Source organism: Pezoporus flaviventris, unplaced genomic scaffold (assembly GCF_033815535.1).
Source record: "Pezoporus flaviventris isolate CSIRO_AGI_PZ_B2104156 unplaced genomic scaffold, CSIRO_AGI_Pfla_v1 ptg000043l, whole genome shotgun sequence".
Lineage (NCBI taxonomy): Eukaryota > Metazoa > Chordata > Aves > Psittaciformes > Psittacidae > Pezoporus > Pezoporus flaviventris.
Window position 1 is genome coordinate 2,029,146 of NW_026892591.1, and position 58,037 is coordinate 2,087,182.

General features: G+C 41.7%; 3 protein-coding genes across 10 annotated transcripts; 1 reads left to right on the forward strand and 2 right to left on the reverse strand.

The window, feature by feature from the left end:
- Nucleotides 1-484: 484 nt before the first annotated feature.
- Nucleotides 485-3,962, reverse strand: USE1 (unconventional SNARE in the ER 1). 2 transcript variants are annotated; one of them, XM_061466852.1, is made up of 8 exons: nucleotides 3,764-3,961; nucleotides 3,544-3,593; nucleotides 3,282-3,360; nucleotides 2,644-2,796; nucleotides 2,406-2,424; nucleotides 1,649-1,679; nucleotides 1,257-1,419; nucleotides 485-1,055 (listed from the first exon to the last, which is right to left on the reverse strand). In XM_061466852.1, exons 1-8 carry the CDS (start codon nucleotides 3,863-3,865, stop codon nucleotides 873-875), a joined length of 780 nt encoding a protein of 259 aa, XP_061322836.1. In that variant the 5' UTR covers nucleotides 3,866-3,961; the 3' UTR covers nucleotides 485-872. The 2 variants fall into 2 exon arrangements, with proteins under 2 accessions (XP_061322836.1, XP_061322837.1); XM_061466853.1 differs by lacking the exon at nucleotides 2,406-2,424 and having other exon boundaries at nucleotides 2,649-2,796; nucleotides 3,764-3,962.
- A 590-nt stretch (nucleotides 3,963-4,552) lies between these two features.
- On the reverse strand, nucleotides 4,553-46,561 carry MYO9B (myosin IXB). 7 transcript variants are annotated; one of them, XM_061466856.1, is made up of 41 exons: nucleotides 46,417-46,561; nucleotides 37,068-37,961; nucleotides 29,406-29,500; nucleotides 27,993-28,055; nucleotides 27,768-27,867; nucleotides 27,518-27,618; nucleotides 27,149-27,278; nucleotides 26,585-26,674; nucleotides 26,234-26,350; nucleotides 25,858-25,992; nucleotides 23,830-23,951; nucleotides 23,108-23,249; nucleotides 22,653-22,848; nucleotides 22,033-22,108; nucleotides 20,371-20,481; nucleotides 19,235-19,274; nucleotides 18,583-18,705; nucleotides 18,378-18,458; nucleotides 18,076-18,186; nucleotides 17,435-17,557; nucleotides 16,829-16,978; nucleotides 16,555-16,721; nucleotides 15,235-16,167; nucleotides 14,624-14,690; nucleotides 14,134-14,264; nucleotides 13,446-13,600; nucleotides 13,123-13,313; nucleotides 12,614-12,712; nucleotides 11,957-12,133; nucleotides 11,416-11,457; nucleotides 10,756-10,867; nucleotides 10,517-10,587; nucleotides 9,867-10,059; nucleotides 9,505-9,633; nucleotides 9,001-9,106; nucleotides 8,155-8,286; nucleotides 7,099-7,222; nucleotides 6,617-6,664; nucleotides 5,979-6,118; nucleotides 5,568-5,695; nucleotides 4,553-5,425 (listed from the first exon to the last, which is right to left on the reverse strand). In XM_061466856.1, exons 2-41 carry the CDS (start codon nucleotides 37,902-37,904, stop codon nucleotides 4,989-4,991), a joined length of 6,525 nt encoding a protein of 2,174 aa, XP_061322840.1. In that variant the 5' UTR covers nucleotides 37,905-37,961; nucleotides 46,417-46,561; the 3' UTR covers nucleotides 4,553-4,988. The 7 variants fall into 7 exon arrangements, with proteins under 7 accessions (XP_061322840.1, XP_061322838.1, XP_061322841.1 ...); XM_061466854.1 differs by having other exon boundaries at nucleotides 4,553-5,428; XM_061466857.1 differs by lacking the exon at nucleotides 20,371-20,481 and adding an exon at nucleotides 21,508-21,597 and having other exon boundaries at nucleotides 4,553-5,428.
- Nucleotides 46,562-47,511: 950 nt separating this feature from the next.
- HAUS8 (HAUS augmin like complex subunit 8) lies at nucleotides 47,512-53,498 on the forward strand. The gene is made up of 9 exons (XM_061466634.1): nucleotides 47,512-47,592; nucleotides 47,654-47,831; nucleotides 48,481-48,594; nucleotides 48,974-49,050; nucleotides 49,641-49,712; nucleotides 50,203-50,361; nucleotides 50,916-51,057; nucleotides 51,757-51,898; nucleotides 52,651-53,498. The coding sequence occupies exons 1-9, from the start codon at nucleotides 47,512-47,514 to the stop codon at nucleotides 52,769-52,771; spliced, it is 1,086 nt and encodes a 361-aa protein (XP_061322618.1). The 3' UTR covers nucleotides 52,772-53,498.
- The last annotated feature ends 4,539 nt before the right edge of the window (nucleotides 53,499-58,037 follow it).

A 58,037-nucleotide genomic window follows, 5' to 3' on the forward strand; every position in this document is an offset into this window, starting at 1 on the left:
CCCAAAAGGGTCTGAAACAAAGATCGACTCAGTCCCTTAAATATCAGGCTTTCAGTTGTTCCATGAAATAATTAGGATTTTAGGTACTTTAAAAAACATCCCTTATTTTAGAACATCGGCCTTTGCCAATGGGGACAGCACCCTCGTGTGGAAAACCGAAGTGCCTGCACACCCAGCCTGGCTTGCTCTGGTCAAAGCAATGAGTTACCATTTGTGCAAACAAAAAGGGAAGCAAAGATTGCAAGAGCAAGCAACTTCAGCCCTTCTACATTAAGTTTAAACTGCAGAAGACTGCAAAGTTCAAAGTCCCAGATACCCACCTGGGAAAAAGGTGAGCCTGAGAATTTGTGTTACCTATTGATACTCTAAATCCGGCAGCATTCTCTTTCTACCCCCTACAGCTGTGTCTCTACAAAGTGTGGTTAAATACCCTGTTGGCAGCAATGTCCTAGTTCAGTACAGAAAGCTGTAAAGACAGGAAAAGTTCTGCGACTTCAGTTGTTCCTTATATTTGACTGAGTAAATGCCTTTTAGGAGCTGTACCATTTGCTACAGCCACATTACAAGCAGGACCATATGGATCCACTAAAGAACTCATTAACAGCTCACCATAAATTGCCATCTTTATCCCAGTTATCCCCTGAATAGGCAACAATATTCACAAGGTAACAAAAAATAACCAAGTACCCAAGTGTAGAAAGCCCTCCCCACAAAACCCTTCCCCAAATCCAGTAATTGAACAAGAAAGAGATGCAAGGGTAGGCCATGCAGAGGCTCTCTAAGAACAGGGTAGGTGGCAAGGACATTGACTGCTGACAGTTATCATAGCAACAGAGATTTCCAACTGCTGTTTTAAGTAAAAACAGTAATAGTCATTTTAGTTTTGGGAAAATCCTAATGAAGAGAATCATGCCAATGAAAATAAAGCAAACTACAATTAACATTATCCATAAGAGCCAGTTGACTGATTTCTTTGCGTGCTGTTCCAGGCGGTCAGATTCATCCTTCAGCTTCTCAAAGTTCTGGTCTGCCATCCTCAGAGAATGAGAGAGTGTCTGTGGAGCAAGAGAACAAATGTTTTCAAACCCAGATGTGAAAGTTCTGACCACTATTTCTTCCAGCAGAGGAAAGGTTCATCTCCACTACAGAAGCAGACAGGTACTGTCTCCAAGTCTCCCCCCCTCTCATCAAGTTATAGGTAGAGTATTTAACATATTAGCACTTAACCTTTGGGTTAGCCCTTGCACATGCCCTACCTGGTTATCTTGTTTTATCACGTTCTGTGCAGCCAGAGTGTTGTTTTTGAGACTACGAGCCAAACTCAGCATTTCTTCAGCTAATTTCTCCTGCATGTCCTGATGATGCTGTAACATAGCATCCAGCTCCACTGCGGACTGCTTCTCATCAGACACAAGCCCTCTGCAAGAACATAAGGGGAAAGAATTGGGATTTAGACTTCCTTGAGGGTTGATGTCCAAGTGTCCCCAGACTCTGCAACTCTGACAACAAGAGCAGTCAGATCAGCTGCAGTCATTATTTGTTGGTTTCTACCAGCAGCACCCAAATGGAAGCACATCTGGGATTTAAAGGTCATTGGGAAAGCAGTTCCCGAAACACTGAGCATCAGGAATGAGGAATTCTGACTTACTTCCGCTTCCTTATGTTTAACTCCTCAGAATCTGGAGAAAATAGAAAAAGAAATCAATTCGTGTTTTAGCACGTTATAAAGTCCCATGCAATCACAGGCTGAAGAAACAAATTTTCTGTAAGGGATTTTCCAGTGTCCAAACCCTACTTGGCCCTCTGCCCCAGGGAACATGGATTTCAAATACTCACCTGCTGTCCATAGGGAAAAGCCAACGCAGAACATCAAAAGCAGGGTTGAAAGAAGAAAAACCTCAGATGAATCATATCCCTGAGGGCCTGCTTTAAGCCTATGTGCCTCAGTGTTCCCTTTCAGGACATGTTAGGTTGGCCTAGCTCCAACCACTGCAACAGCAGCTACAGAAACTGCAAATTGATTCCTACCAGTTCCCTACGTGAATAATGTGGCTGTGTATTTAGGAGAAATCAAACAACACCTACTCTAAGCTCCTAAAATCACATGGAACAGCAGCTACAATAAAGGCAAATTGTCCTTGCTAATTCTATAATTAGAATGTCTGTTCCTTTATGAGTTTCAGAAAAATGGGCTCGTACAAGGCCCTGCTACTACAGAAATAACAAAACTTGGGCTTTCATCTGTCAGGGGTTGTAGTTTAGTCTGGTTTTAAAATCTGCTATCTTGAATTAAGCCACTAAATTAAAACTACATTTTGGCCAATCTCCAACATGTGACCCTCTTCTTTCCCTCCTTGTAACACTCAGGTTAACTAAAGCTAGAGAAATCAACTGATTATACTTACCATCTATAGCCAAGGGGTCCTCGGAGGCAAAAAGAGAAACAAAACAGAGTATTATGAAGGGTCAGTGATAACGGACAGTCCTCCAGGCCTAGCATGGTGCCTGTGCCCAGTATTTAAACTATCCAAACCAGAAAAAGGCGACTCCCCACCCAGCCTGGGGCACATCTCAGACACAGCCCCCAAAGGCAGCAGAACGCAACAAGAGACGCTCTAAAGCAGCAGCAGCACCCAAACATACTGTACCAAGCAGCTCACTCCTCATTTTGCCTGTGCAACGAGCCTTTGTTTGCAGGTGAACTGTTTTGGTAGCTGGGGTTCTCTCTTTCGTTGTTGTGGGGGTGCGGCCAGGGGCCAGGAACTGATTTGCCAGGGCCTTTTCAGTTGAGGAAGGCTGCGATAGGAAGAAGCAAGGAGAAGTCAATGAATAGCACATTCTGTAGGATGAAGCCAATGGGGGGGGATGACCACAAGGATGTGAGGAGCCCTTCTCAGCTGCTGCCCATAATGAGCTCTGCCTGGACCTGCACTAACTGCAGCACAGCTTGTTGGCACCCCAGAGCCTTCCTGATGCACGTGGTACCATCCAAAGCAGGGGTCAGGCCACAGGGACAGTACCTGCCCCTGCATCGCGCACCAAAGAGGTGAGACGGAGGTAGGGAAGATGTACTTTGCTTTCGAAGAGGAGGAAACAAGTTTCTCCTTTCATACCACAGCTCCTTTCTAACTAAAGGCTGAATCCAACCTATTCATTCACGTTTTCACAAGGACTGCCCGCAAAGATTTTATTAAGAGTTACTTTGAAACGCAAAGTAAAGGCAACAGGGTAACCATAAACAGAGAAGACAGGTTTTTACAAGCCAAACTAGTTGATCTTACCAATTTTTCAGCTTCTAAAAGCCCCTTCAGGAAGTCCACTTTACGAGAGTATTCATTCAGCAGCTCTGGGGCTGGCTTGCTATCAGCAATGAAAACAGTCACATGAAAACCCGACGTTATCAGGATTTCCTGTCGTCCAGGCTACTTTCCCAATAAAATCAATGGAAGAAAAGCCCCTATAAGTGGCTCTTAAAGAAGCGGTTTTAATAACGAGCCCGCAAGAGAGCCTCCCCCTCCCCGACCGCTTCAGAGCGCGGCTCACCTGCTCTGCTGCTTCAGCTCCCGGAGCATGTCCTCAAGAGCAGCCACATACTGAGGAAGGAGAGAGCTTTTAAGCGACGACATTAAGGCGAAACATTCTGTCTGACAGGGGCTGCCAGGGCTGAGAGCGAGCCCGCGCTTTCATCCCTCCATAGCGCTCACTGCCTCAGTCTATTCCGAGGAGCCGAACCGACCCCCCCCCGCCCCGGGTCCCACCTCACCTTCTCCAGCCGCCACTCCTCGGGGTCCCGCCGCTCCGCCGCCAGCGCCTCGCACCGGCTCAGGAGCCGCATCAGGTTCAGCTCCAGCCGCGTCGCCGCCATCGCGAACGGCCGCTACCGGAAGCGTCTTCAGGGCCACTTCCAGGCGGCGGGCGCCATTTTGGGGCGGGGCACGGGCAGCGCTGGGCGGGCTCTCAGCACCCTCCCAGGGAAGAGCTTCTGCCTCAGAGCTCATCTCAGTCTCCCCTCTGGCAGGTTCAAGCCATTCCCCTTGGCCTGTCCCTACATCCCTTGTCCAAAGCCCCCCTCCAGGTTTCCTGCAGCCCCTTCAGGCACTGGAGCTGCTCTCAGGTCTCCCCTTCAGGAGCCTTCTCTTCTCCAGGCTGCCCCAGCCCAGCTCTCTCAGCCTGGCTCCAGAGCAGAGCTGCTCCAGCTCCATGGCCTCCTCTGGCCTCACTCCAACAGCTCCACGTCCCTCTTGTGCTGCTGCCCCAGAGCTGGACCAGGGCTGCAGGGGGTTCTCCCCAGAGCGCAGCGGATGGGCAGGATCCCCTCCCAGTGTTGGTTTCTGGGCTCAAGCACACGCTCCTGGCATACGCCAACAGGGAGCAGGGTAGACAGAGCATGGATTTCACAGCAGTGCCATGGAGGGCTGGTGTGGAGCCAAAACATTTTCTGTATGGTGGCACCTTGCCCTCCGGGGCTGCGCTGCACAGATGCACTTCAGAGCCTCCTTCAGAAGAGATGGTTCATCAGATGAGACAGACATCAATAACCTAACACATGTACTTTTAAAAGTGCAATGTATTAATAAACGTTTTTATATAGTTTGGTCTCAGTTAAGACTATTACAACATGAACAGTTCTGTAAACCACACAGAAAGTTGTCATAAAACCATACAAAATCAAGGCAACACACACTGACCCACACTCACTGTTGGTCCCATTGGAGTCCGTCGTAAGGCAAATGGAAACAGGCACGGCAGCAGAGTCAAGGGACTTTTGCTCTACACTCAACTCATGTATTTTACTCACCGGTTCTACTTTCACTGCAGGGTTTTAACTTAAAAGTGAGGAGTATTCTTTTGAAACAACCTTGTTTAACCCTCACAGTACTGTCTATTTCCAGGCCACCTTCCCAGCAGCCATGCAAAACAAGGTCACAGCCTCCAAAGGGTTAAAGCCAAGGCTGCAGTCGACTTCAAAGAAGCCCAGAGAGCATCTTTCACTTTTCTATACAGGGAGCGTGAGAGTACGGGTCCGAAAACCTCCGTTTGACTTTCGCTGTTGGTTCGTAGTCATCCAAGAGTTCCTGAGCGTGGGCCACGGCAGACCCTTGTGCAATGTACACCGAGTGGATTTGATCAGTTCGCCTCGCTGGCTGCTCCCTTCGTCTCACCGGTAGCTGAGGCTCTTCGTTAGCTGAAATCCTGCCCTGGGATTCTGTACACTTGAAAAGGCCGGGAGGGAGCTTTATATTTGCCGTTGGTATGACTGGAGTTCGACGGGGCACTTTAAGCCTGGACAGTGTTAAAGATGATCTGTGTCTTGAAGGCAGGGATGCAGAGGGAGAACGTGAAGAGGTTTGCAAAAGAGAAGGCACTTTGCAAATGTCTTTGGCAGGATTACCGGAGCTCTGAGTATGGCAGCGTAATCCAGTAACTGCTTTAAGGAAACAGAATCCTTTAGATACTGAAAGCATGTAACTTGATGCAAGCAATCGTGACCAGATAGCATCTGGTCACCTGGCTTCATGTGGTGAAAGATGGAGAATAAAAAAAGCACACACTACCTTAATACTGACCTTCGGTATCCATCCGTCCTGCTCGATCTTCAAGCAGGCTCTCTGTGCTCGCTGAGGTCTCAGAGTCTACATTCTCCTCATCAGAGCCTCGCTGATCGAGCTCGGGTAACCGGTAAGTTATATCTTCCCTGCATCAAAACAGAGATTGTAGCGCTCTAAAGACAGTGTTCTCTGATATGAGTGACTTTGTGCAGCTCATGCTCAGAGGTAAAGCTGCCAGCATGCAGTCATTACGTATTAATTCTCATGGGTTTTCCTCTCAGCTAGTGCTTTGTACTTTCCTTTTCCCCTTCATAAAGGCCTATAGAACAAAATTCACTGGATCATTTGGGACAAAAGGTATCCTACTTTACTACCTGTATTACCTCCAAGTGCACAGGGCATGCTCTGCAGAGATAAAGGGTCACTTACTTTTCTTCTTTTATTGACTGTATGCGATCGATGAGAATCTCCTTTTCCCGGTTATCTGCTTCAGAAACGTCCTCCTCTTCATGCAATGAGTCCAGTTCCGAGTTGCCACTGTCACTGCCTTTGACCTGTGAGCTTTTACTCTGCAAGACAAATTTACATGTAACACTTCTCATAAGTCATAAGAAGCTATACAAGTCTGGACTGTCTACTAGTTGCAAGGTGGAAAACAAATGAGTAGCCCAAATGAAAGGCTGATGGAATTGATGGAGAGTTGTTAGTTATCCATACAGATGCCTCAAAAAGCAACAGAAATTTTCCTATTCACTGGATTCCTGGGGGGTTGTTCTCTTTAAGCATAGCAATTTGATTTGCCAGCCTCAGATTAGTTTTAGTAGACACTTACAAGTAATATTATTACATTGAATACATGTTACATTCAGAATGTCTATGACAGAACAGGTCAGCAGCCCTGCATGCAGGCTGGGGAGAAAGTGGCACCAATACATGCAGTCTTGATTGTTCAAGAGTATTTAAAACCAAGTGACAACATATGTAGTAAGTATTTTAGTCATGCAGTAGTACCATATAGAAAAAAAACACCCCAACACATGCATTCTTAACACAGGCAATGTACATACCAGCATCCCCTCATAAGGGGAAGAAAACCCAAGTTTTACAGGCCAGAGCTAGGGAGAGATCAAGACCAAATTCACTATATGAAGCTTCTGATCAGACTTTGGTTTGGTTTAAATCAATACAACAAAACCAAAAGAACACACATATCTGCCCTATTAAAACACAGCATATTTTTGTCCACTACCCGCCTCTGGAGTGAAGGATCTCCTTTGCCATGTAAAAGGCTCAGCAATCTTAGTTCGACTGAGTGATGTTGACCACAAGAGTGGATCCCCACCCCTGCACCCTTCATTTACCAAGCAGACTACAATGCAGCTGTATATTTAGCTGGACTTATTGGGTAAGTCCAAATCCACTTTTTCTTGCAATTGATCTTTGACTTACTGAATGGGATGGCCAGAACAACTAACATATCCCTTCCCAAGAAACTGGCGAGATGCTTTCTGCTGGATGGTGTGGCTTGGTGGTTTGTTTCAACACTTACCATGTTCTGCCGAAGCAAGGAGAGGCGTCGAAAAGCAATGCTCTCGGCTGCTTCCAGCTGATTGATTTCATCCATTTTTATCTTGTACTTCCTTATCTGTTCCTTTATGAGCATCTCTACACACCTGGAGAAAAGGGCAAGAGTTTATTGAGCAGCCTCTTTTCTTTAAAGGCTCTGGAGACAATGACAGTGGGATGGGATACCTCTCCAGGCTTGGGGATGTTTGCCATACATGCACATGGATGACATGCAGTCAAAATGTCCCAATGGCATGGGAACAGGTTGAACAGACCAACACATAAAATAAAACAGGACAGACTGTTGAAGACCCTGCTATATGTTCTTCCTGGGATAACCAGAGCATCTCATGCTGACTGTACACCACAATGGTAAGTAAACAGATATTACCATGGCTGCTAACTGCTTCTTCTGCCCATCTCCCCTGTGCTGCCACAGAGTGGTGGATACAGAATGACCCTGCAACTGTCCTTTTCCACCTCTGTGGCCCCATGGGTCAGGAAGAAGTTACAAAAAGCTGCAGTTTTTCAAACTTTATTTCATTGGAGACAGACACAAGGCCAGCCATGCAGTGAGGATGGCAAGGAGCATTCAGAGAGCCAGAGCTGCTGGAGGGTGAGAGGAGATCAAAGAGGCTCAAGGACTGAACCTTCTTCAATTCAAGGAACAACACAGAAGAAACAATCAGGGGTTTCCAAATATGCAGGAGGCAGTTTAATTCTATATCCTACTGTTTATTACGGCTTGTATCTCAGAAAATACGTATGATTAGTGTACAATCCCCACAAAAGATTATCTTGATGTAAAATACAAACCTGCTGTTTAAGACTTAAGTCATCCTACTTTATCCCTTGTAAACTTGAGACAGGTGGAATGACTTGGAGAAGGGTGTATAAATGGACAGCACTATCAGAGCCAGAATTTAGCAACTCTTAACCCAAAGTTTCTCAGCTTGATATGAATAAGCTTCCTTATTCATATCAATGGCCTTCCATCATATTTCAAAACACTACTTTGCAGCAGGCTGCTAAAACTTACATGGTTGTTTTTGAAACATCTTTCATGCTGGTTAAAGGGTCAGAGGTATCAGGACAACGCAAAAGGCACGGAGCAAAAACAATGGCCAAGGCATTGGGTGACATCCGGTTGACATCTTCTATCAAAGCCACTCTGAAAGTCAATGTTTAGGGGAAAACCAAAACAAAACAGATTTTAAGTGAACCTTGCTAGGATAGAAGCAAACTGATCAAACTTTGCCAGACTTCCCAAACAACATGTATGGAAATCTGTGGGGTACTAAGTACATAGAGCAGTCCAAAGAAGTTTCAACATTAATTCACACCTAGGTATTCAAAGTCTCATACCTCCAAGAAAGGAACAGGAGCCATCCAGGCTAAGCTAATCTGGTAACCTCTTAAAGCAACTCTGGTGATTTAATGCCTCCTCCTTAAAAATCCCTTGTCTCTCTGTTCAGAAGACCACCTCAAGTTCCTTGGATAAGAGCAGCCCCTTTACCAGTACCACTTATCCCTGCTCCTAAAACTACTGTTTGTGCAAGCATTTATAATCCTTATGCAGTCCCTACCAAGTACACTGACATCCTTGGTTCACTGTGTACTCATCTGTATAAATCCTGGTGTTCAGGAAAGACTCACCTAGGCTTTCAGATCTACCTTGTCTTCAAAGTTGTTCTTACCTAATTTGATACAAATACACCAGATGGTAGAAGTAAGCACAACTATCAACTTCAATTCTTTCAGTTCTAGACCAGCAGCACAATCACTACACTGACACTTTGGCATTTAAGGTTCTAGGAAGCTTCCAAGAGGGACTCAAAAACATCTCATGGAGTTTCTCTCCAAATGAAGTGATTAAATTCATTACTTGACCAGATGGAAGATGAGTCGCTCCAAGGTATTATGATTTGCTTGTGGAAGCTGTTCAAGGACACTGTAAATGGCACTGAGTTGCTCCTGCTTTTCTGGGAGTTCTGCACAAGGGGAGAAAGCACAAGATGATAATTGCTGTGCAACGCCAGTGAGAGGCACTTACTGACATTGTCTCAAACAAAAGAGATTAAATTCTTAGAGGTCACACTGCCATGTCATTGTTATAACTGGATATTAAAGTAACCCTCATGGCACTGCAATTTTCCTGCTCTTTCAGAGCTGCTGTGGCGAGCAATCGTCAAGTGACACATCAACACCTCCAACACTATTTAGAATACCTCAATGAGGAGAAATCCCCTGAAAAGTGTTCTAAGTAAGATGTCTAAAATCATTGCTGCAAATACACTGTAAGGAAGCTTTTTCACCAGCATGAGCACCTTAAGAGCTTATTTCCCAAGGGCAAAGAGAAAACACTGCTTTGAACAGTTCTAAGACCTACCTACAGCTCGAAGAAAGTCATTGTACTGGGCAGATGTCATCAGGGGATCTGGTAACTCCCGGAGCCATTGCTTAAGGACGCCCGTGATAGTGTGAATAGGGTAATTCTCCAGTTTCACTGAGTTTGGATCTGAAAAGAAAAGGTTTTATTTAGAGCAGTTCATTCCCCTGATGTACAGAATGGGAACCACAAAGTAGTAAGATTAGAAATAGTCAGATCTCCTGGTCAAAGAATCCAAGTGGCAATTTGGAAGCAGAAAAACCAGTCTGCTGACAGTGATTTATATGTATTAAGCAGCTTTTCCCATCCAAATGGCAGGGAAAACTGCAAGGAAGTCAAAAGGGCAGACAACATTGCCTGACCTGCTTGCAGCAACTGTTTCAGCTCCTTCATTCGATTTGCTGATCCTGATTTCCTGTAAATGCCTTCCGTGTAAAGGCCGTGCATCTCCACGTACTCCAGCAACTTCTCCATGACAATGGGGACTGAATTTCTCTCACTGGTCAGGGAACTCACACACACTCCAAAATGTCGTGGTTCTGTGTCCTGTTCGTTCTGGAATTGATACAGGTCAAGCACTGTGAATACCTGTTCCCAAGCTAGAAAATTCCATTGCTTCATGCTATAATTAGCTTACGCTTCCAGAAACAAAAACCGAGTGTTTTATCCTAGCTGGCTACAAGCCTTTGATCACAAGGCAGATTTCCTGAGCTGCAGCAATGAAGAAGCACTGTAGTACACACAGAAGGATTTCTTTAACAGTTTTGTCCAACACAGCACACACACTCAAGGCAGAAGTTCCCAAATTAGCTCAAGTATCACCTTTAGAAGAGTGTTCTGTTTCTGCAGCTGCAGGGCCTGCCTCTATGTGCAGACAGAGAAGGGAACTGTTGAAGCAATTTTTAGTCAGTGCCTGAACATTCACTGCTCATTTTCCGAGTTAAAAAAGGCAGCATTTTGCGTGTATCACTTCTGGTATCACAGTTCCACATCCCAGATCTACAGTTCTTACCTTTTTTCCACAGGATGTACAGCTGCTCTGGATTTTGGACATGCATTTCTTGTGACAAGTCAACTTGCAAGCTAGAGGAAGAAGCAATTGTTACAAGCCTTCCAAATCACATCAGAGTATCTTGTCTTACTCACTTACTATATAAACTGCATCTACTGCTCACTCATCTACACCAGGCAGTTACAAACAATCTGCACATCCTGGCAACTAAGTGGCACAAATGAGGGGTTTCAACTTACCACTGCAGAGGCAGGCCTTTTCCATGGGCCAGATGTAGGATGAGCAGTGCTCACACGATTGCCGTATGTTCACTTGGTAGTTTGTGAATACGTGGCCACAGTGTTCCACAATCTGGTGGGAGACAGGAAGGAACTCATGGACTTCTTGGCCTTTTTAAATTATTATTCTTCATTTTAATCTTTCCTAACTTATATTTTCCACCATTATTTTACAATTACAGCTGATGGCTTTGACTTGAAAGCTACGTTTCACTCTGTCTTATGGCAATTGGGTTTGTTGGATTATTTTGTGATTGATTTCCTGCCTTGGTTAAGTGTAGTATCTTCATCAGTGCAATACCACAGTATCAGCTATAGCTCATTATTAAGATTTAGTAATGTTTTCCTTTAAACAGTTCAGAGACTGAGAAAGCCAGTAGGTTCAAAGAAATGCTATGGACAAGGAAGGAAATGCTCAAGTAGCACCTGTTATTGCTCGAGCAAGATCTCCGATTTATGGAAACCAGTTTTGCATTATGTCACATATTTATAAAAAGAGGTGAGTAATTTAGCATGCAGAATAAAGAGAACTTCAGTACAACATCAAGCTCTTCCAAGAGTGTTTTCCTCTGTTCTGAGTGCAGCTGAGGCCTTAGATTATTACAGACAGAAAGTACTCACTGCACGGTCTTGTTTTCGTTTCTTCTTCTGGGCCTTGGTTTGCTGCAGTGGAACAAAGAGCTGGCATTAGCCTTTGAAATTCATACATTCCATTCCTACTTTTTCCTATTCAGTTTCCCAGACGCTACTTCACCTCCAGATATTTGAGACACTATACATAGATATATGCATATAAATACATACTTATATACTGCAGCTTGGTATGAGGGCTGTCTGAGCCCAGTGTCAGCTTCCTAAAAATCACCTGAGCTCATTGCATGATGACAAAGCAACTCCATCCCTAAAACCTTCAGGGAACTCCTAACTTTTCAAAGAAAATGCACAAACACTAAGATTCTGGAAATATTAAGACTAAATCAAATAATGAACAATTCCAAGAGGTGTATCAGCATTCAGAATGCGTTATACACATGATTTGCGTATGGAAGGTGTTTCCCAATTAATGAAGAATGCTATGGAAAAGGCTTCTGAGGTCCCACATGTTCCTTATCCTAGGATAGGATTTAATCATCCCATAAGCCAGTAACAGAAAGTTTTATACCTTGGGCTGCTCAGATTCTTCTTTTTTGTTATATCCTCTGATGAATTCATCCAGAAGGGACTGGAAAAGATTCAAAACTAGCTTGACTTCTTTCTCTTCCCTTTTTTTGGCCAGATTTGTAACTAGAAGCTGGTAATTCTCCATTAGATCTTTGTAGCCAACATGGATTTGCCCATTCTAGAGAAGGAAAACAATGTTATTCAGAAGACAGTCTTCTTTTTGGATACCATTGAGGAGGTTTCATAATTAATGTGTCTAAGCTCACAATGAAAAGATAACAGCCCATGACAGAAACACACTTCCCTACTACACTGCAGAAAGGCATTTGGCTGAGACAAGGCAGTGTTGGAAGAATATTGGAAAAGCTGTTGGCACCTCTCCTTGGTGTTTAAAGACAGCAATATTAAGAGGCTGAAGACAGTAAAATCCATCCTTCTCTGAAAATAAGTTACAGCTGAGTGAATGTGAAAAGGGAAACAAAACAGTCTACAGATTACAGCAGAACTGTGAAATATTCAAGTCTTAACACTCGGCTTTGAATTCTATGCTAAGAATTGCTGAGTTGCTTTGTTACAGAGCTGTAGGTCAAGCATTTCAACTGCACACAACTCATTTATTTCCTACCAACTTTTCACTTTACTGGGGCTTGCTACTTACAGGAGCAGAATACATGGTCTTGATGTTTCCTCGAAACTTCTCTGTGGCTTCAAAAAACAAGCATTCAACACCAGACTTCTGGGAGCGCAAGTCATTGATCTGGAAGGCAAATACACCTGCATCAAATTTCATTCAAACAGGAACATCCAACCAGTGTTAAGCTTCAGTTGCTGGGCTTAGTCATGTATGGCCAGTCCTGTTATTTACAACAACATTTCTTAATGCACTGTGATATGGTACAAAACAGGAGAGTCGGGTGTCTAGGCTCTAGAGAGCTCCATTTCCTTACAGCTTGTGCCTTTTTTAATTCAAGTTTTGCTGCCCACTTGTTTGCAAACAAACTAAGAAGTAACATGAATGGCGTGAGTAATGTAATATTAAGAGACTTGAAGGAAGGGCCTTAATACAGACCTACTTCAGTCAAGCTATCAAATCAATTCCCTTTTGCTTTAAATCCTAACATACAGAAGTCTTTCGAATTCCACACAAACAGAGACTTGAATTTTTACCTTATTTAGGAGGAACTCATCCAGATGTTTCAGTTCATTGGCATTTGCAATCTCACGGACCATGGAAGCTCGCCAGTTCTGAGATACACTGGAGATCTTGCTGATCTTTATAGTACGGTTCTTCTTTGTCTTACTGCTCTCTTTCAAATGGCGCTCCCCTGCCTGGGGGCGACTGGGCTGCGCTGAAGAAGCTGGGAAAGACATTAGGTTGTACATGAAAGCAGGATGGTTGAATTCTGCAGTATTTGCTTCCTCAGTAGCCATGCAAAACATCACAGAAAAGTTTGTACTAGCAAGCTGAGAATTAAGTCACGCAAACTCACCTTCTGAAGCTTTCTGTGTCCCTCCTGTTTCTGCAAAGAGGACACAAGACACAAGGGAGAGGCCTTCTTCATCAATCACATCAGGACTCTCCTTTGGAATTTTCTTGTCTGGCTTTTTGCCCAGAAGTCTACGCAAAGGACTTTTAAAAGCAGACCTGTACGCAAAAGCAGATATGAGTTTGTCACATTAGTAATGGAAGCTGGCTCTGCTACGAGAAAAGGTTCTTTTAACAGCAACCCATAACAGGATTAACCTTCACTGTGATTATTACTCTAAGATCCAACCTAGAGAAAACAGAGCAGCACAAATAAAATGGAAAGACAGTCTGAACGAACACGTGGATATTCTGGTATCTACCAGATTAGAGCACTATCTTCAACATACAACAAGACAACAGAGCACACATCCAAGACATCATTTCTGGCACACAAAGCTCCCAAGTTGCAGAATGCCAGACACAGGAGCAGGCCAGAGAAACAGCATTACATGCTTGCTGAGTTCTTCAGCTTCTCTCCTGGGTGTCTGATTTCTCAACCTGGATGACAGCACACTAACAAACCTTTGATCTCAGCTGGATGGTGGTTCTAAGGTTAACAAGAAACAGTTCAAAAGACAAGCACCCACCAGAGGAGAAATCTCCTCTTTTCAGTTTCCTAAAGGCAGGTCACTCACACACACAATACATACTTGGCATCTATTTGCTGACTTGCTGGCTGCATGGAACTGGCTGTGTCCAAGGTAGACAAGAGGTCACCGGGCCTCTTTTGCACAGGATATTTCTTGTTGCCTTTTTCTTCTTCTACTGCATCTGGTGATTGCTACAGTAGAGAGAAAGAGTCAACAAACTACATATTGAGTGAAAGAGATTCTTTAAATGGTTTTAAGAAATAGATTGGTGGAAAAAAGCTTGCTTCATCAAGACAAAACCCTTTATCCAATAGATATTTGCTTACTAATGTAAGAGCCAAGTATATATAACACTTTGATCAAAGTTACTACAAATTATGTTTTCAAATTGTTGTATAGTATTTGCTAATGAATTATTCTTCTGTGGATGTCAAGTCAAAAAACTATGACTTGACAGGAACACAGGCATCACTGGAGCCAGGTATTCACAAACCTTTAATACCTGTAAACAAGAATAATTAAGTATAAATATGCACAACAGCATCAGTACCTGACTCATGATAACACACTGGGCCAGTATTGAAAGATCACTTAATGAAGATGAATTCCCCTTCTTTCTGCAATGGTAGAAGAATTCTGTTTCAGAATACATGTTTTATAGAAATCTGTAGCTTCTTCATATTTATCACATTTAAATACCCACATCTCAATGTTACATCTAAGAAATAATCCGGATCAACTCTTTAACTCAGTTTGAAATGCTAAATGTACTGGAGAAATAAAGCAAATAATGGGTATGTCAGATTTCCTGACACATCGGAGGTATGATGCTTGTAAACTGCAAGTCACTACAACTTTGTTTCCAGTGAACAAAACACATATGGAAACAAACTCCAGACACTACTTTAAAGCCCCAACTCTCCATTTGAATTCAGCAAGACAGGCTTTGCATCTTTCAGTAGCTTCTGAAAACATTCTACCCATACAAATTCAACTGCAAGACTGATGACTGGGAGCCAAGAGAAAGAGCAGTTGTTCATAGCTATATTTTCTCTCACCACATGGCCAGACAGACAGGCTCTCAGGAGCCCTCCATCTATTTTCTAACATTAAAGGTATCTGTTTTCTGACAAAGTCAAATAATTAGGAAGCTGCCCTTACTCTAACTGATCCTGAGGAGACTTATCCACACGCGTTCTTTCATCCAAAGACTGACTCAGCATATCATTATGACCAGCATCTGATTGTCTCTTTCCTTTCCACTTCTCTCTCTTGTACTTTAGCTTCCCTGGGTCATCCACGTATCTCTGAATTGGGGAAGAAGTAGGACTATCCAGATCTTTGGCTGCCTTCTGAACAAGACGTTTGTTTTTATCTGCCCAGCATTCAGATGGAGTTTGAAAGCTCCCAGTAGCAGATAGGGTATTATGAAGATTCAGTGCAAGATTTTTCGGTCTTTCAGGGCAGTTAAAGCTTTGGCTGCCTTTTATCTGGTTATTTTGATTCCCTTGTGTTTTCATTCTATCAACTGTCATATCTACTTCTGATACAGGTGGTTGCTCAGGGATAGAACTACTTTCTTTTAGCTCACTTGACAGTGCCATATCTGAAGTAACTTTTTCTTCAATTGGATTTCTCTCTCCCTCCCTGCTTCCTTGAAGAACAGGATCTTCTGCTGTGGATTTCTCTTGCACTGGAACAGTTCCCAGGGACTCTTCAGAAGAGGTCTGTTCCTCGTGGCACAGTGAAGATGGTCCTTCGAGGGAAAGCAAGACATGCTTATTCTGTAACTCGTTATGTTCCAGCCCCCTCTGCCGGCGAGATTCCCGTTTCTCCCGGCTGTTTGTTACTTTCTCAGAGGCCTCTGTCATGTTCTTCTGGGGCAATGTGGCTTTTTCAGATGAGGTTTCAGATTGCTCATTTGGAGTTTGATCTCCATCCCCAACAGCTTGATCCAGCTCTGATCTGTGTGTCTCAGGCAACTCATCTGTGGATGGCTCACTGTGCTCATCCTTGCTCAGATCGTCTTGACCTTCCGGTGTTTTTCCCTGCTTTTCTTCAGCTTTCTGCTTTTCTAGAGCCATTTTCTGAAATCTGTTAAGAATTTGCAAGGTAAAAACACAAATATGTTAATGCCCAGGGGTTAAAAAAAGTACCCAACTGTTTAAATTCAGCCTCAACAGCAATACTGGCCACAAAGTACAAACACACTTACAGTCCCAGTAGGACTGCATGGAGGTCTGCTTGTTAGGACTCGCATGCATCAGTGCAACTCAGCTGAATCACGCTTGAGTATGAAGCACTGAACCAGCTTCCACACAGCACCAGCCATTTGATACTGACTGCAGCATCACAGGGTAATAGCTCTATTTGTTTACTAAGTAAATATATATCACACAGAAACTGAGCTTGGCAGGTGAAGCCAAGTAGCACAGCAGTTAAAAGGCATGTTTTCGTATCAGATTGCTCCTCTTCCTTTACCTCTTACGTTGTAGATGCCCTCTGACCATGGCCTGGAGGAGACAAATCCTCCTCTTCTGCTGAAGGTAGCATTTTCGCTCCCTGTATCTTCGCCACACTGACTGAATATAAATGGCAGCATTATTCCTCTGCAGTGCCATCCTAACACATCGGGAACGCCAGCAAGCCTAAGGAAAGAGACTTCTAAAGTAAGGGAGAGGTGCTCAAAGGGTGGCTGTTATTTGAGCGTGTTGGTTGGTTTCTTAGGCAAAGGTGATGCATGGTTCTCAGGTACCTGTAAAACAACGGCTGCCTGTCGTGTTCGGAGAAAGCGTCTCCTTTCTAAAACCATCCTGAGCCAGCTCTGAAGGAGGATGATTTTCCTGATCACTTCCTTGTGTAGTGTATCCTGTAGTCTCTGCCGTTCAGCCTCTTTCATGAAAACCTGCTCAGTTGAAGTTCATCAATAAACAGTTAACAAGAGCCTTGCACCCCCACTGGAAGTTACTCTGCATGCTAAATAATGGCTAATGAGAATGCTACTGAACTAAGTTTTATCACCTGACAACACACCTCAAAAGTCCTTTTGTTTTATCAAATCTCAGTGTTTAGATTCTTAAACATACAACTGTACCTGCAGCCTTCAAATCACAGAACCCTTCTAAATTAAATGCCAATAGCAGCAATTTCCCTAAAGTAACACCCATATAATACAGAATTGTACTGTATTGCAAGATGACAGGCTGGCATCAAAACCAAGGAGGCAACTCCTAATGTCTGCAAGAGTTAAAAAACCCTAATTTAAATGCAAAATGCAAAGAGCAACACCCATAAATGAACTGCACTAAACTCTGCCATGTACATCAGGATTTCTTACTGGCTTAAAGGAATTTTCACAGACCTTGGTCTTCCCTATTTGATAGTAGTTTTCATCCAGTTTTAGTTTATTCAAATAAACACCAATGTCTTCCTTAGAGGCTTTGGCATTTTTGGGCAGTAACACCTGAAACTGGTCTATGAATTCCTGTGAAAAGCAGCGACAGGAAGAGATCAAAGTTAGAAAGCAACGCACAAGTTTTAGCTTTATTTTAGAAATCTAGATGACATGTAAGCTGTCTGGGTTTGAAAGTATTTATTTCTCCCTCCAAATTGAGCTACTTTTTCTTCCCCTGTAAATCATAGGCTTCATTCAGCCTCCAGTTAAAGATCACCCATATGTGATCTATAAAGTTAATTTACAGAAAACTAATTCACATATGGAGACAGTAACGTGCAGCACTGGTTGCCTGTAATTGCTTATAACAGCACAGTGCTTTCTTTCATTCAACAAAGAGAGCAACTTACTGGTACATGACTCACACAGATTAGACTACAACTTGTTACCATGCAGGCTCTAAAAATTCACTGTGGTTCTGACACAATTCATCCCAAGTTGTCATGAGCTTCACAGGAAGAGACACAAAAGACCCTGAGGCAATAGATTTCTTTTTCCCCAAACCAGATATTTCTGATAGCATAATCCACTTCCAGTTCCTCACATACCTGGAATGTGTATTTGGCACTGTAGCCAGATCTTCTGATTCTCACAGTTTCTAGCATGCCAGTGTATCTTAACTGTTGAAGCACCAAGCTTTCATCAAAAAGCATCTCTTTCTGAAAAAGATCAGCAGACAACAGCCAGTAAATGCCTGAAGAGTCCTATTTCTGTCCAGTACAGAAAGCCCATTGTGTTTTCACACCCTAGTTACCTTTCACCTTCAAACAGAGTAACAGCAAGCAAGTCAAAAGAGATCTATTACAGGCCTTAGAAGACTTGGGTCCTCAGCAGTCAGCTCAGCTCTTACCTTCTCAGCGTTGGAACGGATGCAGCGGATGAAGAATGGCTCAGCTTTACCCAGTGTCTCCAGTAACTTACTAAGTGAAGTCTGAAATGAAATATTCAGAAACAGTTTTCTTCTCCAGATATCAGCATTTGACAGCAGTACAGCTTCTTCCTCAGAAATAAGGTTGTTTCAGGTCTGACGGCCATACAAAATCCTAGTCACCTACCTGGAACTGTGCACTTATGCTAGGGGGTTTCTTCTTTTTGTGTAAGTGCAAGAGGGATTTTGTAGTTCGATCATGCAGAGTCATGCTTACTATGAGCTTCAGAGACTTGGAATCCAGCAAGTTCTAGAAGAAAGTTTTCATAATCAGCAAAGTGCAAATCTCTTAACTGAAGGGGAAATACTTCTGTCCGCATCAAAATGAGTAAGAAGGAAGCCAGCCACCTAGAGCTCCACATTCAATGTCACGTTGCACTTTTATTTCAGACCAAAGCATTTTCTTTCCACTGCTCTATCCCAAGAGTGTAAGGTGGGATTTACAGTGAATTACATCCTCGCTGTGCTTGCCTTCCATGACTTCATTAGAAATACCGTCATGTATTTATGGCACCTCTAGTCCAGTAAACAGATGCCAATTCACACATTTTTCCTGTTCAGCAATTCTTATGAAGGTGAACATTTACCCATCCTTCAGATTGCCAAAAAGGAAGCTTTGGGGGATAAATGATACAACTTTCCTACACTATGAAACACTATGTTTTAGAGTGAGTTCTGTCAATCAAAATGAATGTTCACAATGACAAAAAAAAAACCAAACTCAACAACCAAACCAAACCAAAACCCAAGAGAATTCTACCTTTATGGAATAACTTTACCTTAGGAATGATCTGCTTTTGTTTGATACCTCTACTTTTCCTGTTAAAATATGAAAGATCATTTAAGAAAAACAATACACATGATTTTTGGTTATTACAGCAAGCCAGACATTGGTGCAATTTATAAGGCGAGAGGAATGATAGAAGCAAATGAGCACAACAGCACCAGGGTGTGTTCATGCACATCTCGTACAAGTGATCAGTGCAAGAAATGCAAACTGCTTCGCAACAAGAATGACTCTTAAATCAACTCTGTAGGTATTGGGAGCTTTCAAAAGTGAAACATTTTTACTTAAAGCTATTAAATCCTCACTGTTGCATACACTATTTTGGGGCACATGATTCTACGTAGCTAACTGTCCAGTCATTTGGCTCTCATCATAACACTAAGGCACTTTCAAATACACAAATACTTGATTCAAAAGTTACTGCTGCTTGCACCAGAACCCCTGTGAAAGTACTTAACTGTTCACAGAAGGACAAAACATGCCCCACTACTTCACTGAGGAATTCTGATAGGTCTGAGATCATCCCCATAGCCTCCTGGGGCACTACACAAACTTCAGGCATAGTTCTCATGCACACACAGACCATAAAGCCCTCAGAAACAAGGCTGTGGTTCACATCTTCTTAATTCTAAGCATGTTACCTCCATGATGTAAGGCATGTTCCAACGCTATGCCACCCAGTTTAATGTTATTTATTACACAATGGACCACAGATTGATTTGCTTACACATACATAGGTGGGCACATGTTGAATTTTAGCCCAAGAACATACACAACATTAGCATCCTGAATTTCAGGATGCCATTAGTTATAATTTCAGGATGCCATTAGTTATAATTTGGGAGAGATTTCATTGTCCAGCGTTTTGCAACAAGAAGCTTGGCATACGTGGGTTTTACAAGAAGTTTACAAGAAAAGTAGACTTAATTTTCAGCTAAGGCAACAAAACAACACATTCTCTATTGCCTTTACATTTTTTAGAAGGCATTCTTTTATTCTTAATCATCTTGTTTAGTGTTTTGCAGTAGACAAGCATCAAACTTGGGACCAGTATATTTTTTATGGACTAAAATAACTGCTTGGTTATTGTTGCACTTTCAAAGCAATACCCAGAGCACCAGAACTCACATGAAGTGGGAGCGGTGTTGAAGTCGGCTGAGTGACCGAAGCAGCTTACAAGGATCATCTCCCTGCCAGGGAAGTCCTTTAATACTTGCGATGATTTGTTCATGCATGTCTCTAAAGTGATTCCCAGCAAAACAAAGATGGCAAACAAGGACACAAGCCATGAGAGAGGGGAGAAAACAAAAAGGAGTTAAAATCCCAAGAGATCCCATCACCAAGTATGCTCCAAACAGTGGCAGGTCAATCCCAGACTACTTTTTCCTAAGCATGAATGATTCTGATGTCAAGTGAGCACTTTATACACTGTCAGCATCCTAAAATTTGATTATCAGGGTCTCATACTAAACTCTTTAATTCTACCTTTTAATGTAAATCCTTGGAATTTACAATTCAGAAAACAGAGGGTACTTAATGAGCAGGGAATCTTTCTGTTAAGCTAAGTAACCTCTTCAGAAAGATACAAGCTTCTTTATAACTAAGCAGTAAATACTTTTAGATACAGATTTGACTACTAAAATGAGGCTGCTTAAGCAGACTCGCATAAGAAAAGCTAAAAACTAGCTATTGTAGGAGTACTTGGTGAAATTTGGGTTTTCATTTTCACTTCAGAACTTATTCACGTGCTTTGCTTTTCAAAGTAAGCCTGGGATGGTCCCTAATGTGTGGCAGAGTCCATCATTTAAGCATGCACCGTGCTTGTGTCGTGTCTTGGCACACAACTTACCTTCTTTACTCTCCAGAGAGGCACAAACCAAAAATAACAGAAGCATAAGAATCACTTCCGATTGTCAGATGCTATCACCATTCTGAGCTGCTTGCTGAGGCAGCAACATTATTACAGAGGGTTGCTTTCTTCCCTTGGTACCTCTGACCATTTTTGAAGGCCAGGACTTTGTTTCAAGCCATCACAAACAGATATGATATGCTATAGCCAATTCTTTCACCCAAATCATATGTTTAGTTGTTAAGTTGCCACAAGTGACAGAGACTGTTCAGGCTGAAGTAATTATGAAGCAGCAGGAAGCCACTGTTTTACGTTACTGCTTCATGGCTTCAGTTTTACACAGAGCGTGCTCAGAAGGTGTCTGCCCAGGAAACGTGCCTCCCTGGCATGTAAGAGCAAGCCTACTTCTTACTTACTTCTTGTTTTCATATATAGAAATGATGTCTTCAAAAGCATTTATATCGAAATCCTCAGAACAATCAAATGAGAAATCAAGCACTGAGCAGCTGTAAAAGGAACATGTATAAAACCTAAACACTCCATAGGAAGGCAAAATACGCCTGTACAGAGCAACATGAGGAGGCAGTTCTGCAGGGCTTGCCCTGCCTCCTAAAGGTTGTGAAAAACATCAATGCTCCTACAAATGCTTCAGGGACACAGACTGGTTGCAGAGGAATACACGATGCTAAAACCAACATATACCATGCACAGACAGGGAACTCAAATACCCAGTGGTAAATGGAACTGGAGCTATGCCACCAACACTTGGAATTGCTGGGTCTTACATTAAATAAGCCAGAGTATTGCTTTTATAGCACTGAAATAAGACAGAAATAAAACTTGCTGTCCTTGTGGAAAGATCAAGTTGACATCTGATACATGAAACTGTGACTTGGCAATTCAGGTTTTTTCCCCTGACAGGGGTTAAGTATTTTTCTCACCGATAGACTTTTTCTACTGGTGTATTTGACCTCTGGAGCTCTCCAAGGGGAATTCCGGGTCCTTGACGTACCACTCCTGTTATGAAATAATCAACAGGTTGGATTTTGACAAAGATATGAGCATAACAGACCAAAAAAACCCCAAATCACCCACTGCAACAAGCACAATAGCTATCCAAGGGCCTGGAATTTGGGTATAGTACTTCGGCTGTTGGGCTAGACTACTTTGTTTCTCAAACTCCCTACTACTAGAAAGCAAATTGCAGCTGCTTCAAAATCAGTCTTTAATCCTGAGTACTCATTTGGAACTTCAGGGAGGACCAAGAAGATCAAAACCAGTGCTAAGACAAGAAGCCATGCTAGAACTACTACTATCTTCCCCAGCTTTTACAAATAGGACTTTAAACTTGGCACAGCCAGCAGGCTGTGCACTTATTGGAGCAGGAAGCCTGAATGATCTCTGATAAGAGTGACCAATCTCTTTAGTGTGTGAATGTTAAGCCATTTTTGAAGTCAGTTTTGCCCTTCGTACCAGTTTTGCCATAAACTAGTTCTGTAAACAAGCACTAGCCAATTGTATGGGATTTGAAAGTGTTTCCACAGCATTTTTCATCCAATACCTGCAGTCTTCTGAGCTCTCTGGCGTCCAGCTTCTGCAAAGACAGCCATTGCTTGAATAGCTGCTCGCAGAACAGCCCAGCGGAACACAGCCACGGGGTCCATTCCGATCAGCTCCCGAACATAAGCGCTGTCACTGCTTCGTAGTAAAGCAACAATATCTGGTCTCATGTAATCCATATTTTTCTCTCTGAAATCCTGCAAAACAGGCACATTGAGCCACAAGCTCTCAGGAAAGCTGTGTTGTGACCCAAAAATATAAATAATCCACTATTCTGAATAGTTCTGACTATAGTGAGCATTATCCCCCAAAGGGTACCAAAAACCCAAACCCAAAGTGCATCTGCGGACACACCTGATACAGTGCAACCCCAGCAAGTTTTCTACACCCTGACAAAAACCATCAGAAAACACGGACTTTTTTGTTTTTTTGGGGCTCATCAGATCTATCACCTACTTTTATCTGGTATTTCACTTTCCCAGCAAAGTGTCGAATAATAAAAGCAGGCTCCATCACTGGGGTTCCAACAAAAAACTTGTTCTCCTCATGCTGCTGTTTGAATTTTGCAAGGAGAGTTTGGTTTGTGGCATGTGGAAAACTAGGAACACAAAACAGAGTAAGTCAGCTATTACATTTACTGAGGTGCAAGGTGACAAACACCTATTGATCCTTGGGGAAAGTATGGTATTGTCCAAGGCCTCTACACTTTAATGGAGACTTACACCCCTGCTTTGAATCTTAGAGGTGGGCCTAATTTCTGGACCAAAGCCAAGCAGCTCCACTCACTGCAGAATATTCTGAGGTTTCAAGTGCGTCAATGCTTCTTCCCACTTCACTAGTCAAGTATGCTTAGCACCACATTAACTATTAACCATATTTGCTACTTAATGTTCCAAAGACTTACAGACATCCATTTTACTTTAACTGGAATGCCATGGTAAAACACAAAGTGAACGTTTCTAAGTTTGCTTGAGCCAAAGTTCAATTTTAGCATCAATTTATATCACCACCATACTGGAGTCATTAAAAACAAACTAGAGCATGGGTAATAGTCACCAAGATGACTCTTTGCTTCCCACAACATTCCTCCCCGTTTTAGAGTGCTGTTTCTGTTCTCTTTCACAGTCCTTCCCTCCTCCCTGCCACACAGTTGTTTTCAGAAGACATTTGTTGCTTACTTGCTTTCTTCATCCAGAAGATAGAAGAGGCCAGTGGGCTTCTTGCTGATTAAGTGAATGCAGGCCACATTATCAGTATAGTCAATATTGTGCCAAGTGATCCCTTCACTCTTATATTCCTCCTGTGTAGCTCAAGAGAAGTCCCTCATCAGTATAGTACCCTGACCTTTCGTGTCTTTTGGTCTAAGCACTTAAAATACATCCTTGGCAAGTTGAATTTGTTAGTTCAGGCAGCAGAAACAAAAACAAGGAAGATTTATAAATAAGAACAGAACAGCAGGAATACTGGGGCAGATCAAAGGTCCATGGAGGCAGGACACTCAACAGCAGATGCTTGGATTCAAACTATTTAACAATCAAAACAGCCAAAAGAATGTTTTGCTGTGCGTTCCCAGCAACCAGCAGTCTACAAACTTGGAGGCAAACATGATGTCTACATCATTAAACCATAGATAGATACATATTGGAGGAATTTAAGTCTATTTTTCTCTTCCATCTTTCTTCCATTATGAGAAACGATGAGTATTTAACAGCAGGTTCCAGAATTGCTAAACTGCACTTTGAGACAAAAGAACAGAAGTTTCAAAAGAGGCAGATCAGCCCCACACAACACCAGCAGCAAAACTTCCCTAAGGAGGCAACGTGTACTGCTTAGGTTCAGAATACTTGGAGCTCTCTTTGAGAAGAGAATATGAAGCTCTTATGCTGAAATGACAATGTATCAAATGCTTGACAGGACAAGCTTCCCATTATGATATGGAACCAAAATATCTGGTGTTCCTAATGCTGCAAATTCCCATTGGAAAAAGAAAATTATAAGGTACTAATGTAAAAAAAAAAGTCAGACAGAAAATTAACTAAGTTTTGTGTTTAACAATAGACAAAGAGCAGCGCTCACTATTCTATACGATGATGATAAGAAATGGACTACACAGTCTGCCTAATGACAGGCTGCTCAGTGTGCATGCTGAATTACAGACCCCAAATGCCATTTTCCACACACAAAAAAGCCTTTCTTTAAAAAGATATAGCCATCACTCCTGGGGGCCCTCAGGCTGCAAGAGATACAGGAAGTGGATCATTCAGGGATTAAGCTTCTTTGGAAAAACCAGGGCATTATAAAAAAGAAAACAGTGTCACTATTTATCCTAGTTAGCCTGGATAGCCACTTCTGTCCCGAGTTACAAAACAGGGACCTCAACGTTATGTTTACATACCAAGTTTGCATGTTTGGTCATTTTCTCCTCTTTAAAATGCTTGTTTAAAGTTATCTACATGCTGCTGACAAAATACCAAGGCGCACAGAATGACTTCCTTCTTTCAGCTGAGTGACCTGAGAAGAACCTTTTAGCACAAACCAGACAGAAAAACCCAAGTCTAGTGCAAAAAAACCCCAAACCTCAGGCAAGAAACAGGACCTGTTAGAGCCTGCAGCACTCAACGGGCTCTGTAAGAAGATGATACCATCTGCAAGCAACTAAATCAACATCCTCCAGTAGTATCAGGATTTCAGAACTACTGCCAATATCAGCATTCAGTTGCATCCCTTAAACGCAGTCAGGTCAAAGAGGCAACAAAGATATTTAATAACCAGCAATAAATATTTAATAATTAATTATTAAATATTTAGAAAGTAACAAAAATAAAAGAAATTGTTTCTGGACCATGAAAACAAAACAAAAACCTGGAACAAACACCTCAGCTACAGACTTTCAAAGTTTGCAGTTCCATCTGATTTCAGTCTGCTATCACCTGAAGGTCTTTTTAAGTTTCTTACAGTTATGCAGAAATATCATACTAGCCCTCTGAAGAAAGACCCTGCTGTCATTAGGACATGTAGAGCACTAAATACAGCAAAGCTACAACCTTCAAACAACAATAAGCAGTAATGAAGCAAATTAAAAAGAAGTCTTTTGGAGCTATATTCAAGCAGTTATAAAAATTATGCCTTGTGGTTTTGCATAACTTGTAAGTTTGCATAATATATGATAAAAAACAGGTTTTGTTTCAGCAACTTTTATTTCTTACCTGTTCCAATTTGAAAATGTGCTGATTGAAATAATACTGAAGCTGTTCATTTGCATAATTTATACAGAACTGTTCAAAACTGTTGGTTTCAAAGTCTTCAAATCCAAAAATATCAAGTACACCAATGGACAAACACTAAAAGAAGATGTGGAAACCTAGTTAAGCAATCTGTCATGCAGTGACTTCACCCGCAGTTAACCGTTATGAAAAGCACTTTCACAGTTACATCTATGGCAGAACCATACGATTAGATACAACCATGGACTTCAGAAGAAACAAAATTTATCCCAGGTATCTGAACACACCATCTATAGCATCGTCTGTTAGCGCCAAGTACACAACTGCCCACAAAGACTGGCTTTTGTGAGAAACTTACTGTAACAGATTCTTCCATGTCCTTCTTATTAAGGAGTGCATGATTAATTCGCAGGACAATCCAATCAAACAAAGCACTGTATAAGGACTTTGCCATTGAATCACGAGCTGTTATTGCCTGCAAGTGAAACAGTGTTCTTGGGTTAAAAAAGCATTTCTAGTTGAGACCAGTATCAACTCAAAGGTTGCAGTCCTAGCAGAGACAAAGAAAACCAACATTTACCTTTAAAGCTAACTTCTGACTTTCCAAATGGCCCTCACTAAATGTGAGGGTGTACCACCTTAGTTTTTTTAATCCAAACATCGTAACTGCAGTTAGTTAAGACCATTCTACTACTGTTCTTTTACTCACCTCATTGAGACTATATGGCAAAATAAGCTTATCGTTAGCAGTCACAGTTTTTCTTTTTGTTAGCACCTCTACTAGAATTTCCCGTTTAACCTTTAAAAATAAGCAAGAACAAGAGTTATTGTCACCCACAAACTCCCAGTGAGCACTGTGATAGCAACAGTGGACACAGTTTCCTCAGAGAAGCCCAAGCCTTTTGACAACAGCTACATTTATCATTCATCAATAGCTTTACAAGTCCTTCAACATCTTTAGTTATTCTCAGCTTAGATTCATTCAGAAGTTTCCCTATGGTGGCAAAGAACCCATCTCCACTAAATTCATTCCTGCTCAGCTCTATGATAAGCAAGTAAACAAACTCTGTTTCCATGCTATGGGCTATATCCCATCCCTAGTCCCAACAATTTCACCAATTTCATCCATTTCCCCTCCCCATAAGCTTTCTGGAAGTACCATAAACCAGACCTAGATACAGCAAACTAGCCACCAAGATATCCAAGTAAAATGCTGAGGCAGAGCATGATACAAAGGTGGATCAAACATGAGAGCTAGAGAGAAATACTCTACTTTCAAAAGCTGGGAAAGAATGTCCAACACTTCTGGAGGTCCCACTTCCAACCCTTCATCACGACCTGTAGCTTTCTTCTTGTATGTAACGTTGCCCAAATAAAGAATAGCTGAAAGTATTGCAAAAATCCTAAGGAAGAAAAATAGAATTTTATAAGAGTTTTTAATTACAAGTTCATTACAACAGGTTTGCTTTCAAGAATTTGTCTGCAAGTCCTCAATTACTCATAGAATCATGGAATAGTTTGGGTTGGAAAGAACCTTAAGATCATCTAGTTCCAACTCAGCTCACCCGGCTTCCCAATGGACTAAATGTGACCCCAACATTAACTAGCCAGCAGTAACAAAAGCTTAAACGATTCTACATACTGTTTTTTTGTTGCTGAAAGGAAGCCAACCATCTCCATGGCTTGTTTTAATCTTTCGAAGTCATGTCGGAGATCTTCCCCGTCTTCAATTTTCAAGTTATGCTGGGAAGAGAGATCCATACTTAAAGGCAAAGAATGAAGCCCAAACATCACAAAGAAAACAAGCATAATATGTTCTGCTGTCTTTCACCTTTAACACAACAGACAGACAACACTTATCAATGCATGGATAAATTCCTGCCACAGATTACCTGATTGAGGTAGAAATAATCTTCAGGTTGCTTGAGGTGAAATTCTTTACGCTCTTCCTCATTGACTCCAAGTAGCAAATAATAAAAGACATGGTAGTTCCTACAAAGGCAGTAAATCTCTCTTTCATGAACACAGAATAATTTGTCTTTAATTTATGTACTTTAGATGATCTTAAGCTCTTGCATGGATTGTAATTGTGTTAGCAAATTGTCTTGATCTCTTACCTTTCATCTTTTTCTTGAGAAACCAGGCGAGATTTTTCAAGCAGGTATTTTTCAACAACAGCCCTAAAGAGCCACAAAACATGAAAAAGCAGCATGAGGGTGAAAGAAAAGACCTCCCAAAACATCACACAGCAACTGCCAAGAGAGTTCAAATAATGCAGTCTGCGCTAAAGCATACAAGAGAATAGCTTAGTGACTATCTTCAATCTAAACCAAGAATTTCAATATGCAGAATACTGTAACAAGAACAAAGAGAAACACCTATTTTGGGTGCTTGGGTTCAGTAGTCATAACTGGGGAAAGGCAGACAAAGCTAGGAATGCTCTGATGAAAAACTGGTTGCAGAAACATGTAGAGTGCTAACAATATGTTATCTACTCCGAGATTAACAGTTATCTGACAAGGAATGCAAAGGCTACGAGACCCCAGAAATACACTCGATAACTGATTCTCCATCTAACAAATATTAGATGGTTTATGACAGTATATACGTCAGCCTAAAATGGAAGCCAGCCAGAAACCCTACAGGTTGACAAAGTAACCTCCTAAATGATAACCTAAACTCCTTGACATGGGATACAATAAATGAGGTCAAAGTTGAAGCAGGTTTTTCTCAGGCTGAAGACAAAACAAACATATCCAAATTGTGCCTAGTTCAAAGCAACTGTGGTACAGGGTTGCCAGTCACTTCTGGTACTGCCATTTGGTAAACTGCAAACACCAAGATGACCCAAAAGAAAGACACACCAGAGCACACAAATCAGTGATAGCTAGTGGCACTCCAGAGCACAGCAAGCTTCCACTTCAGGCAGAATTCCATAGCAATAGCAGGTATTACAGCCTTGCATCTGGACTAGCCCAGGTACATCTTGACAGTGGGGTAAAAAACATTAATAGAATTTTAAGACTCAAATGTGACTATCATATATTTAAAAAATGTAAGTATAGAATATTTCATGTTTGACCTTCAGCGAGAAGCACACATTTCAACTAAGTCAAATAAAACCATAATTATGTAATCTCTTTTATAACTGGTGTTCAGATTGTTCTTTACAATGGCTTCCTCAAATCTATTTCACTTCTCCCAGTTCCTCTTAAAAATGCAGATCTTCTGGTTTTAATTGCAAAATGGAAATGACAATGGATGTTGTGAAAAAAGCCTTCATTTAGCATGAAGGCAAAGATGCAGCAGCAGTTGACTTCTTAACCTGATACGGTCATACAGCAAGGTAAGAACATTAGCCATCACCTGACTATTCCACAACACTATTCTGAGAGCCTGGAAAACTCCTCAGCAGCAAGCTATTCTCACAAGAGAACCACCTCAGCAAGGCAGCATTCTATATACAACAGTCTTCACCAGTTCCTAAATGCACAGAGATCAACCCCAGCACCACTTCAGACTGTACTTACCCTCGAACAATACCATTCTCTAAATAGTTGACTTGAATAAACTTCCCAAAACGACTGGAGTTATTGTTGTGTGCTGTTTTTGCATTTCCAAATGCCTGTAATAAAGCAAGAAGACTTAATTTTCAGTTAAGCAAAATATGCTAACACACAGCTTTTCTGTTCATTGTTCAGCCTCCTGTTAGCTTGCAGAATAAACATGAAATACTAAGGCCATGGTAGCATACAAACACCAAAAAGGCAGTTTAAGAAGCCTCCACTATTCCTTAGAGCTCTATATACATTTATTATTTGCCCCATGCAACAATATTTGGTGGACTGAGGGAGGGGAATAACACATTTAGCTATTTCTCAGAGTACAGGAAAGGTAATCCCAGCTGGAGTGTGTAAATCACCCTCAATAATAACAATTATGACCTTAGAGAGGCTATTCAGTGGGAAGATGACAGCACAATTACCATGACATTGCCTCTCCCAGTCTACAAACTACATCCTATTCCCTAATGCATTGCTCCCACTCAAAAACTTCACAATGAACACAGTTTTTCTTTAAGTGAGGAGGGCACACGATCTCATTTCTAAAGTTTTCAAAGTTGTGTATTCCAAGAAACAGGAAGAAGACAAACAGAAAGCCTTTGGTTTACAGAACCACATCATGCACTGGCCAGTTAACTCCGCTATGCACTACTGAAAAATGGAGTTTCACTATGAGGCATTAGGACAGGGGAAAAAACAGGGATGGCGCAGATCCTAACTGTGCATCTTTAATACTTCTGCCTGCATCATGATAGTTGCTAGTATACACAAAACAATATCCTTCGCATGAGCCGCATTTAAGAACTGTAAGGATAACTTATTAAATGCAACAGTCCAATAGAATTAGTTACTAGGAATGTCCTTAACTTTATCAACTCTTCACTATGCATTCTTAGCTTCAGAGAAACTTGTGATCCTTCTAACATGCAGGAGGCAATCCAGCATATTGAGAAGAAAGCCTGTGTAAAATACAGTTGTCTGGAAAACTACACTGCTCGGTGCAGACTATCACCAGCAATTCCTGCCGCAGATATTTCCTCTTCAAGCTCCAAGTAATGAAGGCCTCCATTAGGAAATCCGCTGCCCCTAATATAGAACATTCATGGAATGATTTCAGAAAAATGCCACCCTCTTCCTCCACACACACATCCGGAGAATGACGGACATGAATACTGTACACAACACTGAACTGAACTCTTGCACACAGAACTGCCCCACTATGGTGTATATGCTGGGGAGTACTGTTTTCATGACAGTCAGAAGTCTGTTTATTGAAACTCTTCCCTTTCTGGGGGGGCATTTTGGTTTGTGGGTCTTTTCCCAGACTACCTTAAGGGCTGCATGATCCTGGATCACTATTACTAAAACAGGTTCTCAGAGCTCTATTACAAGTAGATTTCTACTGGGGGCTGCCCAGTGTTCAGGCAACCTGAGAAACTTCTTATGAACTGGGAGAACGGCCAGAGTTCTTCAGACAACTGCTATTTCTGACTTAGAGGAAAGAGCTAAAGGAGCTCTTCCTGTGCAGGGTGAAAACCCACAGGGTGCTTTTCCGCTGTAACTTCAGGAAAGTCAGTGGGTTTCTAAAGACACAATTTGTGTCCAGCACTGCTTATAGATGACTGAGGGCCAGTTCAACCTTCTACTTTCTAGAGACCAGGCTACATGTGACATGATGCAAACAGCATCTATCCCCAATCACACTTTCAAAGCATCGACCAGAATCATCAATATCTTTTTACAGCTACTATCCAGCAAGTTATAAGCCAGATGTGGTTTTTAGAGCCCATTTTGCATACACATGCATATTAATGTATGCATAAAATCCAAGTCAATTCCTTACAGTTACCAACCATCCCCAAACCAAAAGTGGAAGTCCTGTAACATCAGCACAGCAAATATTCTGCTTTGCAAATCAAAACCCAGTTCCTCCCAGCTGTGGCTCTCTGAAGAACACCAACTTCCCAGGTAATGTGGCAAGAAACCTGTTGTAGTGAACCTTGCCAGGCTGCAGAACAGTGCATGTGCAAAGTGATTCCAGAAAAAGCTTCTTGTTAGAAAGTTGTTTGAACTGAAGGCACCAGTTAACTCTCAGTTTGCTAGACATAGCAACCAGTATAACTAAATTTGCTACATTAGGTTTTAATAATAAACATTTGGCATTATAGAGTTAAGAAATCCCAAGCCCAGGCTTCCTGAAAAACTTTTCTTAGTGATTACTCATGTAAGTAATGAATACAGTTTAAAACTAAAGGCTCTTATGATCTCATGTGTCTGGTATTTAGTCAAAGCATACAGCAAATTCTTATAAGCTGATCTAATATTAACAGTTTTAGGAAAGTTTTCATGTACTGAATGGTTTTCTCATAAGAGCCTTTGACATCTACAACTCTTCAAAGAGCATTCCAAGTTGCTTAACATTTTGGGTGGGGAATTTTTTGGGGGGTAACATTTAACTTTAAACTCTAATCACTGCTACCACACTCTTCAATATACTTTGAAAAGTTAACTTTATAAGAAGTGACATTCCTGCCTAAAATCAGAGAAGTGCCAAAATTTAATGTGTTAAATGGTTTGGTTTGATAGTGGTTAAATATCTTCTCCCTACTGCAGCTTTATCCTACGAGAATAAAAGGATTACAGGTAAGAATGAAGCTCCCATATTACCTAGCTATTGGTCTGCATAGAAAGCATCTTTCACAGCTAATTCTAGCCAGGTACTCTATATACACAGCTCAGATTCAAATGGAGTATCTCCCTGGTTTGCCTTTACAGAGCCACATATGCCTTTACAGAATAAATTCAGAAGATGTGAGGGATAAGAGAATTTCAGCTAAAGAGAAATAATAATTTCTATAACCAAACCCATTTACTATTTTCCCATGTGAGTCCATGAGGAGACAGGTAAGAATGAGAAGCTACATTTAAATCTCTCCATTGCAGAACACTAGGCTTACATAAAAGAGAGTGAGTCAAAAATAGCAGCCCAAGGCCAGCAGCAATAAGATTTGGGAGAGCCTATTCCGGGAGTCAGGAAGTCATCCAACCCACCCCTCTTACCTTGGAATGCAAGAGGCATAAACTGAAGTCTGCTACTTGCAACTCCTACAACAGTGACAGCTTTGAAAGTATTCAAGAAAATGCCAAATTCTCCTTTTATTTGCTGTAAAATGAAAACCCTAAACCACACACATGCTCCTATCATGGAGCTCAGGAACACAACTAAAAATCTCACTCCATTCATTCACAAGAACTGCCAAAATGTGAAAGCCATCAGAGTTCCTATGCAAACCATCCCAATCCATGGCAGAAAAGCCACTGCACAGCCCTTCTTTCAACGTGCCAAATGACCTCCAAGACTCAAATTGCACACCATAGAAGAGGAAATGACTGCTTCAGAGTTGAACTCAGTTTAGTAGCAGTCTTAAACATGCTGCAAAATATCTGCTCATCCACACAGAAGTTGCAGTGTTCAGGGTAACTTTGCAACCCTGCATGTTGTAAGATGCCCTGGGGAAGTCTGAGCAATCCACATGATACAACTGCATGAAGGACAAGGTGATCCCGTGCCCCGCCCCCCCCCCCCCCCCCCCCCCGAGATGTGTGCAGCAGGGAGAAGTGTGCAACAAATCTCTACCAAAAAAGCTTAGTAACATCCAACCAACTGGAAAAAGGAAGTTCCATTCCTCCTCTATGATTCTTAAAACAAACACAGGCAGATAATAGCCTCAAAACAACTACTTTCCCTTAAATAGAACAGCCTACACCCACTAAATATATATGCAGACTTCTATGGTAAATCCAAATGAAAACCAGAGTTGAAGCATCATTCAGCTTAAGTCTATCTTATACCAAAACCACAAGCACAACAGGACTGTAATAAAGAAAACAGAGCTGACAGCAGACTGTTTTACTCTGTTTTCCATAGAAAGGTAAAGCAGAAAGGTTTACTTTCTACAATTTAACAAGCTTTTACGTTGAATGCTAGAAAATCTCGTCCCCACCTGATTATGCTTACAACATCCAGATTTACAGCTGCCTTCTTTAGAAGAACACTTAATGAATGCTTCCTGTTGGACTTTCCATTTTATTTGGGTCTTAATTCTTTCCAAAGAATGGTTCAGTGCCATTAGGAAATCTTTAAGAACATACCCAAAGAGAAAAAAGGAATGCCTATTAAAATACTACATGTAAAAGTTAAGACAATGCCAGTATTTCCACTTGTCCCTCCTCTCCTCAGCTTCCACTGCAGATGGAAATGAACTTTCAGCATGCTAAGAAAGTAACGTCTGTCATAAACCCAGGATACTAAGGGTTACAGTTAACGACAAGCAGAAGCCAATAGGAGCTTTGCTGCCAGAAGAGGAACCTCCAATTCCCTCTTATATGTCGCTTGCCACATGCTCCCACCCCCTTGCTCCATTTGCAGCCATTTACTAAAGTAATTGGCTTGACGAATCTAATCAGTTAATTTAAATCTCCAAAGTAAGTTCAGTCTTAGACTGCACACTGCATTTTACACTTGAAACATGCATTTTAAGCCATTTTCCTTGATGAAAGGAAAATACAAGTTTCTTGGAAGCTTCTGAAGTGTGTATGGTAAGGTTCAGTTCTCTCATTTGAGACTTCAAAAAACAAAGGTTTGATTCATTATTCCAAATTTTACCCAAATATTAGCTCCCAAATGTAAATTCCTTCTTAGGACTTCGAGTAAACTGAACTGAACGGTTAACACCAGAAGGCAAAACTCCAAGTCAGGGAACTAGACTTTAAGCACTATATTTAGAAGAGGATGAAAAAGTCAGGAATATCTGAAAACAGAGCCTATCTTTATCTTCCTGCCAGTTTTAAAGCAACTGCTCATCATTTGAGATGATTTATGACAACCTGGAGAAACAATTACAACCAAAGTCTGACAGCAATTCCTATAGAGCCAAGGCAACTGTATGTCACATGAGCAGTTGAAAACCAGAATAGACCACATCTGTAGGCTGTGCTGAAGCATCACTGTCCATGGAACAACCAGCTAAACTATTAACAATGGCTTCTCTTCAAGTTACTTACAGATTTGAATACAGATTAGTTGGCCAACTCAGAAACAGGATTCCTTAAGAAATACATTCCTAAGTTCACTATGTGCAGATAAAAGTCTAAATCCACCTCCATAATACACTAATAGTGCTCACCTTTCTGTGCTGGAAGTGTTAGCTTTAGCTACTTGATCTTTTACGAAAGGTCAGCCTATAAGTAGATATACTTTACTTAGGTCTAAGGAAAATAAGAGGTCACTAAAAAGGGGAAGTTTTGAGACAAATTGCAACTGGCTTTTTATGATGTAGAAGTCAGAGGAACAGGCTTCAGTCAAGAGTAAATTTTCATCTCTCATAAAGCCTCAAAACTTCAGAATGAAACATACCATTCCAATCCCCAGCACTTCAAGCACTACAAAACCCTCCATGCAAAAATACCCCTGAAACATCCATTTAAGAAGAATTCCCTTGCACCACTTTAGTTCCCTTAAGTAAAAATCCAAATGAGTCACCACAGTTGGATTTAGAAGTGACAAAAGTCTAACAGAAGAGTTTGTCATCAGTTTGACTTCCACAAAGCAGAGTATGCTTCCCGCGCATCCCTCCCCGAGATCAAGATGTGACTTGGGTTTGGCTTTGTAAATTCTACTTAGTGACTGTATTTGCACAGGAGCATCAACGATCGGAACACATGGAAGTTTCCCTGTCAGCTGAATCACTCTGCTGTATCCAAGTAGGATCGCTTGATTTCACTTCTCTATGCTCCATCACTTTTTGATGTGCACTAGTTACGTGAACAGGGAAGTCTCTTCCCACTACCAGACTTCAGAAGAGAGCCTCACATTTTCAACAACATGTACTCTAACAGCCCATGTTAGAATCCATTTGGCAAGTTTGAGAGCTGAGCTTTCAATCATCGTATTTCCAGCTAGCAAGACTATTTTCTTATGAAATGCATTACTGAATGCTGAGGGGAAGTCTGAAGAAGTTGTAGTACTTATGACAACCAATCCTAGTGCAGAAAATCACCAGTATCTCTTCATGAACATTCCTAAACATACACAACATAGAATCATAGAATGGTTTGGGTTGGAAAGGACCTTAAAATCATCCAGTTCCAACCCCCCTGCCAAGGGCAGGGATACCTCACACTAGCCCGTGACACCCAAGGCTCTGTCCAACCTGGCCTTGAACACTGCCAGGGACAGAGCATTTACCGCTTCTTTTGGCAACCTGTTCCAGCACCTCAGCACCCTCAGAGGGAAGAACATCTTCCTTATATCTAACCCGAACCTTCCCTGTTTCAGTTTAAACCCATTACCCCTTGTTCTGTCGCTACAGTCCCCGATGAAGAGTCCCTCTCTGGCACCCACAGCTTTCTCAGTCTGTCTTCATACACCCAGCCATGACTCCAGCAAGTTACTAATTTTGATTTTCAGTCTGGGGATATGTGCATTTCTCATTCAATGGACAAACTGCAACACAAGATTTTCTGTCTCTTCCTGGTTTGACACAGCTGTATCACATCCGGAGACTAGGATGTGAAACAGTTAATTTTATCAAAGGCAGAAAGATCAGCTGATCAGTGCTTTCCACAGTGACCCCTTCCTGTTTTCTGTGTAGAGCTGCAAACTTGAACTCCAGCAACCAAACCTCAAACAATTTTACTTCTTCTTTCAAGCAGCAGAAAGCAAGGCAAAAAAAGAACTTGTGTGTATTCCTCATTCTTTACAGATAAACTTTCAACTCATTTATAAGCATTTTAAAGTTTAACTTCTATTACTTTTTCACATTTTATCTAAATGCTTAGAAAAAACAGTGGTTTTTTTTAATGAAAGTGTTGTAATTTATACACTTAAATAATCTAACATGTGACAACAGCTGCATTCAAACTCCTTGCTGTGGAAGGTTTTATTACAGGTGACCATTACATCCATCCAAGCATTCAGAGTTTTTCCTTTCAGATGAGAGCACAAAAGGGAAAGTCTGAAGTCTAAAAGATCAGTCTATGTTCGTAACCTAATGCAAGACCAGCTGTACCCCCTCCTTCTCACATGTTTAGTTTTGCTTTCTGTTAGAAATGCTGTAGTAATTACAAGCCAAAACCAACTCACATTTTCTTCCCAACTAAGAATGTTGTTCTCTTGAAAACAAACAGTTGTAGGAAGGAAATAACTCCCTCAAAAAGTGAGTCCATAAAAATGCTGCAGGACATACTTGCACATAAAGGCACGACTACACTGAGCAGTTCATGTTTAAGTGGAAACGTCCTTTTTATGAAAACATTTACTTATGATTTGATTCAAATGCCATCAAAACTTTAAGAGGGAAAACACAGGTAACCTCTGTCCCAGAATATCAGTTCTTAGTAGTGGAAAGTTAAGTCAAATATAAGTTAAAAGCAACAGGAAGTCAACTGAACGGAAGGATGAATTAAGGAAAATCAATTAGAAGCAGTCAAGCAACACAGCCAAACACCAGTGCAGCCCAGTGATATTTAAAGTCTAAACCTTGGGTGACCAACAAACATTCAACAGCAGCTATTTGAAGTTTTCAAGAAACATCTTTGCAGAAGGCAGTTTTAGCAGAAGAAGTTTACCTCCAGAACTGGCCCAGCTCCTAGAATAGTTCTCTCCACACCACTTGCGTACCCTTTCTGGCTCAGTGCAGTGAGGCAGTGAATTAAGAAGTTTGTGCTTTGAGTTTTCCCAGACCCACTTTCACCCGATATAACTATACACTGATTAACATGCTTTTTAAGCATTGTGTGATAAGCCACATCAGCAATGGCAAAAATATGAGGCTCCAACTTCCCAAGTTGATGATTCTCATACATCTTGACATATTTAGGATTATAAATGGGCAGGAACTTGAAGGGGTTAATTGCAATCAGGATACTTCCTGCGTAAGTGTAAATTTTGTGTTTTAGAAAGCGGCACTTGAGATCCTCTAGGAGCGTTGTCTCTGTCAGGTTGGGAAGATTGCACAAGTCATCAAAGTCCTCCTGATGCCATGGAAGAAACCCCCTTTCAACCAAACGCCGAGCATCTGCCTCCTTGGAAAGCAACTGCATCTGGACATATTTGATGCTCCCGTCAGTGTTCCTCTCTTGCAAAAGAAAGTAGTACCCATCCTTTTGTGGATGTTCATCCTGAGCGCGACGAGGCCAAAGTAAAACCCTATGAACTGGAGAATCATTGATATCAAGTACCCATTCTTCACCACCTGATTCTTTCACCTCCACAAGCACATAATGTTTCGAGACATCCAAGTTTAAGATATTAATCACATCCTTGATGACATCTGAAGATGTGCTGTCCTTGGTTGCTGTCACTTTGCAGCAGGGAGCACTTTCTGTTGAGAGTTGGGGGTAAATATGAAGATTGTAGGCTGTCTTTGCCTGGCAAACTGCACTGTCAGCATCTTTTAAACTCATTCTGTCCCCAGATGGGCTTCAGTCTTCTGCCCCTGCTTAATATGCAGTGCCCATTGTCTAAAAAAGAAGAAATAAGAGGGAAGGAGAAAAAAGAACAAAGTCAGGTGTTTAAAACAAAATGTGTACAAGAGATATTATTTTCTGGAGGATGAGAATGAAATTACGTAACAGTCAAGTTATTAAAGAATCAACTCACTATTAACACACTTCAGTGCTATACTTAGCCTACCCCATAGAACTGATAACTGCACAGGATCTACGATATATTCACTCTTCCTTCTATTCCCAGGCCATCCCTTCCTCCCAGCTAAAGTAACACAAGCATTCTTATAGCCACAAAGCAAGCTGAACTGGGTAAGCGTCCAAATTCAAACTTCCTTGTTTCCCCAGGTTAGTTTTAACCCAGGTAATTTCCCTGGCCTGGTTCACTGTATGGCTACACCAACATTTATTTATCCTCCCACATAAACACTCCCTTAAAGCTGCACAGGCAGCCTGAGGTAGCAACAGGGCTTGATCACTTCTAAAATCAGCAGAGACAGTTCAGAGCAGCCACGATCTACGGCAGAAGGAATAGTGCACAGGTGCAAGGAGGAAGATGGTTCTGACACCAAGATCCACACTGTTTTTCATCTCCCCCAACTGACTTAATTTCACAAGAGGTACAGACTGGGGACAGGATTTACTCACTCAGTTCTAAGGAAACTGCCTACAGCTGACCAGTGCAAACGCTGCCATCAACATCTAATCCTGCACACCATAGTGATTTCCTAAACATGCATCATTTACTCAGACAAAAGATTGCTAACTTCACTCGAATGAACCACATCCTTGCTGTAGAAAGGTCTGAACACACTTTTTATCTTCCATTTTAGGCAAAAAAGTAAAACTGGTACTATTGCGACTATTTTTCAGTTCAACTAACAAGATTCCAAATAACATACATCACTTACAACTCTTTCCTCACTGGGTTTCAGTGACCTCATGCATGAATTTCCAAAGATCATTCATTCTGATTTCTTTTTCCTCCTTTCATCCTTGATGCAGGCCAGAAATCCAGCATTAACCTCACAGAAGTCAACTTCCTCCCCTTCCTGCCAAATTAAAAGCCTCTTGACTTCCTAACTCCATGCCTTTGCAGGTGATTTTTCTCTCAACTGAATTTGGTACATCCAGATCACCGGGACTAAGCTTGCTTACATTGCTTAAATTCAGCAGTTTACCAGCTTATCAACAGGGAGTAAGAGGAGAAGGATAATGAAGTATCCCCTTTGTTTTAACAGTCTGTAAAACTTTATACCCAGAATATCAGTTCAATTTTTGTTCAAGAACAAAGTGTTCTAATTACACACTTACGTGCCACCTAGATATTACAAAAGGGGCAGAGAAATGCCAGTGAAGTCGCTTTTTGCCACTAAACAACTGCACAGGAACTTGCATAAGGCCACAAAGAGCAATCATTTCAAATTAAGATCAGTACAGTTGGAAGCATTTAGCAGCCACTTCCACTGCAAGTAATGAATCACGGCACAGAAACATATGACATAGTTCTGCCTCATGAAAAGCCTCAGATTAGAGAATTGTTCTTTAAGGGAACTCTGAATAGTGAGTTTACAGAAGACATTGCTATGCAAGCTGGATCATTTTCAGCGGCTACTCATCAAAAGGAAGGCTGAGCAAGCCACAGACAGCAAGACAAACCACAGCACATCTCTGGGCAAGCTGTATGATCCCTCAGAGAATGAGTTTTTTCCCCCATTACATTTCATTTGTCATTCATTAAGGAGAGCTTGCTCCAAGAACTTGGTCATACAGAAGGATGGAGCAGTGAGCTGAAAGCCGCTTCTCCATTTCCCGTACTTATCACTGACCAGTAGGTAAGTTTGAAGGACCTTTGCAATTGCAACCATGCAACTGTAAAGCATTCTTAATCTATAAAAGCTCAAACAACATACAGGAGAACCTACAGGAGACTGCTGCTCATGGGGAAGATGAATCTGGAGCACAGACAAAAAGAACAGTGACCATTTTCCTCTCAAGTTAGACAGCCAGTTTAAGGGAGACAGTCTTGTGCAGACTTCCTTTTTTCCTCCCAGCAATTAGTTTCAGCCACACAGTCTGGTACAATAGAGGAAGTCCCCTCAGTGAGCATTTTTGCCAGAACAGCACCCTAAGAAACCCAGCACCAACTTTCTGCCCACACATAAGAGCTGGTGCTGACCTCTGACTTTACTAACATGTATTTCCTAACCTCATCTCATGTCATCTACCACAATATATCTGGTACATTGCTCAAGACTCTCACATCATGCTTTCCAAAGAGGAAACCAGAACACAGATGGCCTCTTCTCTACCAGTGAAAAACCCAGGCCAATTACAGCAAGCAGCAACATGGTGATAGCTGGTAGGGTCTGCTCAGGTGCGCATGACTGAAGAACTAGAAAGAACAAGACCACTCGTCCTGAAGACGGATTTCTGACAAAGCAACATGCAGACATCACCTTTATGTATTTATGCCACATACAGATTTCTAAATTATGCAGTCACCATGCAACTTGGTGGAAGTTCAAGCAGGCATCCATCACTTTATTGCCTATAGTAGAAAGAACTTGCTGACAGTCACAGCAGCAGCAGCAGCCAGCCAGTCAGCATAACACTGCTCCATCTTAACCAGGTATGAAATCCAGACGTTACTTGCTTGCTTTCAACACCACTGAGCTTTAAGACTGCTTTCACTCAACAACTTAAATAGATATGCTACTTCAAATCATTTAATACTGATTATGAGTCCCAGTATTCAACTGAAGACAGGGTACCATCAAGCAATAGGAGGATTAGATTCTAGCAAAGGTGAATTCTTGGTATCAAAGTAAACATCAGAGAAAAATCAGAGCAAGTAATCATTTCAATATGGTTATTCTAATATAACACCACAAGCATGACAGTGAATGTATTCCCCAGATAAATACTGAATATTTTGTTAGGCAGCCCTGTTACCCTCATACTTAGAAGGTATGTGACCAATACTGTATCTAGAAGATATCTGAAATTCAGTTAAGAACCTGAGATAAGAGCAGCAACAACAGCAACTAATCTGTTGGAAAATACCTTACTGCAAAATACTCTAGAAGCTTTGTCTATGAGAAACACCCAGAGGAGACTGTTATCAGTTTAAGTCCTTGCATAGGGAACTAGAGTTCGGTAACAATCATCAGTCTGGAGGACAAAGCTACAACACAAGCCAGTGGCTGGAATTCAGAACTAGACAAACTCAGGGTAACACAAAACACCAGAAGGCTCCACTGCACTGGAGAACCTGAACTGACGCTAACACTGAGGCCTGACTGCTAAAGATCAGCCAGTCCTGAGTTACAGACATGCCTGTGAATCAGAGAAGTGAATAAGATACCACCCTCTTACTAATGTCAAGAGTAGTCTGAACCGACGATTACAATGATTCCTTCTCATTTTCTGATCTCTAATTATTTAGAAAACTTTTAAGCAATTGAAATATTTATTCAGTGTAATTTGGCACATGGAGGAAGCACAAGCCTGACTTCAGGTGCACAGAACACTGGGAGAAAAAGGAGAAATACAAGAGTAGAAGGTAATAATGAAACCATACTGGTCAGCATGCAAAACAGCAAACTTGGGAAAACAGCAGCTTCACCACCACTGTAGACAGAAATTCTGCAAAGTTACTTCCATTTCTTTCTTATAAGAAGCTCCTTTTCAATGCATGGGAAAACACACAGCTGTGCATTAGAGTTATTAAATACTCTAATTAAGTGGGAGGCAGAAGCTGTCACTAGGTGCACATCAACTAATTTTAGACTTCACATTCAGACTCCTTCCTGGTTTCCTTAAAATGTTTTACTTTTCAGAAGCCTTTTGCAGCACAAGAAATATATCTTCACAGTACTTAGAATTTACTAAGGACAGCCATCAGCATCTACAAAACACAGCAAAGCATTTTTCACAGTAGCCCTGTTTTACAGATGCAAAGAGAGTTAGGCAAGCTGGGCAAGCAGAGTCAAAAAAGTTTGACATGCAATGCTTTTTACCCTTTTATTCACGAAGTTGCACTGTATTAATTCTGTGGGCATGAGTGGCAACAGCTGCAGGGGATTAGTGTGTTAAAGGATATAGTGATATATGATTTGCACCCCTGAGACAGTGGTTTCTTTGTGCCAGTGTAACAGACACAATTTAAGGTACTTGTATTTCAAGTGAGATTGAAGACAAGTAAATCTGAAATAACACTAGGCCAACTTAAACACGAGGTATCAGAGGCCACCTTTACTTGACTGTCCTAGAAGGGTAATTCCAACAGGACTAGAAAAATGGAAGAATTCTAACCCATCTAAAACCTCTTTTCAGGGTTTTGTTACCTTCCCCTACCCCATCCTTCTTAAGATCTACAGCATATTTGTTAATAGCACCAACATAATAAGCTTATAAAGGCAACAGTCTAATGACATATTTCTTTTTATATTACATATCAATTAATACTTTCATTTGCTTAAGAAAATAAGTAAGTTTTTGCAAGTCTCTATCAAGCCAGTTAAGTTTTAATATGCATTAAAGCCAACATCATGCACTTAATAATGTGGTAAAAGTCCAGAAGAGAATTTCACCCCAATCAGCACAGGGTATCTGTTTAGTTTAAATAAGGCTATAATTTGAAGCCACATATTTAGTCAATGAATCATAGCAAAGCTAAAAAGGGAAAGCTACCATTACAGCAAAATTGGTGAGGATGAGCTTTAGAATATTCTAGTTCTTCATATTTTCATGTACATTTCCAGCGCTGCATTCCTCAAACGGAATGATCCAAGCTTCTCCTATTGTTAAAGTCATTTTCAACACAAAAGTAGAAACACACCACAAAGTGCCTGATCTAATCCTCCAGTACCTCTCATCTTCTGGAATACCAGAATTGCTTATGACCATTCCTAAAAGAGACCTTGTGTCTGTCAAATTGAAAAAGCAATTTCAAAAACTTTTAGCTGTTAATATCTTTGATTTCCAAAGCAAGGAATTTCCAGCAAAACAGGCTACAGAGACACTCTAAAGTTTTCACAATTAACTGCATTACAGGGAAGGCAAAGGCCTCAACTCTTATCTCCTGTCACAAGGACATACAGTTGCTGTTGAGCATAATTAATGTTATTTCTTTCTTCTCCAGTATTCCAGACATTCGTGGACACTACCTCAAAATTGCTCAACATTATGTTAACACTTCGGTATTTTTCTTGGTCATAAAAAATTCCGTTGGACTGAACTTCAGATCCTTGGTTTAACTAAAAGGAGTGGTTCTGAATGGAGCATGCAAATCTACAACACATTTGTTACTACTGTTTGTAATCAACCCTAGCAGAGAAGTTACTGCCACACACTTCCTAACAAAGGAGGAGCTGGACTGCAATGTAAGTAATGCAACATAACACAGGAAAAAGTCAAAGAAATTACCTTCATTACAAGCAGTTCCTCTTTACCTTCTCTCCGTTCCCTCTGGCCCTTGAGACCCCAGTCCCAATCTACACCCTTGAACCACCCAAGATACAGACCTCTACTTCCTCTTGATGACTCAGATGCACAATTTAACCTCAAGACAAGGACACCTTATCACGCTTCTGGCGACATTAAAGATCTATAACATGTTATTACCTTACAAAAGGTATGATATCAGAGTTACAGATGTACGCTTGAGCATGATTCAGAGGAAATGAAAATGTGGCTCTGTCGAGAAAACAAGGAATGAAGGGAAAACAACTGAGAGTGTTAGAGGCTAAGAACATAAGCCAGAAGAACCTTGGAGACTATACTACCATTTTTTGTAGTAAAAATTTCACTGGTCTAAGGCTGCATTTACACTGATAAGAAATTTTCTTCAGAAACTTCAGGTTTAAACACTTTTATTGTTAAGCCTTGCTGGTGTTTAAAGGAGTAACATATTTTTCTAGGATCTGCATTGAGTTTCATTTTGTAATCAGACACAAACAACACAATAAAGCCTAGATAAAAGCAACTCTGCAAGCCCCACTCAAGTCATTTGATACATCAAGAAAACATGATATACTAGAGACAAAATCTCTGAACTTTCATTTTCTGAAATAAAGACACTCCCGGTCCTTTCAGAAGGCAGATCATCTGTTAAAATAGCTGCCTATTGAAAAAAAATAAATCCTTATCAGCATTTCAGGCTTTACTTCTCCTTGCTAATAGGTCTTGTTTCTTGGAAATGTGATGAATAAATGCCTTCAGAGTCACAAAAAAAGTACCGAACCACAAACTTATTTTTGCATCATGATTTTTCACTCTTCTCCTTGACTGTTGAGATAGCTCATACTGTCGCGTCTTTCAGGAATGTTTTCTTTTTAAATGCCCCTGATACACAAATCATGGTATTTGACCATCCAGTTAAGGAAAGGCCGTATGTAGCTGAAGCAATATTGAACTATGCGCCTATGAGTCAAACAGTTATTCATACACAGGATTATTCAAGAGGCCTAATGTTTGAATCATTATTTGTCAGAAAACTCAGTCTGTACAAAGCATTAGCTTCTAAGTGAAGCTCGTTTCAATTTTTTATCAGCTGCATTTAACGCTTCCTAAATTATTCAGTTCTATGTTCATTTTGGGTTCCACCAAACCCCACAAACCTATGGTCTTTTTTCCTACTGATTAGGCTATCCGTTTGCACAGATAGCTGTCCTGTTACTGCAGAAACTGCAACACTCAACTGCTGAAAAAGCTTTTGTTGAGACAAACGTTCAAGCAGGGCAAAAAAACAAGCCAACCCAAAACAACCATCAAAGAAATCCCAAACAACCCAAGTAAGTACAGTTCTACAAAAACAGTTGGGTCACATTACTGCATTTAACTCCGGAATTTTATGCTAATAAGTAAACACTAATGGTTAAGGAAATGGCCTTAGATGCATCATCCTGGAAAGCACAATGTTTCTGGACTTTAACTGAAGAGAAGGTAGAAAATCTCATCGTAGTTCAAAGACACAAAGAACAAAGATTCACTCTTTTCAGAAAAGAGCCTCAATGAATCTTGAAGCCAATATGAATACATACGTGCATTAGAAGTTCCCCATATTGCTTCCCCTACATCAAGTGGACTTGTTCCTGACAAGACTCTGAATAAAAGACACCAAAGACTTACTAAAACTTGAGGGGTGTGACACCAATACACTATACCGGAATGCAGGATTACCTCACTGTTACTTTAGGGCAAGTACTTCAGCCATATATTCTAGCTACCAGACCAGGAATCAGAGAGCTTCTAATTACCCATGACAAGCTCTTATTTGCAAACATCTCTGTAGACAAACCGATACCAATCCACCTCTAGGCGCAATGTGGGAGGATGCTGATGACATCTTTGAAAGGCTAATTGTATTTGCCAGAAGCCTGAGATCATCTCCAGCCCTTTGCTACACTGCCACCCATTTCTAGAAGGTGAAATCAAAGAATACCGAACTCCTTTACATCCAAGCTACTTCTCACTTTACACAAACAGGACTTGCAAACAAAGCTTGGTAAGAATTTGCCGAAATACTCATGAGGTAACAAAAAACAAGGCTGGGAAGTCATCTTGTATTAGGATTACACATACCTGTACCAACTGTGTGGTCACAACAGCCATGAAGCAGGACAGGACTCTGCTACTTTTAGTCTATAACCACATTACAAAGAGATGTTCCCTTCTTGCACAAGTTTTACTTTTCAGAGATTGCAAAACCGAACTTACCCAAAAGACGCAGCACTACCAGGACAGAGCTATAGACATGTATCTGCTAGGCAGCGATGGTCACCGTGATAAAGCACGCCCTCAATGCACTAGCGACATTGATATTGTCAAGAGTTGCCCAAAGATAAAACAAAAGAAACAAAAGAACCCAGCGGGTTTTTTTGGAAGATGCTGAGATATTCGTACGAGAGCTCACAGGCTGCTCACACCGAGACCTAGAGACATCCCATGAAACTGCAGAACGCTGCGCGCTGAAGACCAGTAACGGGCGATGGAAGTTCACATCGCCCGAGAGACGGGAGGCACCGGCGGGCGGCGCGGAGCGCTCCTTCCCGTCGGGGACGTCCAACATCAGATGCAAAACGAGCGAGCAGCCAAGCCGCTGCCCGCCCCCGGTCGTGAGGAGCCCCCTCAGCTCCAGCCCGCCCCCCCCCGCTCCCCGGCCCCAAGCAGCGCCCTCTCCAGCGCCCGCCGCCCCGGGGCACGGCTCCCGGCCCCAGGCTCCTGAGGGAAGCAGCAGAGCCCCGCAGCTCCCGCCCGCCAGACACCCCCCGATCCCTCTCCACACGCACGGGACTCCTCCGCCCGCCTCACAGCGCCCAGGTTCGGGGGGAGACCCGGTCCCGCTGAAGTGGTTCCGCTACAGAGCTCAATCGCCCATAGAAAAGGAGAAGGAGGAAAGAAGGAAAGGAAGGAGGACGAGAGGGCGCCCAGCGGGGGCACAGGGTCGCGCTCTGCCGCCCTTTACCTCAGCCGGTGGGTGAAGCGCTGGCGACCAGCACCGCCTCCCGCCACAGGCCCCGCTCCGCCACTTCCGGGTACCGGGGGAGGCAGGGCGGCTCCCATTCAGCTCGGCGTGCACATAGCGCAAGCGCCGCGCTCAGGACGGGCGGCTCCGGGGCGGGAAACGCGAAGCGTCGCTGCGGGGCTGAGGCTGTCGGTGCTCGGTTTGGCCCTGCTCCGTCTGCAGCTTCCCACAGAGGCAGCCGGTGCTGGCCGGGTGTTTTCTGAGGTAGGAAGCGAGGAGCAAGAACGGGCGGATTTGGGTGAAAGCCGAAGAACCGCAGTGCTGGGAGCGTCGCCTCACAGTGCTGCCGGGGGGGGGTCCCGCTGTGGTGCAGAGGGCGGTTCCGCTGTGGTGCAGGGGGCGGTTGCGGTGCTCACCGCCTTTCTCCAGCCATTTCTAGGAGCCCCGGCATCCCCACCGCCGCTGCAGAGAGCGGCCTCCTCTCACCAAGGGTCTGGGGAAGGTCTGGGCCCCGCTGTGACCCCCCCCACCTCCGGCTCGGAGGCTGGTTCTATTCTTCCGCCCCGACAGGGGGTGCGCTGTCGGAGCCGGAGCGCGGCCGGCGCTGCTCGCGCGCCAGCGTTCGAACGCGGCGGAGGCGGGAAGGAGCGGCCCGTTGCCGCTGTTGGCGGCTCCCGCTCCTCCCCTGCAGGATGTCCGCCGGCGGGAGCGGCCCCGGGGCTGCTGTGGCGGGGGGAGGAGAGCCCAAGACAAAGAGGAAAGGTGAGCGAGAGGGTAATCCCGCTCCGGCTGAGGCGGGAAGCTGCGGTGATCCCGCTCCGGCTGAGGCGGGAAGCTGAGGTGATCCCGCTCCGGCTGAGGCGGGAAGCTGAGGTGGGCCCGCTCCGGCTGAGGCGGGAAGCTGAGGTGATCCCGCTCCGGCTGAGGCGGGAAGCTGAGGTGATCCCGCCTGAGCTCTCTTTGCTCCTTCAGGAGGAAGAATCGTGAAGTCTCGCTACCTGCAGTACGAGAAGAAGGACGTCAAGAAGGACTCCCAGAGGCATTTGGATTCCTCCCTGGTGAGCTTAGGTGCTGTTCAGCGAAGGGGTGGAAACGATGAGGGCGGCTCGGACGTGTGGCAGCAAGACTGCTGGGGTTATGAGGGAGTTATGGGATGATGCGGAGATGCAGAGTGGGGTGGGAATTTGGAACAGTGCTCACATGACTTGTAAAGCACTAAACAGCCGTGGGATTATAGTTGTTTATTGTCAGCATTCAAGTGGGGGGTAAGACACAGTGCAGATTGCAGTCACAGTGTACAGTTCGGTCTTATCAGTTTCTTGATTGTCAGGGTGCTTCAGCAAAGTCCACTTCTAAACCGTCATCTGCAGTTACAGCAAGAACAGTTTCTTCTCGGAAATGTAGAACTCCTGCTGGTAGGTTTTACCAGAGTTTCAAAGCTGTTCTTTTGTGAATTTGTATTTCTAACCTGTGGAACTCTTACCAACTCTAAAATGTTGCTAAGAGATCGTATTTTGTATTAACTGCACTGCTGTCAGTTATCTGAATTAATTAATTTGATGTGGGATTAAGAGGGGTAAACTCAAGTGCATTAAACTCTTGTCCGGATCTGGAATTGCATCATTTGATTGTCTAAAATAAGCACCTCTCATGCCTTCTGCCTATGGCTTTGAACTGCTCTTTTACTGTGCCCTCACCATTGCTCTGCTTTTTTAAAATTTAGTATTTTCAATAAACCCAGTGTAAAGGGCTGAAAAATGCCTGTCCGCAAAACAGTTTTTATTTCTTTGGGTTGCAAAAAGCTTTCTGCAAGGCCTTGACTTGAAATATCCTGAAGAAATAACATTGTTCCCTTTAAACATGTGAGTGTTGTTGACCTGTGTTTAAGACAACAGCCTGCGCTAAGTTATCTCTGTGTAAGAGAGGGAGTATGCTAATGATGCATATAAAGTACGTGCGTAAAAACTTGTGTAAGGTTGCCACGTTACTGAAAGAATATGGAACTGTGAACTTGTGCGGAGCCTGTTCTAATTCTTTTAGTTTGATAACAACTTCTTTCTACAGGTGTTGCCTCCAGCTCATTAAATAAAGGTAGTTTTGAGAAATGTTACTTGCAGTCCACTTTACTAGATGAGGCTAAAGCTGATCTGCCGGACATAGATCTTTCAGCTGTTAGTGGTAAGCTTCCACTTATGCTCAGTTCCTTGTTTTATTATTTTTGCTGCATGTGCTGTAACTTGTGATAAGTAACCCTTGTATTCTTCTATATTCACAAAAAGATTTTGTTAAATAAGACTAATGTTATTTCAAGTGTCTTTAAGTGGAGGTATTAAGACCTCCAGGGTTTAAATTAACTTCAGTTTTAAATATCTTTTGTGTGTTCTTTTTGTTTACAATCAAATATTAAAGGACAAAGTACTCTGAATATTTGTTCCCTAGCACTGCACCAGCTACTAGGAAGGAGAAAAATAACTGTTACTGCTGAGCCCAGGACATATGTTAACCCATTGTATATACCTTGGTAGAAGAGAGCAATAACTTTTCTGTTATGATTCAGATAAAAGCACGCGCAAAAAGCCTTCTGATTCAGAACCTCCTCACAAAGAAGGTACACGTCAAAACTTTGAAGCAGAGGTGAGTCACTGCTTTCATTTGTTAAGCACATGTATTTTGAAATGCATGAAATGAAGATTTTGTCTTTAATTTTGATAACAACTGGGGTGATTATCCTGGGATGACCTAAAGTCAGAGGATAAGTCTTTTCTACTGATAGCGATGTTTGCGTTGCTTATAAGGTGCTCTAATGCTGTCTGAAGCTTTGCTTACATTTCCTGTGGTAAAGAATCTGCTCCAGTTGTAGCATCCCCTCAACTGGCTTCTTTTTGTATTCTTGTTATCTTTAAATATTTTCTGACATTTTTGCACAGATCACTAATGTTCATTCAGTCTAATTTGAGGTGCCTTGTTTAGGCATCTCATTCAACGTAGCACTGAAACTTCAAGTTCTCTACCAGTGTTACCTGCTGAAAATGCTTTGAAAAGTGGTGGAACAAAGAGGTATATTTAATTAACAACTTGTTTAAAAAAAAAAAACAAACTGTTTTCACTGAGCTGACAGTTGTTGATGATGATTCTGGGCACAAAATGGACTTTCAGTAATTTATTTGAATATGTAATTGTTTAAATACCAAAATTGATCTAGTATATTCTGTTCTTTTTCGAAGGAAAGTGATCCTGATGATGTAATAGAAGAACTGGAATCTCAGACACTGCTTTTAACTTACCTAAGACTAAAGGTGAGATTCAGTCAAGTATTCGGTGTTTCAGGTAGAAGAACTTGATATTGAGGAATTGTTTAACTTCTTGTCTGTGCCTTAAAAGCTGCATTTTGAGACTTTCTGTGTTGATGGTTATAAAATTGCATGACTTGCTTTGAAAACTCTTAGAGTGAATCCAACGTCGGTTTGTTAAGCTTTTGCTGGTCCTTCATGAGGTAGGGATGCACAGAAGTTTTGGGAATGCTAGAAAAGCGTTTGGAGTTCAAGGTTGTAGCAGTTACTTTGTTCGCTCAGTGTTGTACAAGTACACTTCTCCTTTACAAAAAACATTTGCGGGGTGGGGGAAGAAGATGGCGGGGATAACATACTGTGCTCATTGCATGAGGTCTCCAGTTCAGTAACTGAAGCTCTTTGACCTGGGCCAAGCCTTACATTTGTTTATTCAGAGTGTGTTAATTAACCTGGATATAGTATTAATTTAGCTGTGAATATTTTTTGGATGTAATAGGCAGAGAAAAACCTTGCCAAGCTGGAGAAAGAAGCAGAAAAAAACTTGTTAATGTTGTATGAAGAAAAGGAGAGAGAACATAAGAAGCTCTGTGAGTTGAAGCGTGACATTCTACTTCAAGAAAGAGAGCAGAAACTTAATGATGCATTAGACAAACAGGTAGGCTTTATTACAATTTATGCTTCTCCTGTATTTAAACAAGCTCACTTATGAGGTGAGCTTTGTTTCCTTTATTCAGGGGAGGTATCTGTGCTTCTGTGGCCTGCTGGGGTACAATTTTATGCGTCTTAAACAGAATAAATATGTACTTCCTCTTGTGGCATGTAACGCTCTCTAGTAACCTAAGCAAATGCCTTTGTCCTTGTTTTGCTGTCCCTCTTGGATAGTCAGGAGAATTTAGAACTGTCAGGCATGCAATAGGCAAACACTGATTGTCAGAGCAGTCTGCAGCTGGTGCATAGGAGATGGGAGTATCATAAGCCCCATGAGCATCCTGCAGTTACACAGTTGTGTCTAGAGCTGAGGTGCTAGCCCTGAGACGAGAAGTGAACATCTTTATTTGTCTTCTATTTAGATGTCGGACAGCAGTAGGTCTGGCCTGGTTGTAAGAAAGCAAGTTGCTAATGAATAACGAAGTTCTTTTGAGATTTAATTTTCAGAACTGAACCTGTGTTTGCTTTTGAAGACATGTTGGTTCCTCATGTCTTTTTCAGATGGATTTACTTTCTTCCCTTCTTCCTGTTTGTGAAGAACTTCAGGAGAAGTATAAAAGATTTGCAGTTTCCCTGGATGCCACTAGACATGAATTACCCATAAAGAATATTCACATAGAAGGAGATATGCAAAAATACCTTGGTATGAAAATTTGATTCATCAGACTTGCTTTTAACTGTATTCATGGCTTTCCTCCTCCTTTCTTCCTGATGAAGTAAGAAAGTTGCTGAAGTACTGTTATCTCTTATTTCTCTGTTAGAGGGGTAGACTTGCACATGTTTCTTGCAGAACTAGTGCTTGAATGCATCGTGTGTTGTCTAGAATCAGAGAATGTTTGTTAATAAATTAGTACTTGTGGTTTGTATTGAAGTCTGGACAAAGAGTTACAGTTTTAAACTGCTGGTGGGTAAGAAAGGAGATTCTTGGCAACGACTTAACTATTGGTATGTTATCAGCACTATTCTGAGATTAAAGCCAAAACACAGCACTGCACCACCTACTAGGAAGACAATTACTTCTACCCCAGATGAAACCAGAACAACAGGAAATTTTGAATGTTTAAAACTTGTTCTTTCTCTTGCATTTGTCATAAAAATCTTTGACATACTCTAAATAAGAGCTTGATTAGCCATTTTAATAGCCTCTTGCTGGTCACAATAGCTAAAAATAATTTGCCTTTCACAGTTTTCTCATGGTGTGTTTGTGAAAGCTGAACAAACAGTAGGTTTCCATCTTCTAATTCACTTGTCTCTGTAGTTACTGCAGTTATTATGTAATCTTGTATTAACTTATGCCACTACTTGCATTTTTTAATAGTATCTTTAACGTCTCCTATTGTAGAAGAACTGCGAAAACAGTTAAAGATCTCAGAGGAGCTTCTGACAGAACTTACACCAAGCTACTCGGAAGAAAGTACAAAAGCATTTAGCGTACTGAAAGAGCTTAAAGAAGTGTCTCAGGAAGTGGATGAAGAGCTTCAAAGGTATTTACAGCAATCAGTTGAAGACTCATTGGCTAAATGTTCAGAGGAAAATCTGTATATGTTGCCAATATAGCTCAAGAACATATATTGGGGAAGGATGAATTGAGGGGATAGTAGCACTAAGTTTAATTCAGTTCAGTTCATAGCGAGCACCCGTATTTGTGTCCCTACCTTACCTATGGTCAAAGGTGGTTGTGGTTTTTCATTTGTGTATTTTAAGCAAACTGCTTTAGTGTGCCACTCTCTGACACTAGCTGAGAAATTTGGTGAACAATAGCCCTGATAAAGTACAAGTATGCAGGAGAGTGGAGAACTGCAGGACACAGAGTGCTTCTAGTTTACTTTTCTGTCTTAAATAATAACCATGCAAGTATCCATTAGGAGGTATGAGGAGCACAGAAAAGTGTGGTTTTTTTTTCCCCTCAGATACTGTGTCAACAAATACGAAGTATTGCTGAGAGTGTAAAGAAGAGATGAAGCATGATATATTTCCTTTACTTTCTTTGTTGCCCCAGAAAAGATTACAGCTGAAATCTTAGCAGATTGATAGACCATAAAGCCATGTATCCCCCCTCCTGCAAACTGCCCCTCCTCTCCTCCAAATTCTAGCCTTTGGGAAGAAACTTCATGGTTTACATTTTTTCTTCTGGTGGCTCCTTGGTAGGAGAATGATGCAAATGTCCAGGCTTTGGGCTTAAGCAGGAGTTGTTACCCCCCAGAGTAACTGATATAACTTGCTTCCTTTGTTCCAGGAGCTTCACAAGAATGCTGAACCTGTACTCTGAAGTTAGTAAAGAAGTTTCTCTGTGTAACCAAAGAAAATGTGAAGAGAAGCGTGGACTAGATGTTATGAAGCGCTGGTACTTCAAATAAGTTTGTGTATTGTTTTGTTAAGTGGGGTTACTAAGTCAGTGCCAGCAGATTTGTTACCTTTTTACTTGTATGAAAGTATAACTTGTCCAAATTTTCAGTTATACTAGAATATGAAACCAGCAGCACATGTGCTTACTGATAAGGAAAAAAGGAGTTTTGTTCTACATGCTGTCCCATGAGGAGACTTTGATTTTGAACATGAATTTCTGTGACCCCTTTCTCATCCCTTTCTGCCTTGACAGTACTAAAAGGTAAAGAATAAGAAAAGTTATTGGCAAATATAGCCTATGTATTATGAAAGTTCTTGGTTTACTTTCTTGTACTGGTTTCGGGGACACTGATTTGCATCTCTTTCCAAAGTAGTGCTCCTTACAGAACAACGTATCAGAATCTAGATGTGGAATTGCGTATGTGGTACTGCGCATCTGCTGATCTTGTTAGGAGGTTCTGTAGGGATGATAATTGGTCCCTCCATGACCAGCTTTTGGAGGAACACTTTATTGTCCCTTATTTCTGGATTTGCTGAGAGGAAAAGCTACGTGGGTAGTAAGTAACGAGGCTGATAGTTGTAAGGAACTCAAGTTACTTGTAACAAGTGAAAAGTTTTGGTAATTTGTTGCCTAATTGTCTCAGAATCAAATTATTAAAATCATAAATGCTTTTGTATTCATCTGACTCCTCTTGAAGGAGTTTATTCTTTTTAATAATAAAGACTATTTTCCACTGCAATATCAATAGCATTCATGTTTGAGTATCTTAACTGATTTCCTACAGAAGCTTTTGGTTCTGTCTGGGCTTACACAGGGCTAGTGCCACACAATATATGTGGTGATGGACTTGCAAGCACTAATGAGCCCCAGTGGCAAGCCAGGACCTACTGGCACCCAAAGTGCTGAGGCCAGAAGACTGTGAATGTTCAGAGAAACCTCAAACCTAACTACTGAGTAAGTGCCTGGGGGTGAGTGGGATCTGTTACGAACATACATGCCAGATGTGGCATGTTTTCTCAATGTACTTTACATTTTTGCATATGGAATGCATTTCTCTCTGAAAGACATGCTGTATCCTGTTTTGTTTTGTTGTTTTGTTTTACCTATGGAACCTCTTTCTGTGATGTTTTTTTAAAAGCTTTGCTTTGCATTGTCTGCAGTGGTACATTTATGGCTTAAGCTGTGTCTAGAAAGCTTTGGGGCCTGCTCAAAAGTATTGGAGTGTTCTCCTTGTACTCCTTGAAATGCTATTCAGGCTTTCTTCATTGTATTACTGAGGGTCTAACTAGATTCTCATCTCCTTTTCATAAAAATTAGTAGTATATTAAGCTACAGTAACTGGATCAGTAAGATGTGCCATGCACTGGCTGACTAGGTGATACATACAAGCTACTAAGACCCTCCTTGTATATCATATCAGTGCCATTTTTGTGGCAGCAGCTTATCCATGAGCTATTAATCTGTCACTTCTTCTTCCTCAAACATGTTTAGATGAGCTGCACTTAATAGTTCCCTTGTGATCTGCCATTCAATGCATGGGTCATAGGTCCTGCACCCAGGAGAACCATGCTCTGGGTCAGGGGCCTGAGCTGCACCTACAGCGTTGGCCGCTGGATGGGGAACTTTGCTAAGCAGTCAAGTTGTAGGTTAGCTGTTTGATTTTGATGAATGGAGATCTTGGCAGAAAGGCTCCTATATGATGAAAATGCTGATCAAACAGCTGGTTTTCCTAGGATATTTCCTATTATATTTCTTTGGGTAATATTTGTGTCCTCGTGCCTTTAACCTGCTTATGATAAGCTGTCATTCTGAGACTCAGAAGGCTCTTAAGTATGAGGGAGGAGAGATGAAATGAAAATCAACTTCATAGTCTTGATAGTTCAGTCTCTGCACGGACACAAGTCAGTATGTCTTTCCAAGGACTTCCTGACAGTAGACCTTATTGCTGGTTTAAAAAGGATTGTATTTTTTAAGGAAATACTTTTAAATTAAACCCGTCTTCAGTTAAGTGATTTTCTACCACTAAGTTACTGCTGTATGTATGGGCCTTGAAGCAGTCTGGTGTAGTGGAAGGTATCCCTGCCCATCGCAGGGGATTGGAACTGGATGAGCTTTAAGGTCCCTTCCAACCCAAACCATTCCATGATTTTATGCGATAAATATATATATACACCCCCCCAAGTGTTACTGCTACAAGAGGCAGCAGTAAAAATTTTCACTCTAAAGTCAAGTGGCATGCTGTTAGTTCTCTTCCTTGAAGAAGGGTGGTGGAGAAAGGTTTCTCTGGCCATGAATGTTTGGGGCAGTAATTCGTCCTTGCTGCTGCAGGTGGCAGCCGTTGTCTATGCAACAAGCCTAAAGCAAAGTGGGAGTCCTGGAGCTAAAGGCCAACTGCATGTACAAAACAATAAAGAGCCTGGGGACGTGCAGTCGCTGATACAGAAGAAGCATAGGTGTTGATTTGAACCTTCTGGCCCTTCTTTTCCTTAAACTGAACACTTGGGTAATTCTTTGTGCAAATGGTAGAACAAATGCTAGATAAAACGGCTCAGCCTCTCCAGGAAAGGTTTCTAAGCTATTTTAAACTGAGACTTTTCCATCTTGATTTTCCTGAATGTTCTTTCTAAGTGGTTCTGTTTTGGCTTTTTACAGAAGTGTTTTAGGCTCCTCCACCTTCAAATAGCCACAGAATTAGATGCTGCTATATTTAACACTGTACAAACAACAACAAAGAACTGCAGAGTCACTGGAGCAGGAGCTAAGCAGATGTGACACCACTTATTTTGTGTTTTCCACTTGTTTTCTGACAATGTCACATGCTCTGAATATCAGTCGGAATCCTGAACAACTTAAAGGCTGTTTTTATTCAGGTTATCAATCTTTTTTCCTTTTTTTACCTAGAATTAATAATGTTCTCCTTTCTGTAGCTTGGATCAATGTAGATTTAATTTTATTCTGTGAATTTCTGCTGTACTTATTACTGATGTATTCATCTTTCAGGCCAGAAGTTCTTATTGACCCTTTCTTAACATTCGTGTATCCTTAGATGCTGGGATTTTTTGGTGGGGGTGGAGGTCTAAAAACTGAAAGCAGATTGTGAAATGAGCCAGTTAGGCCTGAGAACCTGTGAGGGAAGGGGGGGAGCACAGAAATGTAAGTACTCATCCACTGCAAAATTTTCTTAGTCGACTAAAAAGCCTTTGGCAAAGATGTTCAGCTAGGTTTGCACTGCACAGATTGCCCTGTCTGGATTCTGGTGGGGTTGGGGAGCTCCGGCCATGTTCTCTTCAGTTATGTGAATGTTGACTGACTGTTTTGGGCACCAGCTCAGAAGCCTGCAAGAGGGTAAGCAGGGCTCAAGGTGAGGGAGCATCCCTGTTGCCCATGGTGTGCTACAGTAGAGCTAAAGCCCAGGAGGCCCATTTGTCTCTTCACCACTACCCCCGACCCTGCAGTTCTTTTGTTCACACTAGCTTCAAATTAAGCTGATTCTTTGCTCATCAACAGCAAGTAAGCAGCTCATGACCCCAGCAGATGTTTCTGCATTTTAGGCTAATGAGAACTTATTGGATTACTGCAGTCTTCCCTGCCTCGGAGTAAATACCACTTTGTTGGAGATCCGGAAACTCATACTGAATATGATAAACAAACTGCTGGCTGGACTGTGATTGCCAGGACATGAAAAGAGTTCCACAGCAGCAGAAGATGTAAGAGCTCTGAAATGTAGAACTGAGCCACACCAATTAAGAGCAGTTGCAGTGATTATGTGAGCATTCCTGTTCAACTCACAGAAATGAGTTTAGGTTGTTTCTTCCTCTGCATTTGTGTGTGGTCTGGAAAGCAAGCACAAGGCTGGAGGATGAGCTTTGCAGAATAGTCTCAAATGCCTCTCATCAGTTCCTTTTAAAAACATTTCTGTGATAATGTATATGCAAAGGCCTATCGAGTTTCTTGCTATTTCAAGATCTTAAATTTCATGTGTCAGGGAAGCAAACACAGTTTGCCTCTTGAGACATAACAAATTTTTTGTTTATATAGATAAGATGTTCAGAGATGGCCTGTGGCATATCAAAACTTAATTCCTTGGTATAATATCTGCTGCATATGTCTTAATGACAGCCACTTCGGATTAAGTACTGTGCTCTATTCCTGTTCTAAGTCAGCATCTGCCCATAAGAATGACTGAAATAATAGGAAGAAATAATTTTGTCAGGAATTAAAATGCTGTACTACTGCAAAAGATCAGTCTCTCTTGTTCTAAAGATGATTCATAAGCATTTTTGGCAGAACTATTTAATAATTACATTCTCAATACCATTTTCCTGTTATATGCTACTCAGATTATGTTCTTATTTTAAATGTGCTCTTTATCCTTTCCTTGTAATTTTATTCTAGATATGCTTGTATTCCCGGGAGGCAGGATCAGTCTTGTTCCTACCACTCTGTATCTGGACTGATGTAGTTTCCTTGTTGCTGGTAAACTTGCAGTAAGTAATGTGGCAAAGCCAATGGGATCCTTGATTTGCAGTTATCGGTTTCTACATTAAATACCTGTGTTTGGCTAACAGAAAGGAGGCTGTCACAGGAACACAAAGGCAGAACAAAACTGGGAGTTAAGGAAATGGGTGTGGGTTCTTTTACCGTGAATATAATGCTGTAAAAATTAACTAAGACCTTATTCTTGCTGACAGTATGTGATGATCAACACGAACGGTTTTCTAATTGGAAGGGGGGTCAAATGATTCTGGCTTCCCTAAGGCTGATGACTTGTCTGGTTTTTATTTTTCACCCACCTTCTACTGAAATCTAGTATGTACAGGACTGAATGCAAAACTAAACGATTAGCCTTGGTTTTACTGCAGTAGTTTTTCTTCTGTGCTCAAAGTGAGGATTACTTCCTGTACCTTCAGGTCTGGTTATCTGTGTGATGAGTTAAGAGTAGTCATGCTGAGGCAGTTCAAAGGGCTAATTATTAATGGTGTGATCCTACCACTTGATTCCTATGAGTAGCCTTACTGATTTTAATGTTGCAGTTGGGAAGGGAAACAAGAAGAGATACAGCTGAGAGTGGCAGTAGTCTGGCAGTACGAGTGTTATTTAGTGCTTACTGTTAATTCTAGTTTTTGTTTGGCAAATACCTGTCTGAAATTGTAGCATTGCACATAAATTATTTATGAGGCAGATGGGAAGTAGGGGGGGGGATTTCTTTCTTCTGCAGAATAATGATGAGAACATACAAGAGGTCAGGATGTAACTTGCATCTAGTCAAAACCAAT

Bases quoted from the DNA above. Each gene is read 5' to 3' on its own strand.
- HAUS8 (XM_061466634.1), top strand. From the start codon at position 47,512: ATGAGGGCGGCTCGGACGTGTGGCAGCAAGACTGCTGGGGTTATGAGG. The intron at 48,595-48,973 runs GTAAGCTTCCAC...GTTATGATTCAG, and splicing joins AGATCTTTCAGCTGTTAGTG to ATAAAAGCACGCGCAAAAAG. The intron at 49,713-50,202 runs GTGAGATTCAGT...TGGATGTAATAG, and splicing joins TAACTTACCTAAGACTAAAG to GCAGAGAAAAACCTTGCCAA.
- USE1 (XM_061466852.1), bottom strand. From the start codon at position 3,865: ATGGCGGCGACGCGGCTGGAGCTGAACCTGATGCGGCTCCTGAGCCGG. The intron at 3,361-3,543 runs GTGAGCCGCGCT...CATTGCTGATAG, and splicing joins GAGCTGAAGCAGCAGAGCAG to CAAGCCAGCCCCAGAGCTGC. The intron at 1,056-1,256 runs GTAGGGCATGTG...CTTGCTCCACAG, and splicing joins TGATAAAACAAGATAACCAG to ACACTCTCTCATTCTCTGAG.
- MYO9B (XM_061466854.1), bottom strand. From the start codon at position 37,904: ATGAGTTTAAAAGATGCTGACAGTGCAGTTTGCCAGGCAAAGACAGCC. The intron at 27,279-27,517 runs GTATGTAGAATC...TTTCTTCCTTAG, and splicing joins CTTTCAGCAACAAAAAAACA to GATTTTTGCAATACTTTCAG. The intron at 13,314-13,445 runs GTGAGTTTGCGT...TGTCTTTCCCAG, and splicing joins GACACAGAAAGCTTCAGAAG to CTTCTTCAGCGCAGCCCAGT.